This window comes from Bidens hawaiensis, unplaced genomic scaffold (assembly GCF_021521415.1).
Source record: "Bidens hawaiensis isolate Kalapana, Puna unplaced genomic scaffold, B.hawaiensis_p1.1 tig00033847_1, whole genome shotgun sequence".
NCBI classification, from domain to species: Eukaryota; Viridiplantae; Streptophyta; class Magnoliopsida; order Asterales; family Asteraceae; genus Bidens; species Bidens hawaiensis.
This window is the reverse complement of record NW_027495824.1, coordinates 81,447-153,535: the sequence shown is the minus strand read 5'-3', so window position 1 is coordinate 153,535 and position 72,089 is coordinate 81,447. Positions and strand designations below refer to the sequence as shown.

Genomic DNA, 72,089 nt, shown 5'->3' with positions numbered 1-72,089 from the left:
CTTTCTCGGACAACCCTTCATCATCATCATCATCACCACCACTTTTCGCTAGTTCCTCTTCGGCCTCAAGCATTTCATCGTCTTTCAAACCGAACCAATTCCCATCCTCATCAAAAAAGAATTTCTGCCACCAAGTCCTTTTCCTCTCATGTTTCCGTTTCGCATTCGGAACCAACCTTCCAAATCCAAACCCCCTTATCCCACCACCACTTAACCGAATTACACTGTCCGAATAAAACAGCTTACAACATGCGAGTCTGAGTCTTCGACCAGAAAACAAGAAATTGCTATGACACAAGACCAATGAAGTGCTCATCAAGAACATGTATACCATAACCCCACATCTTTCAACCTCATAAAACTCTAAAGCAATCCAATTTCACACTCAAAATGCAAAATTGAGAGAGACCATTCAATACCCAGTTCAAAAGATTGAATTTTTGGGATTCAAACTTACCAGATTGAGCAAAACCCTAAAAACCCAGATGAGATTAGTGGAATGTTGAATTGGGTGTGTGTGGATTGTTGGGATTATTCGGTTTATGGGTGTGTGGCGTTGGAATTAATATTAATATGATACGATGATAATATTCGTCGTCTCTTTGTTAAGCTGAAGAGAGTATGGATGGGACCAGCAGAAGCCACGAGAGGGAAAAGGAGAGCGGATAACGGGTAGATAATAATATTATTAATATAATATAATCTATACTAGATAAAGGTTCAAATAAGAATAATAATAAGGATTTTTCTAAGAATAGTAAAAATAAACAAATTTTTGATATTTGACATTACAAATTATGGTTAAAGAACAATTTTAGGAAACTATGTCGGTTATAATGGTGAAAGAGTAATTATATGAAACTATGACGGTTTTTAGTAATTTTAAATCTCAACTATTGAATGACATGATCCAATGGCTATGATTTATTCCTAGTCTTCTTAGGAATCTACTTATTTTTAGGATAACCCTCCCCATCTATACTATATATAAATATACTATATATAAAGAGAATCCCATGGGCAAAAGTAAGGGCGTGTTTGGGATTGAGTTTGAAAAATGCTTACTGGCTTATGTGTTTTTTCAAAAAGCCATTTTGAAAAGCCAGGATTGGGGTTTTTGGAAAACTGCTTTTTAACCTTTTCAAAAAGCTAAAATAAAAAAGTTTTTTTTTATTGCCAAACACATTTAAATTTTTTGGCTTTTTGAAAACACTAATAAGCCAATAAGCATTTTCCAAACTTAATCCTAAACATGCTCTAAGAGCAAATTTTTAAGAGTTTACAACCCACAAACCATATGATTCTACTTTAAATAAGGGTAAAATAGTCTTTATAACTTTAAATCTCAAGTTATTTTACATTTATTTAAAATAGTTACAAGTTTTACCCTTTAATTTGGTTAAATTTTGTTAATTTGAATAATAGTTACATTTTCCCCCTTATTCTAAAGAAACTACCCCCACGAGTTTTAAACGTCCATAACTTTTTCACACCTTAAATTTTTTTAAAACAATTACACCATAAAATCGAGCGTTTTGTTCTCTTTAATTTGAGTATGGTATTGTTATAGTTTATTAGTTTTAAAACTAACATATTATGTGATTACCAATTTCTACCAGCAATGAGTCGGGCGGGTTCGGCTGATGGTTGATTTGATTCGGGTCGAGATGAGTTCAGGTCAAAACGGGCTTTAGGTTAAAACTATGTCGGAACGGGTTTCGCGTCAAAACAAGTTGTGTTAAAAAGCGGTTTATTTGAAATTACTCTACATTTCATCTTTGTTTCTTGATTTTTGTCACCTGTAACACAAGTTCAGGCATCCGTTACGCGGATGATATTGTATATACATACTGGGTCGCTCGCATTTAGGCATTGTGATGCACTTAGCAACACCGGTTACATGCCTGACCACGTTAAACGCATACCATCGCCGGGTTGCGCGCGTACTAACGTTGGTCGCGTACACCGCTACATCGCGCGGGCACCTGACTAGTATAATATAATATAACTAGTTTTTACCCCCCGTATTACGGGAATTGTTTTATATTATTTGTTTCTAATATTTATTTTTTGAATTTTTATCTTTTTTATTGTATGAAAGTTGATAATATACTTATGGTTTGATGATAAATTGTTTCACAAATAAATGAGATGTTATAACCCGGTTTAAAAGCTATATAGGTTTGATGAGACCAAAGACCCGTTTATTTTTTTTTACTACAAATTGGTTTTTTAATTATAAATAATATATATCTTGTTTTAAATAAATCATATATTAATTTTTAGTATATCCCTACTTTATATGATTATTATATCAAATATTTGGTGATATTAGTTTTTAATTTAATGAGATGTTATAATCCGTTTAAGAAATATATGGGTTTGATAAGACCCATACCCGTAAATTCGGGTCAATGCATGAGAAGCCTCAATTTAAAAATCAAGCAAATATGGTGACTCTAAAAGGGGGGGAGGGGACGACCACATCGCGACACGTAGGATTTTTTGGGTTTTCGTTTATATATATTATAGATATAGATATAATATAATATCAAAAGAATTTCTTTTTTTAAAGAAAATTTCAAAAATGGACCGAAGTTAGAGAGAAAAAATAAAAGTAACCCAAAGTTTAAAATGTTGAAACGTTCAATAAAAACTTGACCCGACTCGCTTTAGAATAAAATTTATATCTACATGTAAATAAAGATAAGCTTGTTTCAATGGTATATTCGAAATGTTATAAACTTTATATTTTAAAAGTTATAAAAGGAAAACTAAATATAGGTAAAATTAATTATAATAATTAAATATTAAGAAAAAACATCTCAAAGTTCTCGGATTCCAATAAAAAAAAGGGATTTCAAAAGGATAGATTTTTTTTAAAAGTCGTTGGATTTGATCTGAAATTGTTTGAGCCAACATATTTGGTTCAAAAGTTGTCTTAAGATGGATTTGGTTCAAAACTCGTCGGCCAAAACAGATTTAGGAAAGAGTATTTCTATAGAGGTATGGTACCAAAAAGACCTAAATACCCTTAAGTACTACCTACGGGTCAGATGGGATACTCTCAGATACCACCCGCGGGACATATAAATCACCCACATAATTCAAGTCAAAGGAGGGACAACATTACTTCCTAAGAACTATGTGCGGGAAGATCTAGACACCCTCAGGAGTCATCCACAGCTTACTATTCGCATCCGCAAGGATGGCCAAAAGGCAACGTCATAGGACATCTGTATTTTACCAGCCCTCTTCTAGAAGATTTACCAAGATCCTTTCTTGGTGAATACGTGACCCTTCAGCCAGTAAAAGAAGGACACCTGGCCAGATTATTATAAACGTGCACATGGCCAGGTTTATCTCACCCTATCATATACAGGCACATGTCCATGTCGTTACAACCATGCACAAGGGCCGTATAGCCCAACCAATTACAAGGGGATATTCTAGAAAGGGACAGCTGGGCCAATAATATTCCCACACTCTTCGGCTATAAATACTTCACAATCTCCATGAGGTAACACATTCACTCCCCATTATCTATTCCAAATATTTAAGTACTTTCTCTCTATCAGAACTGTACTTATTCTCACGCCGGATGGTGGTTACGGGAAGACCTCCCCTCTCGTCCTTCCCGTAACGAGCTCACAGTGGTTGTTTTGCAGGTTTCTGTCACTGGACTTTGGGAGATTGGACTCGTATCGTTGGTAGTGTTGTATTTGACCCATCCCTGTGGACTCATTGGATCCAGGACCCGTAAGGGGATTGAATCTGTGTTTTATCATTGGCGCCATCCGTGCTTGTGTTAGAACTGTGAAAGTTTTTGTTGGTTTTTGGTTTGTGCGATATGAGTAAATTTCCTGAGGGGCCGACGGAATCTCCTGTATTTGCTAGACGTACCACTGATGTCGAAGCACCTGGAGGTCCTACTCCGGGTGTCACACCCCAACCTACGGCGAAAATGCCGGGGCTCGAACTGATTGCTCACAGCTTTTCAAAGGTTACTATCATGCATTATTAAAATGACAATATCTATTAATTAAATTAAGTTTTCAAATAAATCAAACATAAACAAATACATAATCCATAATCATACAACAATACAACTTATATCACAAATGATCTAGTATTTTCTAACTTAAATTCTTCATTAAGTCTTCACCAACCTGCATTAAATTTCTACAATAACCTGCATATGCGTATAAAATAGAATTTTGTCAACAACACATGTTGAGTGAGCAACACACCGGTTTAAATGTACGTATAGTATATATAAAAATAAGTAATTGCAACAAGTCATATGAGAATAACAAATTAACCAAATGAGTAAGTATAACTGAGATGTCGAGAAGCACAAAGGCTATAACGACTAGCGTATGATCATACTATTATGAGATTATGCCGGACCTCTCCGAATGCGGAAGCATATAAAGCAAGTAAGCACATAAACAAGTAAGGTATAAGCTGTTAACACATAAGACAATAGTTGCAGTTTTGAGTATAAGAATATATGAGAAATATAATTTACGCATATGTCCCCAAAACGTGGAAAAAGAAGTAAAATAGGGGAATGTGGTACTCACCTCGATAGACGAACAAAAAGATGATCGATATATTAAGATTGACAATTTCGGACCACGCGTTGACGATAAAGCCTAATAAGGATAATAGAATGCAGATACGCTAAGTTAATGAACTAGATCGGATAAGAAGTTCGATAATTATTAAAATATTTATTATATTATAATTTTGTTAAATTATATAAACATATTTATATACAAAGTTTTACTACTCAACAAGTAAAACTTTGTATATATATATATACACATATTAAACCATTCATATTAGTTTACGCGATATTATATATACGTATATAACGGACGAAATATGAGGAAAAACACAAGTTCATTAATTGGTTTTTAATAAAATAATTTTATTTAATCATTATTGGTATTATATAAAAATATTTGCGTAAAAGTAAAACACATCTTTTATAAAATTTGTCAAATATATAAGTATAAAAATTTACCTTTTTGATATATATTAAATCTATACTCCAAAATACAACTTACGTGGTAGTAATTATACATATCTATACATATACTTATATACACGAACAATTCTTTAATGCGGTAAAAACATAAAATCATAATCGGTTTTATAAAAGATTGTTTAATTACTAATTATTATTATAATTATTGTTTTATAAAAATTGTTCTAAAAATAAAAGATAACAAAATAACACAAACGGGGTGGCAGGGACTCGAACCCGCGACCTGCCAATTCGCCACCCATGTATCTACCAGCTGGGCTAACCAGCACATACGTTAGATCTTAACAGCCATTAAATATAAACAGATGCGACGAAACACAATCCAATAACAAAACCCTAAGAATACAATTGATCCAAATCTGATAACGATAATCGATTAAGCCTTAGGGATTTTGTTGTTTGACACCAGAAGAACAAGAAATCAAAAATCAATTACCTCGTAACTTATTGTATGACGGTCAATTGAACCAAATGTGGCCAGAGACGGTAATTGATGAACGGAACAGTAAGCCGCTATGTTAACTCAATTATATAGAGGGGTTATGTGGGCTAGGGTTATATGATTTTTTTCTGCAAGTTTAATTTAACTAATATGATCGTTTATATAGAATTAGGGATTAGGGTTTATAGTCGGTTCTAGAATGATCGAATTCGATACTTGCAGATCACGATATTGCAATTAAGTTGGGTAATTGGGCCGATTTTAACATATGAACGAGTTGGGTTTATCATTTCTGATCATAATCCTTGGATTAAGGCTCCCAGATTCGATTACGATCATGGTTGTGGGTTCGGGTTTGAGAAAAGGATAATGGGTTTGGGTTCGGATCTTAGGTATCTAGATTTCTTTGATGGGTTATAACAAACTTTTACATTTCAGCCGCTGAGGTTTGAGGATGGTTACAAAAGAGGTTAAAGGTTTATATTTTGGTTTAAAAATGTCAAAACAAGAAAAGTATAATAAATATATTTTATATAAATAATTTAAACAATAATAAAATAATAATTAATGTTTTCGATAAGCGTGAAATTTAATTAATAAAATAACCTGAACGTCGAAACGAGACGGGTATTTAATAAAAATATATATATACGAAAACCCGAGTTGTTACACCGGGTGACTTAGGACGTGTCAAGGCACCTGGAGGTCCTACTCCGGGAGACTTAGGACGCATGACGGTGGAAACTCACCGTACTCGTACAGAATTGGATTTGGAAGACGATTCAGACAATTATGAGCCGGTGAGAACTCCTCGTCGTAATTCCAGAATTGAAGGAGCTCTATCTCATGAGGAATGGTTACGCATCCAGCAGGCGAATGTTGTAGCGGAGTACGAGCGCATGGTTCATGAAGAGCGAATTCGTGCTCGTACCTTAGCCTATGATGAATCTCCTAGGAGATCTCTCTCCCCTCTCACAACTTTTAGGAGTAGTCAAATACGCGGAAGCCTTCAAACAGAGGGGTTTCCGGAAGATGAGTTTTTTAGGAGAGGGTGTGCTTATCCTCGCATGATTACACGCCGACCCTCCTACAGAGAAGGATTTGAAAGTTTTGATCCGTCATACCGCCCTAGCACTGTCAGTTATTACAGCGAGGATAGTCGACTTTACGCGCGGGAGGAAACTCGCCCTCGTGCGGTAGTTCTTCATACCGAATATCATAGTGATGCGGAAGAAGACTTCACTTAACCATATCGTCCAGTAGCTTTTGCTGAGAAGTCAAAATTTGTTGCGTGCATCGTAACAACGCCGTTCCCAGTTAACGCAAAGATTCCTACATCTTCGGGAAAGTACAATGGGAAGACTGATCCTAGCGATCACCTGTTGAACTTTGTGGCAGTGGGAGGCGTAAGTGGTTGGACCCTCCCATACTGGTGTCACATGTTTGCGCTAACATTAACGGGGGCAGCGCGTGAATGGTTTGAAAAATTGCCGGATGGGCAAATTCAAAATTGGGATGACTTGGTAGCTAAATTCTCCCAACATTTTAGTCAACAGAAGAATCACACCCATCATCCTTCTGAGATACTAGACGTCGTTAGGCGAAACAACGAGTCTATCGAAGACTTTATTTCTCTATTTAACAATGAAAGTCTCAATATTGGCGGAATCAGCGAAGACATGCTGAGATGAGCTTTTCACAAAAATGTAAAGAGTGATGCTTTGATCAGAACATTTACTTGTAGAGACGGAATGCCCAAAACTTGGGATTCAGTACCTCGTTTATCATTGGTTGGGTTGTGGAAAGGAGAATTTATCAGGTCACTGAGATTCACCTTTGTCCAAGATCCAAAATCTTTCATCTTCTTGTAGTACTCAGTAGCCTCGGACTTCCTTTTAACCCACAACATGTTTTTTTCAGCATCAAAACCCCATGATACGACTCCAGAGCGATCTCCATATTTATATGAAAATCCCTTTTGAAAGGTGACAACGAACCTGTCTGGATGATCGGATGACTCAAGATTCTGATTGGAGTTTTTCATCACCAGCAGCTTCTTCTGAATTCTATCTGATTTCTCTTTGGAAATTGGAGGTGCAGACATATACTGTTTCAGCGTCTCAGATTCGTCTATATTTGCAACTAGACGAACAGTAGAGCTACCACCTTGAACAACGTTGGGCATCTTTGAAGTTACATCATCACTGCTCTTGAATTCATCTCCAAACTTCTGAACAAGATTTTGTTGGGGGTCTAGATACATAGCAGCTAATTCTCCCATACTAGACTGAAGCTCTTTAATCTTGGAATCTTTATCAGTGTTACTAGCTTCCAGTTCTTGAATGTGTACATCTTTGACGACAGAGTCTTGTTCAAGTTCAAAGACTCGACGTTGAAGAGCTTGTACATCAACGGGAGCATCTTAAAGCACGACTCCCTTTCCTTTGTTCTGTTGATTTTTTTCTTGCATGGCAAGAATCTGAGCAATCTTATCAGAAACACCAGAACTTGACTGACCTTGATTGACTCGGCCAAATGAGCCAGAAGGAGCGTCATCATGTTGAAAATCAGCCTCAAATTCAAACTCACGAGCAATATCGTCAAAACTCCGATCTTGAGTTTGAGGCTCAGCAGTGGATGGGCTTGGATCAACATGAGTCTCAAGAACATTTGACTCAGGTTGAAGTTGTGGTTGTTGTTGGCTTGTTGTCTTTGTTGGCGCATCTTCAGAAGCCGTCACACCAGGTCTCGGATCTTTCTTCCTTCGTTTTCGTGGAATAAGATCGGCTGCTGGTTCTTCAACAAAATCTTCATCAAAATTTTCAATAACTGTCTGAGGAGGCTTCAAAGCAGTTGACTGAAGTAACTCTTTAAACCTTTCAAATACTTGCGACTGTTCAGTAGTCAGAGCAGTCTCCGAGTCACGGTGTTCATCTTCCAAATGAGGCACATTCTGTTCCTCACATTCATCATCAGAACTTATTTCATGTGCAGCAGTGGGCCTTGAAACTGGTGCCACGTGCTCTTCAGCAACTTGAGCAACAACTGGTACGGTCTTTGTTTCAGGAAATCGGCCAAATTTAACCAAAGTATGAAGGCCTTGATAAACGATCTTTGATCCTTTTCTGGACTACTTCATCAATCCAAAAGTGTTGGGTCCCATCGACTTCATATCTAATGTTTCGACAAATTTGACAATGTCAGTGTAATGTGAGTCAAAAAATCACTTGTAAAAATCGAGGATACATGAGTAACATTTCCGTCTTCTTCCCTTTCAAGTTGCTCATCATCTCATCAAAAACAAACTTGGAATAGTTAAAATTCCAATCCATGAACAGAGCAACCACAACCGACATCTGCATGTGGCTAATCTCATCGGAACCTCCCTTTCGTCCTGAAACACATGTAAAGAACGTGTGTATTGAGAATCTCCAGTATGGATGAAATAGTTTCTTGATTGCTGGAGGGTAGGTTCCCTCGTAACCCATTATGGTAAGAACCTCGGAGACAGCAGCAGTCGAGTATTCCGTTGAGTAATCAGGTTGATCCCCAAATAAAAGAACCTCCTGTATGATGGCCTCTTTGATGAAGACCAGTTTCTTTTGCACCATAGAGTCAATTGACACAACTCCACCCGGTCCTTGCTGGTTGATCGAGGCATTGTTCCAAAAGTCTATGATCATTTTTCTGCAGATGACAGGATTTTCTTGTAAGGCATGAGAAATTCTGCAAGTGTGAGGCCAACTATCATAGACTTGAACTCCTTGTGTAGTGGAGGGGGATCAAACAAGCATCCAACTATATTATGAGTGTCCACAAACTTTAAGGGAGCCTGATCAGCCATTACTGCACCAAACGAGTTAAATTAGTAAAAATGTACTACACTAGAGTGACATTTACAAGTAAGGAGTTACAATTATCAAATTTTAAAGCATGAGGGGCCAATGATGGCAAAAACAAATTAGGTGGACCATAACAGAAAAATAATAACAATATTATAATGGATTTCGGTCCATCAATGAGTTCTCTGTCCAAAAAGGAGATCTCGGTCAAACAAGGTGTTCTCTGTCAAGATTAACCGAGAACCTGAGTTCTCGGTCAAAGACCAGGAGATCTCGGTCAACAAAGTCAACTGAGAACCCTTTTGATTTGCCATGGGTTTTTGGTCTGACAACTGGAGACAGAGAACCTTTCGTATTCCTTCTTGAAATATGTGCCATTTTCACAGAGAGGGCTGAAATCCCCATTAAACTACAAAAAAAACTTTTGAGTCCTTGACATTTAACCCTAACACTCTCCAATCGAATTCCCTAACAACTCATCATCCATGTTCGTGTATGACATTCATCTATTCATCAATCCTTGCGAACACAGCTCATTAGGCCTCACAAAAACACTTAGCTGGAACCCGGTTTATTTACCTATGAGTCAAGTAAACACAAACACCGATAAGAGCTTAATATGAGTGGTTAAGCAACAAGAAGCTTTCGGCCAGATGACTTGAGAGAGAAAGGGTTTTGAATATTGAATGCAATGAAAGCAATAATTGAGGTTAAAAGGATTATTTATACCCCAATCGAAATGGGCCGAGAACCCATAAACAAGCCCAAACCAGATGTTCAGCCAAAAAAAAACATGTCATCAATTAAGCAGCAGACCAACACAAGGCCCAAATCAGTTTAAACATATTCAGAACGACCCAGTTAGATCACGTGTTTCAAGGAGAGTGGTTTTGAGATAAAACAAACAAAACATAAATAAAAATAATAATAATAATAATAATAATAATAATAATAATAATAATAACACGGAAAATCAATCCTTTTGAATTTCGCAAATTGGGATCAAATTTCAGTTTTTATGGAAACGCCACCTTTTGTGAAAAGATCCAAACATGGAATCATATTGTTTAAGGAGCTGTCACAAGGATTAATGTTCAGCGTTATTATGACATAAAGAAGCAGGTTGATAGCAGGTATAACAAACTTAGCATGATTTTCATTACATAAGTGATATGAGTTAGGTTCAGTTCGACATAACGCTTAGATGGACATCACTTATGTACATGTAATGCCTCCTATCTCTTCTCAAAGCGTATTTGGCTTTCCCCAGATCACCCCAATTTGACTTCGACCCCTTAGTGCTTGATAAAAAAAAAATTTGGAACCAATATAAACTTTGAGCTTTAAGCTTATCGAAAGACAACAACACAAGTTATATACATACTTAACTTATCAACATCATTCATTTTATTTTATTTTTTTTAATAAAAAAATAACAAGCACCTGCAAGTCCCGAATCTGGATCACTACAAAAAGATAGCAAAATATTTTTGGATAAATAGCTATCCTGTGAATCTACGAGTAGATCACCGGACCAAACATATACAAGTATATGTTCTTCAAACTTGAGCAACCGACATAATTTTAAGCGAGAGTGGATCTTGAAAAACGTAATCAACACTTATATTTTTTTATTTTTTAATAATAATAAACACACACACTCTTTTTGAATTTTTTAATTTTCTCCCCCTAAATTTGTGGAAGTTTATAAAATATGTACAAATTTATTCTCAAAAAGACTCAATCCTCGAAACGAAGCATTTTAAGAAAACTCACAAGCACATTAAATTTGACTGTTCCGACCGGTTTTGTAAATAAGTTCGCCAATTATTATCAGTGTGAACTTGTTCAAGGTTAATCATTTTCGGTCGTAACTGTCATGAATAAAATGAATTTTAATATCGATGTGCTTGGTTTTGGAGTGTTGAACCGGATTCTTAACAATTGCAATAGCAGCATCATTATCACAAAAGATAGGGGTATCAAGAAATTCGAAACCGTAATCCAGTAGTTTGTTTTGCAGCCAGATCACCTGGGAGCAGCAAGCTGATGCAACAACATACTCCGCATCTACGGTCGAAGTGGACACCGTTTGTTGTTTCTTACACTGCCATGAAATGAGATGATCTCCTAAAAACTGGCATCTGGCATATGTGGATTTCTTGTCAATGTCATCTCCACCATAATTTCAATCAGCAAAAGCATAAAGATCAAATTCTGAGTGTTTGGGATACCAAAGACCTAACTTCGGTTGTCCCTTCAGATATCTAAAAATATGTTTAACAACAATTAAATGAGAGAGTTTAGGGTTAGCCTGGAAACGAGCGCATTGACAGACTGCAAATATGATGTCGGGACGACTGGCAATGAGATACATCAGAGACCCGATCATTGATCAATAGTACGTTTGATCTACGGGACTCCCTTCCGGATCAGATGACAGTAGAGGTCGTTCCGCCATGGGAGTGTTAGCACTCTTGGAATCTTGAAACTCAAATTTTGCGAGCATATCCTCAACATACTTCCCTTTATGCAGTAAAATTCCCAAACCTTTTCTTTATTACCCCTTTCAAATTCCACACACAACTCAGCATTGGTGGATCCAAAAATAATATCATCCACATAGATCTGGACAAGAATCAAATCTTTTCTGACAGTTTTACGGAACAAGGTTTGATCAATGGTCCCTCGCTTGTAACCATGATCTAGAAGATGTGCGGTTAATGTAGCATACCACGCCCGAGGAGCCTGATGAAGCCCATACATTGCCTTGTCTAACTTGTAGACGTCATCTGTTTTCTTGGAGTCAACAAAACCCGGTGGCTGATCCACGTAGATCTTTTCTTTGACTTTGTCATACAGAAATGTGGTCTTAACATCCATCTGATATACTGTCAACCCCATGAATGACGCGTAGGCCAGAAAAATTCTGATGGCCTCAAGTCTAGCCACGGGAGCAGAGACTTCAGTGTAATCTAACCCTTCGACTTGACGAAAACCACGAACTACCAATCGTGCCTTGTTTCGAACAATAACCCCGGTGTCATCTTGCTTGTTTCGGAAGACCCATCTCGTATCAAGTGCTTTCTTTCCTTCCGGTAACTCCACCAATCTCCAAACTTTCAACTTATCAAAATCGATTTAATTCTTTATGCATAGCATCTACCCAACTTGGTTCCTGAAGGGCCATTTCTACCGTATTTGGCTCAATTTGAGAGATGAAACAGGAAAACAAACAGTTGTTTTGTGTCCTGTCTGACTTCTGGTGGACACGCCCGTTTCAAGATGACCTATGACATTCTCAAGTGGATGATTTTTTTGAATCCTTGATGGAACTAATTGATCGGAAACATCACTGGTAGAGTGCAAGTTTGAGAAATTTACGTCAATATCAGCAAGAGGATTCTTCCATCTATAAGTCGCTGTACTATATGAGTACGAGGTGCTGGTGACATATTCATCTAGAATGGCATCGGGAAATAGTGTGCTCCCGAAAATCTGACGAATAGGACTCTCCCCCTCAACTTTTGTAGCATTTTCAGATGAATTTTGTGAGTATTCAGTTTCTGGAACATCTTTAGGCTGAGTGACGGACGCGGGTGTGTCGTCATTAAGTGGTTCTGTGACATCATCATCGAGAAGTGGAGAGATGTGAGATACTGCATGTGGGTCATCCATCTCAGCATCCACTGTAGCACCACCTGAAGGTTCTGTGTTGATGACCGGAAACACATTGAACGGTTTGAAAAGTTCATTGTAATCGAATAACCAGTCCGGACCAACACGAGCATCAGTCTCGTTTTCTTCCAACCAACGAACATCATAGGACTCTAGAATTTGCTTGGTTGACTTATTGTAGACCCTGTAGGCGGTATAGCCCGCATAACCAACAAAGTAACAATCATCAGCTTTGGCTCCGAATTTCTGAGTAGACTCGAGATTCAGTAGAGTGCACGGACAACCAAATGCTCTGAAATGCGCAACAGTAGGCTTATGTCCATAGACAATCTCATATGGAGTTTTCATTTGTGATTTGTTGATTATCACCCGATTCTGAACATAACAGGCTGTATTAATAGCTTCTGCCAAGAAGAACAGTGGCAGCTTAGAATCACACAACATAGTTCTTGCCGCTTCGATAAAAGTTTTGTTTCTCCTCTCAGCCACACCATTATGTTGTTGGCTGTTCACGGCCTAGCTGTACCTACCGTTTCTTTTTTGGGGTCAATATCGGCACGTGCTGAACTGTACTGACGGAACACCCCCCTCTCTGAACAGAAATAGTTCAATGATGCATTCTTGAATTCCGTACCATTATCACAACATATTCCCTTTAGCTTCAAATTCAGTTGGTTCTCCGAAAGCACTATAAACTTCTTGATCAAATTTGTAGTTTCACTCTTATTTGACAGGAAAAACACCCAAGTAAAATGTGGGTAGTCATCAGTAATAACAAGACAATAAGAGCTGCGAGAAAGACTCAAGACATGAACCGGACCAAAGAGATCCATGTGAAGCAATTGAAAGACTGATGAAATGGTGTTAATCAATTTTGACTTATGAGTTTTTTGATGATGTTTACCCAAAGCACATACCACACATTCTTCAATGGTCACAAAATCTTTAATAGGTAGGCCACGTACCAAATCATTTTTTCCAAGACGATTCAAATTTTTAGTATTATTAGCATGACCAAGAGGACGATGCCATAGCATGGCATTATTTTCTGACACTTTTGAAAACAAACATGTTATTTCATCAGGAACATTTTTGTTCATGTCGATTACATAAGCATTATCTTTTGGTTGTGATTGAACAAGAATCCAGTCTTCAGGTATAATTATACCAGGTTTCCAAATCAAGCACTCCTTCTTAGAAAAATGAGTTGAAAAATCTTTATCACCGATTTGTGACACGCTGAACAAACTGTGCTTTAATTCTGGAACAAAATTAACATTTTCGAATCTTAGAACATCGTTACTTACAGTACCCTTCTGAGTAATCTTCCCTTTTTCTCCTTCCACAAAGGACACATACCCACCATTAATTGTTTGAATGTCGTGTAGTTGGGAAATGTCTCCTGTCATGTGCCTGGAACAGCCACTATCAACATACCAAGGTCTAATGATATTCCTCCATAGCTGTCCATGCACAAAGAGCGGGATTAATTAGATTTTGGTACCCAGCCCATAGTTACATAGGGTGACCCTGACTCGTCTAAAATTTTCACGGGTTGCCATGACATGTCCTTTTGATCATCAAACGTTTGGTTTGCAGACTCTTTACCGGAGATTTAGGCAACCATTTATGTCTACCATTGTAAGATTTGGCATTATATGTATGAATGGTTGACTCCATCTCTGGTGTTTTTGGGTTAGAAGGACACGATTTTGTATTTTCTACCTATTTCGGTTGAGAATACGTGTTCGTTTTTGAGACCGAAGCACCTTTTCTAACCCCATTGTGAAACATGTCAGGCTTGGTCTGACGAGGACTAAACCTGCCATATTTGTTTCGGTTCCAATCATCGTCAGAGGGATTAGCCTGATTGTGCCTGAATATTTGCCTGTACGAATTATGAGACATATAGGGCATATTCCTCTGATAAAATCCATAATAAGGAACGTATGGACGATGTGGACAATTTCTGGCAATATGACTAGGAGTGCCACAATTAAAACAAGTTTGACGTTTTACGTAGAAATCATTTTAGGAAACTCCTCGTCTGGACTGGTTGTGTGGACCAGTTTGCTTAAAATTACGAGGACCATTTTCACATTATTGAACTTATCACCTTGTTTGTCATTAGAGTATCCCTCTTTAACAAATTTAGGTGGTGAGTATTTGTTGGAATTTTTCGAATTTTTTATCTTACTGGAAACCACATTATCAGAATTCAAAGTTTTAAAAGAATCAACAACACAGAATCCTTGCTCTTTAAACAGAGCCCACACAAACAGTCGGAATAACAGAATTCAAAACAGGTAGTTTTAAAGAAACATCAGAAACAATGTCATTATTAAATTCAAAACAGGGGTCATCGTCCTCATCAGTCCATTCCTTCACAATTACTTTTTCTGCACATGAAGCAAACACGTTAGAATCGTTCACTCCTGAAGTGGACGCACTTGCATTAACAGAACTAGCTTCATCACATTTATCTTTTTTGTCGTACTTCATGCCCTTTATCTTTTCTTCCTGTTCTTTGGTAACAGGAGTACTAACATAATTGTGGCTGTAGGGTGGGGAACTTGACTATATCCTATGCCCTCACCTTCGTTTTCTTTCTACCATAATTGATTTTCAATCATTGAGTTAACTACGTCACTGGAACCATCGAATTTTTTAAAATCAAGTTCAGGCCTTTCAAATTTACTAGTTAGATTCAAAATTTCCAACTTAGAGGCTTCCAGTTTAGCAGTTAATTCAATAATTTCCTGTTTGGCATCGAGGTAGTGACAACATTTTATACTGAATTCATACTTAAGCTTAGATAAATCCTTTTGAGTTTCTTCTATTTTATCTAGAAAGCCCTTTTCGTTTTTCTTAAGTTTAAAATTTTCAGATTTTACTCTTTCCATGTCTCTAATTAAATTATCATTGTGGAGCCTATATAATTCTATCTTATCAACACAATCTTGAGAACATTGTTGAAAACTTACCTCAGATGAGTCGGGAGAAGTGAAGGCCATATATGCGAATTGAAGTTCCTTGACTTGCTCCTCAACAACATTTTCTTCTTCAGTTTCTTCAACATTTGCGAAGTTTGCGGTCTGATTTCCAATGTTAAGAGCAGCTATCTGATCCTCCCAAGAAAACTGTTGAGCTACCAATCCCCTTTCACCATTTCCCGAGCTACCCCTAACCTCACCTCTAGCATTACCCACTGGAACCAGCGCCCTTTCTTTGTTTCCTTCCTACGCTGGGTTAGTACATTCACGAGCAAAATGACCCGGCTCGTGATAGTTGTAGCATCCCAGAGTGTCCATGTTAAAACCCACTTTCTGATTATTAGGCATATTCCAATTGTTTCTACCCGTCCTCTTAGTGAATTTCTTGGCCCGAAATACTGCCATGGCGATTTGCCAAGAAATATCCATCTCTTCAACATCGTCAGGATGGATCTGATCGAACTCAGCAGCAACCACAGGTTGGACCAAATCTTCAGCTAGAAATGCATTATAGCAGTTCATGAATCCTGCTATTAGAGCTATGTTCTCCTGAGTCTCTTTAGGAATGGAGGGAATCTAACTGGAGTTCTGACCATAAGCAACACCAGAAGATGGAGATTTTCCATTATCATTTGAAGATTGAGCAGACTTAGTGAAGAATACTAGAGCTGGTTGAGGTGGAATGGAAGATGATTGGCCTTGAGTGGATTTGAACATTTGAAAGTTTTCTTGAGGTGGATTTTGCTGAGTAGTCTTGAACATTGAGAAACTTTCTTGAGAAAAGAGGGCATTATTGGAAGCAATGTTGTACCGAGCTGCACTGTAGGAGTTTGCATGATTTATTGCACGTTGCTTGTCATCCATATCACATGCCTTGATAGTAGCAATCATCTCAGAGATAGACATTCTATTGAGATCTTTAGTCTTCTTGATAACAACAACATTCATATCCCAACTATTTGGCAAAGAGTTCACCAACTTGTTGTTTATCTCAGAGGTTGCTAGATAAATGCTCGCGGATCTCATTTCAGTCACCAGGGCTATGAACCTTTGGAGTTGAGTTTCCAACGACTCTCCCAGAACATGATTAAACATATTGAACTGTTGTCGCAGCAAGTCTTGGCGACTTCTTTTCATGTCTTCGTTTCCTTCATGCACCTCAATTAACGCCTCCCATAATTCCTTAGCAGATTTCAGTTCACTAAAACCAAGAGAAATCTCAGGTGAAAGTGCCATGGTTAAAGTTGAAAGTGCCTTTTCATCCTCCTCAACTTTAGAAAAATCATCATCATCATACATAGAAACGGGCTTCACAACAATTTCAGTTGAGTTATCACGTTGATAAATAATTATCTGAGGTCCCCTAACAATACTTCTCCAAACTTTGGCATCCTTCATCTTAACTTATTTCTCAAAATGAAACTTCCATTTACTAAACCCCACATGAGACAAGAGACGGGCTATACGAGTGGTGGTCCCCATTTTAGAGTCCAGTTCTTGATGGAGTGAAGTGTTGGTTGAACCATTGCCATTAGTTAACTGTTTCATGTTTAATTAAATTAATTCACGAGTAATTTAAGTCCAGAAAGTCTTAAAGTCCAAAACACAAAGCCCAAATCACGTGGATCAGGCCCAAAAGTGGTTACAGTTCTGTTGACCGAGAATCGAAGTTGACTGAGAACCAAAGACTGAAGACCAAGAACTATATTCTTTGACCGAGAACTCAGGTTACCCGAGAACTACAATAAGTTGGCCGAGAACTCAAATCTTTGACCGAGAACTCAAATCGTTGACCGAGAACTCAACAATTTAGCCAAGAACACTGTTTTTAAGCCGAAAACCAACTTAAATCGTAACTAACTTCTGACAAAATTGGGATTTGATTTGTTTCCAAACCAAAAACCAATATTTTACCAAAAAAACAGATCATTCTCTTCTCCAACGAACAGATCGCCGAAAAAATTAACACAACCACCAAGGAGCAAAGATCTTGAATCCTTGATATCAAAATAACGAGCCTGAATAGGTCTAAGGCTCTGATACCAATTGTAAGGTCCAAGACGGATCTTTCGATTATGATATCAACGAATCTAGATGTTGGTGCGAAAATCCGACACTAGATGATTCAAGAACAAAGAACACAATCACGTAGAACACAAGCAATTTTCTTTAAAACACACGTTATATTAAACGTCAGGTGCTTAAGCACTATGATTACAACCTCGTCTATAACAACCTTAGACGGCCAAACAAACAACTCGATGAACAACCAAACCCTATACAATAAGTAAACTATATATAGGGTAGCCAACATGTTATCCCAACCATAGCCAAAAGCCTACCGAGATCCATAAGGATCTCGGTTTACATACCACACCCAATAACAAGACAAACTAAGTACAAACCATCTAATCTAGGCCCAACAAGTCCCATAAAGAGTTGGAGGAATGGGCCTAAAAGAGAGGACGAGATCATGGGTGTGTTATTGTGGTCCGACGGTCAAGGACAAACGGTGTGGACCTTGCATGCAATCGTGGAGGGGAACCCAAACTGAGGGCCACGATCAGGCGTACCGATAGTATCAAAAAATGTTGTCCATTTAAACTCCAAGGCATGTACGATTCGTCAGGTAGATGTTGGAGGCTTGAAGTGGTAAACGAGACACACAGCTACGATCCCGTTGTCTTTGAGGCGGGGTACGCGGAGCTCTGGAAAATGACCAGTGATGAACTTTATCCGGTTGCGAGGTTATATCGTATGTAGCTATTTGAACACTTTTTCGATAACATGTTGTAACGTCTTTGTTTCTAAATGGTTAGATTGAATTAGATCGTTTTAGTTTGTTATTCAAGTTTGGTTTGTTATTTGTCGGGTTGTTGTAATGTCTTTGTTTTTATCTCCGTATTTGTTATTGCTACTACTACTACTACTACTACTACTACTACTACGGCTACGGCTACGGCTACGGCTACGGCTACGGCTACGGCTACGGCTACGGCTACGGCTACGGCTACGTCTACGTCTACGGCTACGCCTACGCCTACGACGACTACGACTACTACCACTACGACTACCACTACTACTACCACCACCACCACTGCCACCATTGTTATATCTTATTATTATTTAATTATTATAAATATTATAATTTAATTAATTATTATTTAATTGTTAAAGATGGAGGATGAGGTGGAGTGGAGATTGAGAATGAGCAGGCGTAGGAGCAGGGCTAGATGCTGAGGCCGGTAGAGGGTGACGTTATAGTAGCAGGGTACCAATATCTATAGCTTCAGGTCGATAACGACCAATCCCATAGGTATCTGCGCCTCCGAAAGATGACACCGCACTACAACACGATCATCAGTTGGTCATTTTAAAAGGCTTGTGACGCCGGAGATCGAGCGGCCGAGTATGTCGTCGTGGATACACCGTGGTCGATGCTTTAGTATGCCTCACTCAGCGCACTGAGAGATCACACTGGAGGTGTACTCTACTATACGTGTTAGGTATGTATTTTTTTAAGTTATATATTATATTATATTATATCATTATTGATATAGGCCGCGAGCGGCGGGTGCGGTTGCGATTCCGATGATGCAGCCAAGTGCCGATACTCGTCATTCAGAGATTTTTTTCCGTATTTTTGGTGACGAGATTCACCTTTCTATGGAGGAGTTTTCTGTTGCGCTCGGTTTATACACATCGCCGGAGGTACGGCTTCCGCTTTACACGGATAGCATCCACCAGTTATGACGAGTTGCGGGTTTGGTGGAGGGCGATTAGCGATAAGCCTTTCAAGCGTAAGGCTACGGAAGCCAGGGTCTCCGATATCAGGGAGCCGTTGCACATGTACGTTAATTATACTATCATTTATATTATGTTGTATTGTATTGTATTGTATTGTATTGTATTATATGATTATTATTATTGTTATTATAGTATACTATACTACACTATACTATACTGTACTATACTATACAAGTATCTTCATCCCCTTATTGCCACGTCTGTCATGGGTCGTAGTTAGGGCGGGGAGAACTGCAGTCTCCGTGATCTATTTTTTGTGCGTTTCCTGCAGACCCACACGCACTGCAACCTCGCACGAGGTTTTGCAGATTATTTTGTCGGTTACTACCACCGTAAAAAGTGTGACTCGTTGATGGGTGGCCCGTACATCACCCAGCTTACGATTTTGTTGGGGGTACGGAGCGCGGGTAGCTGTTTTACGTGTCCCTACAATCGATCCGCGCCCGCTGGACCACTCTTGTTGCACGAGCATGCGTATCGTGCAGTCATTTATAGGACCTGACGGTGCCCATATATGTCGTCTCGTGTCCAGGATGCCGGCACGCGCCCCTTACGTCCCTGTGCATTTAGTCAAACCTGCTCCGATAGCAGCAGCGGAGGTCAAGGTTGTCGACGAGGAGGAGGATGTAGGTGGGGACACAAATGACGATGTCGACGCAAATGAGGTACGTTTATTATATTATCGTTTGAAGTTTACTTTTAATTCGTCTATTTTATTAATTAGTTATTCTTTTGATATTAGCCACCGCCGCAGCACGTCCCCCGTACTTATCAGGCAGTGTGTTTGGATGCCGGCGCTGACGCCAGGTTACAAACATGGAGCGGGGGGTGCTGGAGATGCAGCGGGGGATGCTGGAGATGCAGTGGTCGACGCTACAGACCCAGCGTCAGATTGGCTTGGTCGTCAGTCACCTCGGCGCTGCTCAGCGTGGTGAGAGGTACGAGGTACCAGCTCCACCTAGTTTTGACCATGAGTCGAGCACGTCAGACGTTAGACGCGGACGGGGCGACGACGTGGACATCCACGTTGATGTTCACGATGCGAAGTTTACGGCCCCGGACATTGACGACACGCTGTTTTTATAGTTTGTATATATTTTGTTTTATTTTGTACAAACTCGATGTTTTTTAAATAATAATGTTTTGGTTTGGTGTATATACGTGTTTATTGTTTTGTTAAACAAATTTTGTTATAAAAACACATCTTTTTAAACAAAATTATTATACAAAAACAATAAAAAAGGAAACAAAAAAACAAAATAAAACATAAAACTAAAACATAAAACACAAAAACAAAAAGGAAAAAACATATAAATTAAAATAAAAAACATAATAAGACAAAATTAGTGGGATTTTTCTAAAATATCCCTCAATATGCCCCCGTATTGGGCTATACGGGGCATATTGGGGTTTTTTAGAAAAACCCCATGGTTGTCACACCTACGGCGGAAATGTCGGGGCGTAACTGATTGCTCACAACTTTTCAAAGGTTACTATCAAGCAATAATATAAGTTTCAATATCTATTAAATTTTATTATATAATCAAGTACATCAAACTCATGAGTAAACAAGTAAAATAAACATTCAAAATTCAATTCTTGTATCTTCTTCTCTAACATGCATCCTAAGTTGCTTCAAACAATCTTGATAATCACATCACACGATAACCTGCATATGCGTTGAAAATAAAGTATATTTGTCAACACAAGGTTGATTGAGCAACACACCAGTTTATATGTACATATAGTATATATAAGAATAGATAGTTGCAACAAGTCAAATGAGAATAACAAATTAACCAAATGAGCAAGTATAACTGAGATGTCGAGAAGCACAAAGGCTATAACGACTGGCGTATGATCATACTAGACTGAGATTATGTTGGACCTCTCCGAATGCGGAAGCATATAAGCACATAAACAAGTAAAGTATAAGTAGTTAACACATAAGACAAAGTTCCAGTTTTGTGTATAAGTATATAAGAGAAATACAATTTACGCATATGTCCCCAAAACGTGGAAAAAGGTAAAATAGGGGAATGTGGTACTCACCTCGGATGCACAAAATATAAGGGGTGATGTGAGGAAGATAAATCCTTCGGGATATACCGTCAAGGATTCCTAGTTAATAATGGTAATAAATTAATTATAAGAGGTATAACACGATTTAATTAATTAAGGTTTCAATGTGATTTGAGTTAAGTATTGTGATTAGAATGTTTATTGGATCTGAACAATTGATCTATATTATTACTGTAAAACGATTATTATTGTTGTTATTTATACAGAATGTTGTTGTTATTATTTATAAAATTTCATTGCTCATACTTGATAGATATACAACCAATTTATATAAATGCAATAAATAAAAATAAATAGATTTGATATAAAAATACTTATTATATGAATATTTGGTTAAATAACTAAATATACAAATAAAATAAAATGATCTGATTAATATAAATTGAGATATAATATTAAAGTAAATATGATATAAATACATAATACTTTAAATAAATAATTATAAAATAAACGTTTTTAAATAAGTAGTTTTAATAATAATATTTAAATAAATTTGCATTTTAAAACATTAACGAAGTTTATATATATATACATATATATGTGTATATATATACATGGCAAGTTTGCAAAACATTCCGCGACGAGGAAACGCGAATTAAAAGTGTCGGTTAAATAAAATAGTATTTATTTGATATCATAATGGTTTTTAATTTGTTCAACCTTAAAAACCAAAATAACAAAAAGAAATAAGCCAAAACTGGGCTGGCCAGGGCTCGAACCTGCGTCCCTGGCCAGCTCAGACGATGGACACACACACCACTGAACCAACTGCGTTGTGATGTTTGGTTGTTTAATTATCAGAAAATTAATTTAACTACAATACCCAGGAAAACCCCCAATCCATATGAACCCTATAATTGAAATCGTGAAATCTGTTCAATATTCGATTAAGCAAAGGGTTAATGTTTTTGGATTAAAGACGAACTGAGAACACATAAAAATTGCCTCTCATTCAGGTCAAATCATGTTTAATTGGTTGTTATAGTCGACGGCGGCGCACAGGTCAAGAGCACGCGATTGAAGAAACAATAATCCAATTCATCCCAGGGTTAGGTTCGCGATGATGAAGGGAAGCTGTGACTGATTTTAGTTGCATTCTTATTAATCTTTGGGGGCTTAATGATGTTATGATATATGTCGTGTTCGTATATTAGTCAAATTGTATATTTTTGATTGCTTTTTTTCCTAATTCAGAACGTCAGTGAAGGCGCTTAAGAAACATAAACGATCTTAATTGATTATCTCCAATTATGTGACGAGCTTTAAGTAGCAAGAAATCAAAACGGGTTTACGGTTTGGTCCAGACGGGTTTGGATATCAAAATTGGGTTTGGGTTATTGGATTAATAATATAATATGTGGTCAGATTTGCAATGTGGTCCTTCTTGTTCAAGCATGAGTAAAATATGAATTAAAACTTGTTAAAAGGTGTATTTTGTTATTTCATCAAAATCAATAAGGATGATTAAATAATGAATAATAATCAAAAATAATTACAAATAAAGAAAAGAATTATAATGAAAATAATTTATATAATATATATATATATAATATTAAATTACCCGAAAAAAAATGTGTCGGGTAATAATAAATGAAAAACACGAGTTGTTACAATGGTGCCTCTAGAAAATCCGTTTTGAATTCCCGTATAAATTTAATTAATAATATTTTTGATGATACTACCAATTTCAAACTGTGAAGTAAAATGATATTGAGTGAACTGCGGTTTTCGTCCCTATGGTTTGTCCAAATATGCGGTTATAGTCCAATACTTTCAAATTTGCGCGATTTTTGTCCATGTGGTTTCATTTCACTTGCAGTTAAACCCAAATTCATTAACCCCGTTAAGTCTGGTCGTTAAACCCGTCATTGTGCCCCTCACATGAGGGGCATTTTTGTCCTTTTTCTCCCCAAATAAACCTCAGTCGTAATTCGCAAGGCTCCTCACGTGAGGGGCTGGGGTGTATTTGGGGAAAAAACATGACAAAACTGCCCCTCGCGTGGATGGTATGCCTATGATTTTAACGACCAGACTTAACGTGATTAATGAATTCGGGTTTAATTGCAGATGAAATTAAATCACAAGGACGAAAATCGCAAATTTGAAACTATTTGACTAAAACTGCAGATTTGGACAAACTACAACGACGAAAATCGCAGTTTACTCATGAATCTATAAATATCCTATTGACCTAGCAGTTTCAAGAATACGAATAACCAAGCAAATTTTTTATATGTTGAACAACTACCTATCAAACAATGACCCGAACAACTACTAGTCTACTACCATGCATAAAGGTAAACGGAAATCAATAATGCATAGAGATCACACGCACAAATCATATTTTAACTTTGATTAATCAATTTACCAAATATGTTGGAATTGCCCTAAGTTAACTAACACGTTAAGTAACCGAAGAAAGTCGAATAAAGTATTTGTCGATCAAAACTCGATTAACCGCACCAATTAAATATAAAACTACTTATAAGCATGCATATACAATCATCAATAAGAACCAAACACCAATTTTACTAAAATCATCACAAGTCAAACCAGATGGTAAACTAAAAAGGTCAAATGTGTTAAATATCATCAATACCCGAATGATAAAACGTTTTAGCCACAAATCATGTTTAGAGCTGTCAACATAACATCAATAACTGAGTGCATGACAAAAAAAAAACAAAAACTAGAACAAGTAACCAAAGATGAGTAAGCAATCCAAACATTCAAGCTCCTCAATTTTTGTTATGTATCGAAGTCCGTAAACGAGCTAAAGACGGAGAAGAATAAGAATAACAGAAGAAGTGGATGAAACTCTCAAATAATTAGCTACTATTCTCATTTACTACTCCTGCTTATGTATATGAGCATATTACAACCATAACCCTGCACTATCTAACATTTACAATTTAGTCCCTCTATTATTTACTACCTAACAATTTTGTGTGTCCCGTCCGTTATCGGATAATCCTTTAATTTCTTACATGTTTCCATTCGAAAAACTAAAAAAATAAAAAATAAACAATCTGTCATGTCGTTTATAGTAAGAAGGTATTCTTTCTTTTAAATCAACATTCAGTTTTGACGAGCAATAGAATTAGCTTCTGATAAAACAAATTATAACATGACATTTAAATTCTAGTTTATATATAAATTAACTGCGATATGTCTCGTTACGATTGGGTCCTATGGAAGGCTAGGATCGACTTGGTGTTTAATGGTAAACCAACTCAACTTAGTAATTTGGTGATCGAGTTACATAAAGACATTTGTATTTTTGTGGGTCAAGAATCAAGCAAAATGGGGGGACTTATCATGGGAAGATTGGTGGTCAAGTTGTAATCGTGTCTTTAGTGTCGTGACGAATAGTTGTATTTGGGTGGATGTAACTATTGTTGATGTAACTATTTTTAGTTGGTGGTTAATTTTTTTTTATAAATAAAATGTCAACATTAAAGAAATCATTACTTGGGTCAAAGAGAGAAACAAAAAGTCGTATATGTAATAACAAGAACATCCTCGACGGACCACTAATCATTAACGAAATCATTACTTAGGCCGGAAACATTAACAAAAAGATGATGTTAATTCAAGGTGGATTTCGAGAAATTATACTAAACTCTTAACTTGAATTTCAAAAAAGCTCATGAACTTCCTGTTAACCAAGAGAAATTGGGTCATGGCTTCCCTTAGATCTTGAAGGGCATTAAATGGGTCTTGTTGCTACGACAGGTATAACACAGAAAGATAGTATGGCGGTTCAAGAGTATGATTCTATCGAAGCTTCCTAACCTGCTAAGAATCAAAGAAAACACAACCGTTAGTCTCACCGTAGGAGGGGGGCTCCTACGATCAACCTCCGGTGTAAGAATTGGTGATATGATACGAGAGATATAGTAGGAGTATGCAAAGAGAGTTTAGAGAGAATATGATGAGTTAGAATGCGAAAACACCTTTGGTGAAATGTTCTATTTATAGGTAGTTTAGAAGCTTCTCCGGGAAAGCTGAAACTTCTTAAGTAGAAAATGTCAGCTCTCCTTTCAGCTGGTGCAGACTGGGCATGCGCTATTTCCGTGTAACCTGCACTCAGCTTTTATTTTGTCTTGTAGCTACTTTCATTTTATTGCAGGTGTCAGCTTTTAAACAGTGATAACCTTTTTTGAAGTTACTGTAGCATAGGTTACTTAGTCAACTTAGGAGACTTGCTGGGCAAGTGTCAAGCTTCCATATCCGAAAGCTTATGCCTCCTCCTCTTTAGTTCATAAGCTTCACTGCTTGTAAGCTACTTTTATTTTATTAAGCTTGTAGGTGGGTAAGGGTACCCACGTCATCAGCCCCCCGTCAGAAGTTTTCTGATTTTTAATGATAAAAGCTTGTGACTCAACTCTTTTTCGTTATTCTTCCCCCTGGGTGTTCAATGCATTTGAGCTTAGCGGCATGCCTCTTCATAGACCAAAGCATTACCCATTTTGCTGTGTTGGGCTTTGTTATAGGGGAGCCCAAGAGCTAGAAAATGTTTCCTTGACTTGTGGTATTGAAAATGGAAGCTAAACATCCGTACTGCGTCGTTTATGAGGTGTCAGGGTGGAAGCTGGAAGCTAAGCTTCCTGAGTGTCTTGTTTTTGAAGCGTTAAGACAGAAGCTGGAAGCTTCATAATGTCATGTAGGTCATTATTACTTTTGTTGGTTTGACGGCTGCTACTCGCTGTGTCTGGCCGATTAGACCTTTGCGTCGGGAAGCCATCATAAAGCTGACGGTTATAGTTGTAGCCTATTTTAATCTTGGCCTTCCACCTGTTCCTATTTGTTTGGAAAGGTGTAGTAAGATTTTGGAAGAAAGGGAAATTGAGTCCACGATTCGTTGGACCATTCAAGATACTCGAAAGAATTGGACCGGTTGCTTTTCAACTGGAATTACCCGATTAAATGAAAGGCATTCAAGATGTATTTCATGTATCCAACTTAAGCAAGTGTTTAGCCGAAGAAACTCTTGCTATGCCGTTAAAAGATGTTAAAATAAATGAGAAACTTAAGTTTGTAGAACAACTGATTCAAATAGAAGACAACATGATCAAATTCCTCAAGCATAAGTGAAACAAGCTCGTGAGAGTCAAATGGGATTCAAGACGAGGACCAGAGTATACGTGGGAGCTCGTGTCAGAAATGAAGAAGAAATATCTCTATCTATTCCAATAAATCTCGATGACGAGATTATTCAAAAGGTGGGGAGGATGTAACACAACGTAAATTACCATATAAGATTTTAGCAAAATGTACTAACTTTTATAAGTATATGGACTAAAATAGAAATTCTGAAAATCTTCATCCATCGCGATAAGCAACGGGTTAAGTATAAAGCCCATCGCGTAGCGCTATGGACTTGCACAAAGACCCAATTTTGGGCGGCGTAGCGATACGCGATGGCTCAAACCTATAGACCATCGCGTAGCGTGATGACTAGGTTAAGTAACCAGACACGTGTCAACACGTGGCACAATATAACAAGCCACATGTCGCAACGTGGCAAAGGCGACGTAATTTGCGGCGCCGCGATACGCGACAGGTTAAATAGGAACCCATCGCGTATTGCGATGGGGCACTGAAATCACCTATAACAGGGGAGACGGGTATGAGACCTTCTCATCCCAAATCACACTCTACTTTCACATAGGATAGCGTGCCCAATTGCCGTGACGAACCGACGTGCCGTTTTCTCGAAGTTCGTGCAAGTTTAAAAGCTATAATCGAATTAATAGATACTTAAGCGAGTTAAAGCAAGATCCTACTGTCAAGACTTTTTTCTTATTCTAGGTGTCCGTGTTAAGGTAGGAATTTCGTTTAAGTTATATCTTAAATATCAATCGAGGCTATGGCCTTTAACCTTGAAAGTATTTTATAAACATTTTATAAACATTCATAAACGAGTTTTCATAAACGTTACTTCTTAATGATGTAATGTTAACCAAAGATATATTTTGACGGGCATGTAGTAAATTGTAAGGGTGATATCGCTAGTAGTAAGTTTCTTGCCTAAAGAAAAGTAATTCGTACAAATCCCAATCAACCTAGGGACCCATTTACTTACTTGGAGAAACTTACCAACGTGTTATAACCTATTAAGCCAAAGCATGATATATCAAATGTCACAATAAAAACGAAGTATTTCATTCACAAACAAAGATAAACGATTTCAAGGTTAAGCTTAGTAATCATAGCTTAATCAAGAAACACCATTCAAAATAATTATACAAGCCTATTTATGAATAGGTTAATATCATTCTCATTCAATCAAGGTTTCAAACGCACACCGACGGTACATGTGAATACGTTAACCTTTACAAATCATTCAAAACATATTTATACTCGATAAGATGAATGAGTGTTTGTCTTAAAGAATCAGTCAACGTTTACATGAGATTACGTGATCTCTAAAACATTATAATACAAACTAGAAAATAAAATCAACTTAGACCGATTACACATGTATCTGGATCCAAACATAAATGTTCAACCTAAACAGTCAAAGGCTATGTGGCCACATTTTAACAGTCGTAACTAGTTCTCCACTGGGGCTACGTGGCTCGGGGAACACTTTTGTGTGTGTAGGGCAGTGGTACATATACCGGAAGTAGAAATACTTTCGCTGAGATTGTCAAGAAAACTATATATGTATTGTAACTATCATTCAAAATATTTTGGAGTCATACGTGTTCACCAGCATATAGCTGACGTATTTTTCCTACCCATTGTAGGTATTTAAGCATAAGTAGCAATAACAAGGATTGGAGTCTTTGTGAAGATAGAAGCGCGTTACAAGATGGCTCCGTTTTTTATAAACTAAAATCCTTGTAATACAAACACGTATTTTGTAAATATATACTTGGGTATTTAATTCCCAAGTAAAATTTTAATGTAAATTAGTATTATATTCAACCTAAAGTCTTCCGCTAAAATTAACACAAAAACTCTGATATATTTACAAAACATGTACCAACTTGTGGTCACACGCCTATGTCCTAAATCGGGGTGTGACAATAGTTCCAATTGAGCAAACAGGTTTGTTAAGACTATAAGACCCATTGAAAATGGAAGCAAAAACTATTTGAGCAAATGATCTTAGCAGCTAAACAACAAAGCGATAGAGCAATGAAGTGACCTCAACAAAATAAAAAGTGAAGGTTTGAAGGAGTCGAGGTCGGAAACGTCCACTTTCTAACAAAGAACATATCTAACTTGAGGGGCTAATGACGTAGGTGATTACTCCACCATATCTAGATTAGCATATCTTTAGTTAATAAATTAATAACTACTTTTGCACATCACTCGTCGACGCGAAGCTCCCACTTATGCGTAGCCAAGGATAGTTCCAATTGAGCCAACGGGTTTGTTAAAACTATATGACCCATTGAAAATGGAAGCAAAAACTGTTTGAGCAAATGAGCTTAGCAGCGAAATAACAAAGCGATAGAGCAATGAAGGGACCTCAACAAAATAAAAAGTGAAGGTTTGAAGGAGTTAAGGTCAGAAATGTCCCATTTTAAACAAAGAACATATCTGACTTGAGGGGCTAATTACGTAGGTGATTACTCCACCATATCTAGATTAGCATATCTTTAGTTAATAAATTAATAGCTACTTTTTGCACATCACTCATCGACGCGAAGCTCCCACTTATGCGTAGCCAAGGATAGTTCCAATTGAGCCAATGGGTTTGTTAAAACTATAAGACCCATTGAAAATGGAAGCAAAAACTGTTTGAGCAAATGAGCTTAGCAGCGAAACAACAAAGCGATAGAGCAATGAAGTGACCTTAACAAAATAAAAAAGTGAAGGTTTGAAGGAGTAAAGGTCGGAAACATCCATTTTTAAACAAAGAACATATCTGACTTGAGGGGCTAATGATGTAGGTGATTACTCCACCATATCTAGATTAGCATATCTTTAGTTAATAAATTAATAACTATGTTTTGCACATCACTCATCGACGTAAAGCTGCCACTTATGCATAGCCAAGGATAGTTCCAATTGAGCAAACGAGTTTGTTAAAACAATAAGACCCATTGAAAATGGAAGCAAAAACTGTTTGAGCAAATGAGCTTAGCATTGAAACAACAAAGCGATAGAGCAATGAAGTGACCTCAACAAAATAACAAAGTGGAGGTTTGAAGGAGTCAAGGTCGGAAACGTCCATTTTTAAACAAAGAACATATCTGACTTGAGGTGTTAAGGACGTAGGTGATTACTCCACCATAAGGACAAAGCCTCAAAAGCTAAACAACCGAAATCCTTAACACCCCCACTGCTTAAAATGTTAAACGCTTTAAATATAATGTTATCTTTCTTGGTATGACAATGAGAGGACATCACAAAAATGCAGGTATTTTATTATCTAGTGGAGAAGTTCGGGCGTTCGCGTATCATACTCCCTATTTAAAAAGAATGCACTAGCATTCCCTTCATATCATTTTAACTTCACATCTCTCACTGAATCACTATTCTCTTTACCTTCATACTACTAAAGCAAGCCCCTAGGCTATTAAATCATTCTATTGCCGAGGAAAGCAGCCAAGGCAAACGCTTTAAGTTGTTCATAGCTAAGCCTGGACGGTCTTATTGATCATGTTCCCTTGCTCTTTATATCTTGTATATGACGACATATTGTCTATCTTACCTATATCTCATATCACACCAATACTAATGTTTAGCGTCAGAGAATGGTCCAGAGACAGAGACACATACAATCAAATCTCAATAAAGGTTTCAACATCATCTTCAATAAACACAAGAACAATTTCAATCAGTAAAATTTTGTTCATCAAATCTCTATTTCATCATTGTTTATATCAAATCAATTGTTAAAGATCATTAATCTAGGCATGTAAGGCTCTTTTTTTTTCATTGCTAGAATTGTCCAAAGCATTAAAGTAGGGTTCCTTGATCTTGTAAACTCTGTGTCTGTTACATGTTAGGTTTAGTTAAAGTTTGATAAACATAAAACATTTTATTGGCCAAGATTAACATGATGGGATTCCAAACACTTCCTTGAAATCTTGTTAAAACCGTAAGTTGGGGCTGGGGCATGATTCATGGCTTCAATGAAAAAAGGAAGAGAAAAGAAGCTAGTTAGGTGTTCTTGTATTATCCTACTTTAATTAATAAAGTTTTGGATAATACTTGAAGAAGATTTAAACTTACATACATATATTTATATACACTCGAAGCTAGTTCACGATATTGATTACCGGTTCTTTGTCTAGTACTTAGTAGGAGCACATTGCTTTGGTGCGGATACCATTTTGTGGAGTTCTTCATCAACTTCTTGAATCCACTACTTCCCTCCAAATGTTGTAATAACTAGAGATTGGTTTTATTTTGTTATTTTTTCAAGATATTTCATTGGATCATTGGGGGGTTTTGTTGAAATTGTTTTACAAAGTTACACATTAATTATGCTTTCGCTTTGAAAATTATTTTAGACAATGTACAAGAGCCCAACAATTAACACTCTTGAAGGAATATCATATGGGTTTCTTCGACAAATGGACCTACTAGATACACCACCCAAAAATAAAAACACCCACCTACTATGCGGCGGATCGCCCGATCCGCGGCGTATTAGTGGTTTTTGTCCTATTATGTCCACAACGTTTGTCTTATTATGTTTGTACCCTATCAGCGGCGGATTGGACGATCCGCCGCATAGTGGGTACACGTCATCCTAGGACTATCAAATTAGTCATGCATCGTACGTGATACGCGGCGGATCGGTCGATATGCTACGGATCGAGTCAATAATTTGATTTTGTCACACCCGTCTCCCTTTCTCTACATATATCCATCTTAGATGGTTTTTTTTGTATAATATTGGCCGATCCAACTTATAATATTTGTGTTTTGTGTTTGTTAAAATATAATGGACTTATATGATATTTTGTTTGGTGACGGGAACGACGAGCAGTCGGGCTACGCATACAACGATCAGTCGGAGCAGTCGGGCTTGCCAGATTTGAATGAACTTCCCGACTCGAACAATGAGCCGGGGTATGGAAATATCGAGCAGTACGACTTACCAAATCCTGACCAGGTTATTTAGTGTGTTTATATAGTACAATAACGCGTTAGTTATTGTTTAAATATTATACGTTGCCTTGCCAATATTTTTTATCAGGGGTATATCATATACGGCGGTAGTTACCCCTTTGTGGCCAGAGGATAATAGGACATCGTCGAATACATATGAGGCCAGAGTCGAGGAGCCTTATGGTCAGTCTTTGCAACAGTTACATGTAGACGGTCCGTATTACGGAACCCAGAATTCGTACCAGTTACCTTTAGAAGAGCAACCATACATGTCATGACCAGTCACGAGCAACGTCGTTGACGGCATTCAAGAGGCTCACGGCGAAGGAGGCGATTACGATGTTGATGATGATGATGATGATGATGATGGTGATCGTTACATACGGGAAACGACATTTTCTTATGTAACTAATAATGTATGACCTATTGTTTTTTAAAGAAAATTATTATTATTCTTTTTCAACACGTTACTAAATATAACATTATATACATTGCTTGATATTAGTATTTTGATTATGTTGTTGAGTTGGTGGATTGGGTTAAGAAGACAGGACGTGAGCATGGTTGTGTTATCTCAGTCCAACGTTCAAGGGACAGAAGTGTTGAACTTGTATGCAATCGAGGTGGGGAACCAAAACTCAAGGCAACGGTGAGGCATACCGGGAGTATTAAAAGGGGTTGTCCATTTAAAATTGTCGGGAGGTACAACGCGCCAGGTCGTTGTTGGAAGCTAGAGGTTGTCAACGAGATGCAAAATCACGATCCCGTTTTGTTTGAGGAGGCGCACCCGACACTACGGAAACTGACCGACGAGGAAATTGATATGGTTGCGACGTTGCATAGGCAGGGTCTGAGGCCTGCTAAAATTAAGTCAGCCATAAAGAAACGCTTTCCCGGTAACAAATGTATTACTAGGGATATATACAACGTCGTGAAGCTTGTTGATGACCAAGATAAAATTGGTGACACCCCCATGCAGGTACTTGTTGTTAGAATATTATTATTTGTAAAACTCTTTTTAATATATATTATTTTTTTTATCATATATAAAATATATATATTCTGTAAGATTTAATAAGAATATTATTTATAATATCATTTTATTATATTTATTTTATTATAATTCTGATGTTTAATAAGAATATTTGTAATATTTATTAATTTTTTGTTGAACCCAACGTAGGTACTTGAAAACTTTCTTCAAACCCATGGGTTTACCTTTTACACATGGGAGAATCCTTCCACCAATAGGACGGAGAATGTTTTCTTTAGTCACGAGAAGTCGTATACCATGTGGCGTGCGTTCCCAGATTTGATGCTGATTGACACGACGTACAACACCAACATGTACAAGTGGCCGTTTGTTCAGTTTGTTGGTGTGACGTGGACATCAAAGTCTTTCTGTATTGCGCATGCGTTTATCTTTAGGGAGCAAGAGTGTAAATTCACATGTGCCCTAGAACGACTTAAAGGCATGCTCGTCGATTGTAGGGAGCCGCGTGTCATCCTGACTGACAAGGACCAAGCCTTGATGAAATCCTGTGAAAAAGTCTTTCCCAATGCTACCAAAAACCTTTGTAGGTGGCACATCTTCCAGAACATAAAGAAAAAACATAAGAGTCTTTTCAGATAGATATCTTTGAGTCCTTCTCTTACTGGTGGAAAGTACTGTACTCATCGCCAACAAAATCTATGTTCGAGTACAACTGTGGTCAAATGGAAACAACGTTAGCTGGACACGGCAGACGTGGTAAGTATTTGTCCCGTATGTACACATGATTTTAGATTGTAGTTGTACATTGCCTAAATTGTTTTTTTTATTATTTTTTTGTAGAGGCTTGGTATTATATTCGCGACAACTGGTTGGTACCCTACAAAGAGAAGTTCGTGTCCTGCTGGATTGACAACCGACTAAACTTCGGCGAGCATACAACAAACAGAGTAGAAGGCCAGCACGCGAACTTGAAGAGATACCTTGCGGGGCCGAACAATTCGCTTGACTCTATTGCGGCGTTTGCCCTTGAAGTGGTGAATTCCCAAATGGAAGAAATCGGTGCGACCCTTGAAGACTCCCGTGTTAGGGTCAAGAAGTACCATAAGTTGACTTTGTTTGAAAAGCTACATAATAGGGTGTCAATTTTTGCTATCGCTAAACTTGACAAAGAGCTGACTTTGCTTGACACATTGCAAGATACGGGGGCAGAGTGCGACCACCGGTTACAAACATCATGGGGCTTGCCGTGTGCTTGTAAGCTTAACTGGTACACTATTAACAATATACGTATTCCATTAAAAGACATAGACCCCTTTTGGAGGAAGCTTGATTTCAGTCCGGCGTTTGTTGGATACGAAGAACCAGACTATGAAGCGGAACTAGAAGATGTGTAAAAATAAGTTCTAGGACTAAACAACCGAATGCAAAAAAAAGTCTATTCTCAAAGATAATGTCTGTTCTTCCTGGGAAATCAAACAAGGAGGAGCCTGAGAAACGAGAGGAACCTAGGGGGCGTCCAAATCTAAACCAACAAGCCAAGAAAAGAGAAACCCCTAGACAGAGCTCGTACTCCCCGTCCCCGTCAACTGATCCCCACAGACACAGCTCGTACTCCCCGTCCCCGTCAACTGATCCACATAGACACAGCTCATACGCACCCTCCCCGTCATTTGATCCCTACAGACACAGCTCCTACGCCCCCCCCCCCCCGTCTTTTGATCCCCACAGACACAACTCCTACGTCCCCTCCCTGTCACAGGAACCAACACCCGAAACCCCCACCATTCGTTGTCGCGTTCCCAGTCTCAGTCTCAGGCCCGATATAAGATACCAAAACCACCGAAACGCTCATCTAAAAAGCAAAAGACTCCAACCGACCTTGGTTTTCCATTACTGCGTGACCCAAAGGACGTCCCAATCATAGAACATTATAGGCACATCATTCCCACCTGGGCATACCCGTTCATTTCAGATTAACAGATGTAAAGCTAAATGGTAATTGCGGTTTCAGAGCAATCGCTGTCGGCTTAGGCATGCGTCAAATGAACTGGAAGGAGGTCAGAGCAAGCATGAGGAATGAGATGGACACTAACAAATCGTGGTGGACGCACATGTTGAACTACGAGATAACCGGTAATTATGACAAGGTTCGTGATTCGCTGGGCTACTCAACGTATGCTTTATTCCAGCAAAAGAGTAGGTGGTTTAAGTTACCTGGCACGGACACGTAGTGGCTCAGACGTATGACTGTGTTTTAATCAATCTCCATCTGACTTCCAGTGAGAGTTACTTCCCAATGAGAATGAGTCCGGAACCACTATCTCGAATCCCGTTAATAAGAGTCTTAATGTTAAGGATAATCATTGGCTCAACATACAATTAGAAGGGAATTTCCCCGTGCCACTACCAGCACGTCCATGGGAAGGATACGCCAATGAAGCGGCGCACCAATGGAGGTCTTTGTATGAAGATCGTATAAAAGAGTATATGCGAATAAGGGAAACTTGGCGAGTGCAAACTAAAGAGCCAGTTTATTTAGGATGATTTGTAAAATGTTTGAAATACAATTCATAAAATGTTTTGTATTATTATGAATAATTAGGAATAAAATGTTTGTGTTATCAACAAATTGTAAATACAAATAACTTGATAAAATGTATAATTTAAAGATAATATATTTTTTAAACAAATATATTTGATAATATATTTGTTTAAAAAAATAAAACATGACAAAATATATGACTTAAAAATAATATATTTTTAACATAATATTTTCATATTTTCGATATTTAAAAATATAAAACATGATAAAAAATTATTTAAAAATATAAGAAATGATATTTAAAAAAATACTTTCGATAATATATTTTTTTTAATTAAAACTATCATGATGAAATATATAATTTAAAAATAATATAAAATAGTACCAGAAATATTAAAATAATCATAAATATCTTCAAAAGTAGATCAGATCCGCCGCGTATCAATCGATCCGCCGCGGATTCTGCTGTAGATCAGATCCTCGGCTGATTGATCGATCCGCTGCGGATCTGATCTATTTTTTTAAGATGTTAAATATCCACGGGTTCTAACCGTTCAACTCGTCAAAACCACAATAAACGCTCAACCTTTCACTCAAAACATCACCAGATTATACCACCAAAACCACCACCACCACCAGAAAATAATGACCACGGGGTCCGAAAATAACATCTACACAGCCATAATAATTTTGTTCTGAAATAGTGGTGGATGTGTGAATGTTATTTTGGAGTCCATTATTATTACAAAATAAAGGCCCAGATAAAACCATATGTTGGCGGAAAATAATGACGACGGAGTCCGAAAATAGCATCTACACAGCCATAATAATTTTGTTCTGAAATAGTGGTGGCTGTGTGAATGTCATTTTGGAGTCCGTTATTATTACAAAATAACAATAATATATATAAAATAGATTTTAAAAATATATATTTATCAAATTACATTTATATTAAAAATAATAGTGTTGACCGTATAAAATAGAAAATATAAAATAATATATATAAAATGGATTTTAAAAATATATATTTTTCAAACTTTTTTTTTGCATTAGGTTGTTTACATATATTTTAAAAATAATAGTGGTGACTGTGTAGATGCTATTTTGAACTTTTGAGCTACCAGTGTAGTTGCCGCGAGCAGGCGAAACACTTTAGTAGTCCCCCTTCATAAATCCCAACAGTGTCCTTTACTTGGGATTTTGGTGATTGTGGGGAGAAGCAGGAGAAGCACTGGTCAGCCACATAATAAAGTCCCGTACCAACTTCCATGGGGTTTCCAGTATCAAGGAAGATGGCACCGATCTTTGATGAATTTGGTGTCACCCCAAACTGTCGCCTTGCCGATGTAAATTCGTCATGACTACATGATAGATCGCAAGGGCTAGATCAGCTGATTGAGGAGATATGCGGGCATAACGGTACCTGTATATAGGGTACTAGTTCCGGTGTATCCAGGAGTGCTGCGGATTTGACATTCCAGGTGACTGGAGTGTTGCGACCGACAGAGATACGCAGACATAATGAATATACCCAATTTTTAGTGGGGAAAACCCGTAGCCGTGGGCCGACACAGATTCCGGTGACTTGCTTGCCGATGAGTGGAGAGCCGCTGCAAAGAGCTGCTGTGTTGATGCTATTTTTGGAGTGCTTATCAGAAGATGATTAGAAATTAGTCTCTGTACAGAATTTGATGTAATATCAAGTGCATTTTGATGTATTTATTCAAATCTGTAATTTATTATTGGTTTAATATCAAATTTGTGTTGTTATTAGTTTAAATCCGTTTATATACTCAAATTTGTAATTTAGTATTGGTTCTATATCAAATTTGTGTTTTTAGTAGTATAAATCTCTTTATATATTATGAATATATAATATTATTTGATATAAAATATATTTATACCTTTGATGGTTAAATAAAAAAAAATACCACTAAGCGGCGTATCGGGCGATACGTCGCGGATCCACTCATAAACAACCCTAACCCGTCGTCCCCCATCTGGTTACACATTCAAACTAAAACATTACCACATTTCAAACACAAACCTTAACTTGCCGTCCCGAACTTCGTCTTTCTTTAACAACACCAAATCCGACCCGGCAACAATAAGGTAAGTATGATACTTCTATTTTACTCTATTTTGATATAGGTGTTCATTTTGGGTTTGAGTATACCCATCGGGTTTGGATTAAGAATTGAAAACTGGTTGATATAAGGGTTTGGATTCGGGTTTGGTTTATGGGTTTGTTAATCAAACCGGTTGATTTAAGGGTTTGGATTTAGGGGTTGAAAATCAAACGGGTTTGGTTTACGGGATGGTTAGAAAACGGGTTTGGGTTACGAGTTTGATGATGAAACGAGTTTGGATTTAGGGGTTGATAATCAAACGGGTTTGGGCTACGGGTTTGATGATGAAACGGGTTTGGGCTACGGGATGGTTAGAAAACAGGTTTGGGTTACGGGTTTGATGATGAAACGGGTTTGGGTTACGGGTTGGACCCGGAAACGGGTTTGGGTTACGAGTTTGAAAATAACGCGTTATATTTATATGTTAAACATAGATAGCGGATAGATACATTGAAGGAGATCACCTACTTGATGATTACGAGCATTTGAGGTTTGACCCCAGTCCGATTATCATGTAAGGTTGACGCAGCTTCGGAGAATGGAGCCACGACCTTCCTCGACCTTGTCTGAGGAGTTTATACAAATGGTTCGGGCGGAAGACAGGATAGAAAGAATTGTTGGGAACAATACACCGTGAGAGAGACTGTTTACCGCCCTGCAGCCAGCGTACCGGGCTCTCACGCTAGAGTTTTACTCTACGTTCGTTTTCAGGTATTTTTTTTCTTTTTCAATTAACTTATAAATAAAGTAGATTTAACCAACATGTAAATATTGTTTCAGGCCACGCCCGGAGGGAGATCCGCAGGTCGAAATGCTGGTTAAGGGTGCGGATACCTGTCGGGTGGAGGTTCAGTTCCGTATTTTCGGGAATTGACATTATCTGTCGATGGAGGAGTTTGCCATGGCGCTGGGCTTGTACACACTTCAGGATTTAACCGGCCCTGTTTACACGGAGAGCATACATGAAACACCAGATGACGTGTTGAGACGTTTTTGGTTGGTGATTAGCGACACACCTTGGCCTAGAATCCGCGGAGAATACGCGGAAGACTGCAAAACCTCAGCCATCAGGGACCGTTGCACAGGTTTGTATATTATATTATATTATATTATATTATATTATATTATATTATATTATATTATATTATATTATATTATATTATATGTTTTTGTGTACAGGTACCTACACAGGCTTATTGCTCATACCATACAAGGTCGTCACGGGGGTGGGGGGGGGGGGCAGATCATTGCAACCTCCGTGAACTTTTTTTTTTCGATGCCTGCTTACGGGGAGACACTGCAACCTGGCTCGCGGCTTCGGTGACTACTTCGCCATTTACTGGCACAAGCAGGGCCGCGGGAAATTGGTCGGTGGCACGTTCGTTACGCGGATTGCGATTTGTTTGGGCTACGAGGACCGACTAAAAGACCTACCCATTCAGCCGCCGCTTCCGCCGCGAGAGCTGACTCCGTGGACGGGCACAGGGCATGCAAATTGTGAAGAAGATTAACGGCCAGTATCACCTGGTCACTAATTTCTATTCTGCCCCATACGTAGAGGCCCCACATGTTGAGCCTCCGCCAATCGAGGAGCCGGAGGTGGATATTCAGGGCGCTGAGGTTGACGGTGATGAGGGCGAGGATGACGGTGTTCAGGTACGTTATATTTTATCGTTTATTTTTTTTGGATCTTCGTCTTATTAATGTTAATTTATCGTGTTCATAACAGCCACAGCATCAGCAGCCACAGCATCAGCACCCGCAGCACGTCCCGCGTACACATCGCGCCGTGCGTTTGGATGCGGCCACGAACTCCCCGCTACGGAGACTTGAGCGTGACGTGTCACAGATACGCGGTCACATCAGCTGGATGGTTGGGTGTATGTCTGCCCAGCTGCATGGAGCCCAATACACAGTACCAGCGCCACGTTTCGACAATGAGGGGAGCGATGACGACGCGGGTGGTGCCGCATTTTAGATTTCTTTTTTGTATGCTTTTACTTTTTCCCCGAACTCGTTTGTTTTTTTTTCGAACTCGCAATGTATTAGTTATTATTATTTTATAAATCTGGTTATGCGTTATGCTTATTTTGTTCGTTTTCAATTTTAAAATTGTTGTTTCGTTATTAGTTTAAAACAGACAAAAAATCTGTTACATCCGACATACAAAAAAAGAAAACAAACATAAGTCGTTATTTACTAATTATTATTATATAAAAGTCGTTCGTTTTATTTTGTTCGTTTTTAATTTAAAATTGTTGTTTCGTTGTGACCTTCCAAAACCGATCAAAAAAAGGTTACCCGACCCACAAAAATACAAAACAAACAAGAGAAAATAAAAGACAACAAAAAGACAAAAACATAATAAAACAAAAAAAAACAGCAAAATGACAAAAAAACATAGATTAGAAGAGTCCGCACTCATAGTGGAGCATACGTAAACAATGGATTCCAATTAGAAGCGACTAACCATTTACATGCTTATTGGCCAAAACAGTCCAGTCGCGGGTATTGGTATGGCTGAAGATTCTGATTCCTTGCAACTTTGAGTCAGTTGCAAAATAGCTAGAAAGATGCAATAAGCTAGGAGTATTCCAAGAAAAAAAGGTGACTCAATTGATAACACTAAACACTCTTTAAAGACTGTGAAAAGTGATAAACGAAAAAATTTCAAGAAAAGAGAATCTCGTATTTCAAAATAGAAGAGGAAATAAAGGAAGATTCATTTTTGCGTTAAATCATAGATTCAAAGTTAATTCGCTTGATTGACACAAATTGAAGTCATTTAATTTGTAAGATATAAATGGGTAAATAAGTTATATTTTCATTCTAGAAAAGACGAGTACTTCTCTATTAGAAAAATGTTGGCGACACCTAAACACAAATCCGGAACATGGATTGTGATGAAATTCAATATTGTTCATATACATTGTGAACTGAAGGATGTGGCGGGTACGTAACGGGTTAGGCTTTAAACTTGTGTTGAAATATTGATAGAGTATGGGATCGATTTTGCGATAATTATCCTTGTATTTTATACCTTTCTTTTGCCATGAAAGCATGTATTACAGAGTATCTAAGGAAAATTAACTCAGTAGTGGAAAGGAAATGGAACTAGCGTAGGGAACCAACAGCAACGGATAAAGGCGAGAAATTGGCCAGTCGGTGAAGCTATTTAAAAAGATGCATATCCTGGAAAAGGACATGTATAAATTACTTATATAAATTAGCGTAGGGAACCAACAGCAACGTTTCCACATATATAAATTACTTATGATGCAAATGGAGACTAGAACCAACATGTCAATTCTCATTGGAATAACTTGACACCACAAGAAGAGAATACATTTGTATGGAAGCGGATATGGAAAGAATACCTTCAAGTGATGCCTTGTCTTATAAATGAAGGAGTCCTTACTCGGTTTAAAGCATTCGTGAACTGTGGAGTTCACTTAGGAGGAACGAAAGTGAATCTTGTATTTCAAAATTGCGGAGGAATTAAAGGAAGGCTCATTTGTGTGATGTATATGGGCGTTGACACGTAAGAAAGTCGAATAATTTGGCGTTGAATCATAGATTCAAATTTTATTCGGTTGATTGACACATGTGAAAGTTGTATAATTTGTATGATATATATGTGCTTAAGATGTATTCGCCTCTAGCATATGGATAGTTGGTTTTTCCTTTTCATAATACAATACCATCGTTCAAAATAATAATAATAATAATTGTTATTATTATTATAAGAAATAAAATAATATAGTTCAACATACGTATTCACAACCTCTACATAGAGACAACAAGTCTTAATTTAGAATTAACAAAATTAAACACTGTGATTTTTATAAAATAGACGTCTAGGCCACAATATTAGAAAAAATTAAAAAAAAATCATAATGTACCAAGTATACCATACAACATCAATGGGCTCTCAATATATTAATTAACTTTTCTGCAGTTGTTTCGAACTTCACCTCTATTCCCTGTTAACGGCTTTATATCACCCATTTTAATCATGGACTTTGCAAAATCTTCCCAAAACTCTTCATGGTTTTCACTGTATTTCAAAACAAGCTCAGCAGTTTCGCCACCATGAAATAGTGCTTGATCAGAGCTCAAAAGACCTTTTTTGCTCACCAAATCAGTGAAGTATTTTACGTCAAACGAACCTGGCGTCGGGTCAACTGGTGCGAGAGTTGAGTCTCCCCCGACTTGTGGGCAAATGGTGCGAAGATGGCTCGCAAAGGCAGGGTCTATGTTGGTATCACTGTAAATACGAGGCCTAAAAGTTCGACACTGAGCAAACCCTAGGGTATGTGCACCCGAAAGCACAACCAAGTCCTCCTCATCGAGTCCTTGGTCCTCAAAGTTCTTTATTAGGGCAGGTAAGTCCATGAATGGTGACGGGATGGACAAGTTAGCTGCGGCCTGGCTAGCGGTGGTCGAGTCTCTTCTTCCAAGCTTAACTTTCCATGACGGGCCACCAAGCTGCATTCCATACAAAGTTAAGGTTTACTGTCAGAATATGCATCATCACACAACGATTTTACTTTTAGGTTGTCGATTAAAAAGGTTTTACTTACCACGACTACAGAATCACGAGCAGCAACGGTTAAGATATCGGCACAAGACACCACATTATGACCGCAAACTCTGTCCACCTCATACTTGATCCTGTCGATAACCTCGAACCCTCTAGCCGAGTTTGCGTTCGGGGCTGCATTTTTCTCGGTCTCAATTGTTGATGTTTGATCCAAAAGAATGGAAGCATCACATCCCTACATGATATAAAATATAATGTCAAACAACAAAACCAATACCTCCACCATCTAAATGCTACATTGATATAGCTTAAGACTTCATATTGCAACAACTTGCTTGTAATGCATGCTGAAATAAATATTATAGAAAAGTTATTAGCTATATTTTCAAAACATCAACTTTAAAAATTTTAAAAAGTGTTTTTTTGGTTTTCTTGTTATGATAAAACTCGCCAAGATAATGATGATTATATGCATGCACTATTGCATTGTCGTAAAAATTGTAAGCGGCTGAGTTATTGACGAGTAATCCCCGACTAAGCCGAGTACAAGCAACTCCACAGCCGACCGACCTGGCAGCACCTATCGACTTCTGCAACGATGTTCATTAGTTGACGGGATCGACTTAAGTTACTTACGTTAAAGAAACAATCATGAAAATGAAGACGTAATAGAGAAGCGCCCATGCGACGTTCTTGTGCAATTGCATCCTCCACCACATGTCTAATGATCGGAAGAACTTCGTGGCACACTCGATCATAATAACCTGTCGACAAACCAGACTCCGAATATGCGGCGGCAATAGCAAAAGTGAAAGAAACAAAAAGAGGTAAGAAGCTTATGGTGTTCATCTTCTCTGTAATTGGCAACCAAAAGGGATTTTTTTTCAAACTAGTTGGGTTGTATTTATACTTAACACAAATGTTAAAAGTGGTTGGATTTTGAAATGGTCAAAGACAAAAATATTGTTCAGTATGAGCACATTTGCACTAAACAATGTAGTAGACTTGGTTCATAACTCTTGAACTAGTAAAATGATATTTGAAATTTTCAATTTCACATCAGTATATTAGTCATGTCATTGGTAAATCTGGAACTGGTAAAATAATATTTGAATTTTTCAATTTCACATCAGTATATTTGTTTCTTCATGTCATTGATATATCAATAGGTAGATAACACATAAGTTGGTCATAAGATACATAAAATAAAAAGTATAAACAGTTTGACTAGGCTAGTAATACACGAGCTATATTCTTAAATTACCAAGAGAATTTGTGTATCTTAAAAATAGCACAGGAAAGCTTTATTTAGGCTATTAGTTTCTTAATAACATTAACAACTACACAAATTGAGAATCGGTAACCACGGACTTTTAATTTTGACAAGTAATACAATTTAATAAATAGTAGTCTTTTATTTGAAACTCAAACTATACTTTTCTTTGGGTTCAAACTACCAAGCTTAAGCTAGGCTTGTTTTGTAAATATTAAGATCGGTACATGAAAAATTTGTCAACATCGAGCCCGGATTGTTTACTTTATATTAATAACGTGGTTATTTCGTTAACATACATATATAATTATTTTGTATAGTTATACTTTTTTTAAACATAAAATAGTATATAAACACACACACACACACACATATAGGTATTGGATCATTTCAGAAGCTTTTTTACAGCGAGAAGTGAATGTGTAACTCCATTCATCCCTAATTTCACTCTTTTTCTTATGTGTAGGTGCATATGTATGTGTGTAGGTACGTATGTTTGTATATGTGTATGTATGTTTGTATGTGTGTAGGTACATAGGTTTGAATGTGGCTCGGTACATTTATATGTTTGTAGGTAGGTTTGAATGTGTAATTAAGACATAAATACAATCAACCTACATATATGTATATAACATCATATGAAAGGGAGTAAATTAGGGATTAATGGAGTTATACTTTCACATCTTGCACTTATCGTTGTAATATCACTTCTCGCAAGATTCATCTCATATATATATATGTGTGTGTGTGTATAATTAAATAGAAGGGTTCAACGAAAACCATTTTGAACCTAAAAGATCGTGAAACCGCTTTTAAAACACTATTTTTTTTCTTACTTTATTTTCTCATTCTTTTTAGAGATAAATACTGGTTGCGTTCAGTGGAAGTCTAAAAGAGATAAAAAAACTGCTTATTAAAAAATGGTAACGGCGCCTAAATACAAATCCAAACCAAACTTGGTCCAAGAAAGCCCATGTTACAAAGTATCGAAGAAAAATCGACTCAATAGTGAAATGGATATGGAGTTGGTGTAGGGAACCGACGACACCGGATAAAAGGAGAGAAGCTGGCCAACCGATCAAGCAGTTTAATAAGATACATTTTTGGTAAAGGAGGACATGTATATTTGGGACAATGTTTCCAACGTAGCAAGTTCCGAGTTAAGCACTTAGGAGATTAGAAAAGAGGGCGAGCAGCCAACGTGGCAATTCCCATGGAATAACTTGCCACCATTAAAAAGAGAATTACTTTGTATGAAAAGAGGATACATAAAGAATACATTCAAGAGATGCCTTGGCTTATAGAGGAGTCCTTAGTCAGAGCGGAGAATTCCTAAAATATATAGCTTAATTATAAGCGACTAACAATTTGGTGATTACATGCTCATTGGCCAAAACGGTTTGGTCTCAAGTCGTGGTTTGGCTCAAGATTCAGTTTCCTAGCAGATTTGAATCCGTTACAATGTTACATAATAACTAGAAATAGGAAACAACGTGGGAGTATTGGAGAAAAATAAGGTGACTCAAGTGATAATACTAAACACTCTTTAAATACTTTGAAAAATGAGGAACGAAAATTTTTTTGTCAAAAGAGAATCTTGTATTTCAAAATAGTGGAGGAAATAAAGGAAGACTCATTTGTGTGACTTATATGTGCGTTAGGGTTGCTTATGTTATGTTTTATCTTTTGGGTTGTATAACTTTATACGTACTTGACTTTATTCGTGTTTGACTGTGTTATGGTTGTATGTATGACAGTTTTCTTTTATTATAATGTAAATGTTATGCATTTACCTATAATCTAGGAATAAGGGCGAGTATGACCATATCTCCGAAAATAATAAGGTTAGTGGGTGAAACCCGAGAGTTTGGTCACGATATTCTTTTGGTAAGAATCGTCGTGTTAGTGGTAAGAATCGTTGATAAAGAAGAGATACTATTTAAGTTTAAGGTTTAGAGGATGCAACGAAAGGTGTGGACTCATCTTAATTGACGCAGGAGTTGATAGTCCAGGAGGATCATCACCATAACCAAAATAGGAAAGTCACAGAAGACGGAGGTACGATACTCTGGAAGTGTATGGAGTCGAGTAGTCGACGCGGACGCTTATACGTATAGAAGAAAGGATTCTCGAATTTCCTAACGTACAAAGGTATTCCCTTAGGAATTTCCTAAAGAATCAGCATGATTGAGGGCATGAGTAAGTAGTAAAGGGTTGCCTTGAACACTCGGATTAAGCTTCCTTTTATACATAAACAAATCACGACCATCGTTCAAGCAGACTTAAGTCATAGAATTGAAGGTGCTTCTTTATGAAATGAGAGGTCTTGAATGACCAGTTAAAGCAAAAGTCAGAAATCTGGGTGTATCACAACGAGAGAGGATTATTAGGTTTCAAGGAAGAAACGTTTTTGGTGGATGGGTGGATTTGTAACATCATGTTTCGAGGATTAAACCTCGAAACCTTTTGTAAGTCGGATAGACTTGTAACATCCGGTATTTCAGAGGAAATATTAGGCAAAGATTTATTATTATTATTTACATATGGACTTAGCTAGTAATTTTAGTAACTAGACTTTAAAATTATGGGTCCTTAAACCCTAAAACTCTCACTTCTCCATATTTCACTATCCAAACACACCTAAGGTACAACAAAATCCAAGTTTCGTTTTTGGAGCAAATTTAAGATCCGCATCGAACCAAGACTAAGAAGAAACGTAAAAGCTGTATCATCAAACGACATCTCCAAGATTCAGATCTCACTCATTAAAGGTATGTTTTGTTAAAAAGATTAAATTTTAGTGTTCGGATTGATATGAAAATTGGTAGGATTATAGATCAGGTCACGATTAATGGTAAAGTAATGACCTTGATATTAAACGGTTTAGTTGGGTCGGTTCGTATTAAAAAGTCAAGTTCGGTTCATAAAAAGGATGGGTAAAAGAAGTCGGTTTTACATGAAATTTAGTATGCCACTTTGCATCATAAAAAGAATGGGAATGCTCATTTCTAATAGGACGGTCTTTGCAAATAAGAATGGCATTTGCAAATGGGAATGGTCTTTGCAAATGAGAATGGTCGTTGTAAATAGGAATGGTATTTGCAAATGGGAATAGTCTTTCCAAATGAGAATGGTCTTTGTAAATGGAAACAGTGTTGAACACGGATCAGATCTAATCGATTATCAATTGTAGATCTAATACCTTAAACGGATCTAGTTCTAGAATATACTCTTAATTAGGTTATATATGTATGTATATTAGTTATTAGAATATTAATAAATTACATAACGATAATTACAAGGACTCTAGACGACAAAACCGTGCACTAACAAACAGTCTTTGCAAATAGAAATGGTCTTCACAAATGAGAATGGTATGTGTAAATGTGAATGGTCTTTTCAAATGAATGGAAATGGTTTTTGCACATGAGAATGGTCTTTTCAAATAGGAATGGTCTTTGTAAATGAGAATGATCTTTGCAAATAAACATTAGAAATTGAAGAAACACATATCCAATCTCCTTACGGGTCATGGATCCAATGAGTCCATAGGGATGGGTCAAATACAACACTACCAACGATACGAGTCCAATATCCCAAAGTCCAGTGACAGAAACCTGCAAAACAACCACCATTAGCTCGTTACGAGAAGGACAAGAGGGGGGTCTTCCCGTAACCACCTTCCGGTGTGAGAATAATTACAGTTCTGATAGAGAGAAAGTACTTAAGTATTTAGAATAGATAATGGGGAGTGAATGTGTTACCTCATGGAGATTGTGAAGTATTATAGCCGAAGAGTGTGGGAATATTATTGGCCCAGTTGTCCCTTTCTAGAATATCCCCTTGTAACTGCTTAGACACGTACCTTCTTGTAATTGGTTGGGCTATACGGCCCATGTGCATGGTTGTAATAACCTGGACACGTGTATGTATATGATAGTGTGAGATCAACCTGGCCATGTGCACGGTTATAACAACCTAGCCATGTGTCCTTTTACTGGCTGAAGGGTCACGTATTCACCAAGAAAGGATCTTGGTGAATCTTCTAGAAGAGGGTTGGTTAAATACAGCTGTCCTATGACGTTGCCTTTTGGCCATCCTTGCGGATGCGAACAGTAACCTGCGGATGACTCCTGAGGGCGTGTAGATCTTCCCGCACATAGCTCTTAGGAAGTAATGTTGTCCCTCCTTTGTCTTGAATTATGCGGGTGATTTATATGTTCCGCGAGTGGTATCTGAGAGTATCCCCTCTGACCCACTGGTAGTACTTAAGGGTATTCAGGTCTTTTTGGTTCCCTACCTCTATAAGTCCCCCCAGTCCATTGTTTCTTCCGCGTGAAGCTTTTATACTGGTGAAATTTTGGACTTAGGATATTATTTTGGGGATTTTTTTAATTTGCAAGTTGTTGTGTAGATATTTTTTGTTGGTGAGGATAACGATGAAAAAGTACGAAGGGACATTCTGTCGGTTCTCGCACAATTGACGTGACGTCCATGCCAGCTGTAACTGTACCCGACCGTTCACTTTTTCACTTTTTTCATTTTTCGTGCGTGACGTAGCATTGTTCCATTGGACCAACAATTTCTCTCTCCACTGTTCGTATCCTATCGCATTTATTGCGATGGGTATAAATAGTGACAGTTATCTTTCTTTTGATGTTTTATCGCCTTTGATTTCTCCTTTTCGTTTTTGCTCTTGAATTCTTGATTATCCTAGTGTCTTTGTTCAAGATTGCTCGTTGCTTTCCTTTTCACCTCGAATCAATGGTTGGCAATAAAATTCGTCGACGTCGCTCGATATTGATACTGTGGAGTTTAGTTGGAACCTACCCGATTATGAGAAGTTAATCCATACTTATGGGATTCCACTGGAGTGGGGGGCAAAGTTTCCCGCTGCAGGATTTGTTGTCAGTAGACCTCCAGCTGGTAAGATGTCGGTTTATGCCGACTTATTTTCTTGTGGGAATCTTCGGTTTTCGATAACCAAGTTCCTTATGAACATTCTTAGTGCCTATGGGATTCATCTTTCCCGGGTGAAGTTCAGACTTATGCGAATTCAACATTTCGAATTCGTATGCAGAGCGAATGGTATGGTTCCCCGCATTGATCGGTTTCCGGTCTTTTACCGGGTATTCAATTTTGGCGGGTGGCTCAATTGTGTCTCAATCCCAAAGAGAGTGATAGAGACTGAGCCGCCTCGTAGTTCTCACGAATGGAGGACCAAAATCTTCTAGATTTCTGAGGACGTTGTCCCAACTACGATGGTTCATCGTCCGTCCAACGAAGAGATGCCAGATGTCGTTACGGCTTCGCACAAGAACCAAGAGTGGTTCCGCGTGCCAATGAGTGCACCCACATCCATGCGCGTTATCCCTTAGGAAGCGCTGGTGTGGACGGGTATGAGCCGTTTGTGGCCATATCCGGATTTGGAACCTATTTTTTTGATTGTGGATGAAAGTAAGTTTTATATCTTTTTATGACTTTCAATGATTTTGTTCTGTAGGTTTTTTGTTTAACCCGTACTATATATGTTTCAGGTGAGGGGTCCATGTTGAACGTCCTTGTAGATGATATGGGAAGTCCGCACAAACGCATACGCGATGCTAAGGACTTGCCTATCTTGGAAAAAACTCATGATCATTTCCTTTTTCCAACCAAGGTGCGCGCCGAGCCAATAGCTTCGGAGGCTATATTCTAACTAGGTGCGTACATTCTTAACCCTCTCCCTTTAAATCTCCTCTGATGGGGTGATTGTAATCTTGTCTTCGAGCGACGAGTCATCGCTCCAGGAGGAATATGATTCTGACGCTGCTTTCGAGATTTCATCTCTCACGCGTGTTTTAGCAGAGTTGGAACAAAAGAGGAAACGACGGTCCTCCAAGGCCGGTGATGCGGGGACGAGTCACGCGGACACAGAAGAGGGACCCGAGAAAAAAGAAGCATCAGACCCATCGTCCTAAGAAACAAAAAACCAGTCTTGTTGACCGCATCAAGGAGCCGTCCAGTAAGTTTATATAGAAAAGTTGTTTTTTCTTCACTTCGTTTCTTATATTTTAATGTTTCTTTTTGGTATTTGTAGAAACAAGTTTCGATTACTATGGAGTACCCAACCCAGGGGAGGATGATCACTTGTATATTCCTTATTGGACTATCGCAAAAGGATCTCGTTTCACAGATCCGGACACTTGTGCCACATTTGTTAGCCAATGTGTTCCTCTTGCAGAACGGGCCTTTCAGCGTGGCCGATCCCGCCATGATCTCCACATGGATTTTTCTTCTGCCCTGGCCAACACCATGGCTAGTGGCCAAGAAATTTTTAGAGAATGGCGGTCAATGGGGTAGAGGTGGGGTGACATGTCCCGGGCCGTGGAATAGGCCAAGAAAGAAGCTAAAGAGCAACGTTTGAAGGCTAACACTGCTCAGTGGAAGCTGGCAGATGTTGATATTGCTCTTCGAACCGAGAAGGATAAGCACGCCGCCGCAGCCCGACAGTGGGAAGAAGCTTGCAAAAAACTAACACCGTCCTCCAGGCTGCTCGAGATGAAACCCAACAAAAGAAAGAGGACTTGGCTAAGGCACTTGAGGCGAACACTGCATTGGAAGCCCAAGTGACCCGCCAAGGTACCATTATTCAGGGCCATGAGGCGGAGTCTAAATTACGCAAGGAACAGACGGAACTTATGGAGAAGAGGGCCACTGATATTCAAGCCTCATATGACTCTCTTTTGCAAGCGCGTGAATACGCGGAAGCCCGTGCAGCCAAGTACTTAGAAGATAATCAAAAAATGGCTGACGGGTTTCGTGAGCTTCAGGAGAGAACGAAGCGTGCTGAGGAAGAACGACAATGGCTCTTGGAGGAGGGTCTGGCCTCGGTATGTCATTCTTTCTTCCTTTATTATTTCCTCTTAGTATTTATCATGACCCTAATTCTTACGAATGCCTTTTTTCTTGACAGGTCATTAAGCATATAAAAGAAGGACATGAATTGACAGATAGATTAGCTACCTTGCTCAATGCATCCTCCCAATCCGGCCGCCTGACCGGTTTTAATGAAGGGTTAGAGTATGCTCAGGCTAGCCGCCCAGTTGAGGAGCATCCGCTGCATGGCCTCGATGTCCATTAGGAATACGGCATGCGCCTGAACGAGTATGACACTCTTTCATTTCCTCTTCAGGACATGCTACCTGAATTTGCATCGGTGGGTGATGGCGTGCATTGTCTAAAGGAGTATCTAGCGGAAGGGTCTGAAGGGACTCCATTTACTACGCCTCGGTCTCCGAAGACTTATGATCATGAAGATACATCCGCCCCTGCCTCTTAGGATATTCTATATTATTGTAACTTGTTTTGATTTCCTTGTATTATTCTCTTTGATATATAGGAAAATTTTGTCTTTTATAATATTCATGACATGTTGAATTTCAAGATAAGTCTTTGAATATTTTTGAATTTTCAAGTGGGAGTGGAGGTAATTGACATGCTATGGAAACGACGATAGGACAGTTGAAGCATCGTGTGTGTCAGCTTTTCGTTGTTCCTTTTTCGTCTTTCCCGCCTGACGTGTCGCCTTTTGATTGATCCGAACTTTCTCTCTCCACTGGCAGCCCTTCCATCGCATTAATTGTGATGTGTATTCGAGCTCCATGGTCAAGACACCACCAAGGCGTATGCTGAAAGGACAAAATCCTTTGACGATCTTAAGTTTCAAATTAAGTAAGCTGTGGCAGGGTTTGCTAACCAAGATGATGGCGTTGATCAATTAAAAGCATACTTAGCCGTTGGTCATGATGAAGATGAGGAAGTTTAAGAGGATGCGAGTGGTGATGACGAAGATCCACCATTGTAATTATAACAATTTTGTAATTGCATGTACTTGTACTTATATTTTTGTAATCTTCATAGTACTTTGTAATCCCTTTTGACTATATATAAGAAGTTGTTCATCCGTCACACTTTGTTTATAGTATAATATAAGTGTTAGATTGTAGGATCTTCTTATTTGTCAATAAATGATTTACATGAAATAACTTCGAGGACGTGCGGGTCCTTTCCGGCATGCAAGCCAGGAATTCGTCTTTGAGGACACGCGGGTCCTCTTTTGGCATGCGGGCCAAAAAAGAGTTTGCTTATAAAATACTTGTACATAAGTTTAATCAATTTTCTTCAATAAGAAAGGCACGCAGGCCTGAATATATTAAAACTGATTAACACTAAACATCTGTTTTACTAGTCTATTAAGGCACGCAGGCTAAAAAAATGTAAAATAACAAGGATCTTGTTCACATGTAGCATTTCTTCAATTGTTCAACATTGCAAGTTCTAGGGATCTCCGTCCCTTCAAATTTATCCAACTTGTATGCGCCCTTTGATAATACTTTCTTGATTTTGTAAGGGCCTTCCCAATTTGGGTCCAATTTACTCGTAGGTTCTTGGCCAGGTGCTTCATTATTGCGGAAGACAAAATATCCCATGTCGAAGCTACACTTTTTAACCCGCGAGTTATAATATCTTTGTAACCGGCGTTTGTAGTTATGCTCGTGAATCAATGCTAATTCTCTCCTTTCTTCAAGGAGATCTAAGTTCATCCACAACTCTGTTTCATTGTCAATGTTCATTAACATTCGTGCCCAAGGAACTCCGATTTCAGCCGAGGTCATGGCTTCAGTGCCATAGGTTAAGCTGAAGGGTGTTTTAGAATTACTTGATTTCTTTTGGGTACGAAATGCCCAAAGCATGTGGGGAAATTCGTCCACCCATCTGGTTCGTTTAATTCCTAACCTTGCCTTGATCCCGTCCTTGATGGCTCTGTTGGCTCTCTCAACTTGGCCATTGGCCTGCGAGTGGGCTATCAAAGTGAATACTTGGGTGACTTGAAGTTCTTTCAGCCACGCCTGTAGCCCACTATCCACGAACTGGGTTCCGTTATCACTGACCAACTCTTGTGATAGGCCAAAACGGCAATTGATAAATTCCCACAAGAATTTCTTGATGCTTGATGCAGTGATGCAGGCAACCGGTTTGGCGTCCACCCACTTAGTGAAGTAGTCTATAGCCACAATAAAAAATTTGGCGTTTCCTGGAGCTTCTGGAAATAGACCCATAATATCGATAGCCCACTTTTGGAACGGCCAAGCAGATGTTACTGGGACCAACTCGTTTTTTGGACGCAAAGTATTCGATGCATGACGCTGGCATGAATCACATTTCCTTATTTCTTGCGCCGCGTCCATGTGCATCCCTGGCCAATAATACCCTGCATTCATGAGTTTGGCTATGACCATTCTCGGACCCACATGAAGGCCACAAATGCCTTCGTGAACTTCCCGTATCAAGTAATTCGCATCCTCGGCATCCACACATCTCAGGAGTGGGCCGAGGAAAGATCGTCGATATAAAATACCATCCTGAATTTGGCAATTCAAGGCTTTATGTCTAATATTTTGAGCCGCAGCCTTTCCTTCCGGGAGTGCTCCCGACGATAAATATGTTATAATTGGCGTCATCCAAGATTCGACACCATATTGTATCACTAAGACTTGGTGTTGCGGGACAGATGGTCGATCAAGGACTTCAATACGAATGTCTTTCGCAAAGTGCTCAAAATTTGTGAAGCCAACTTGCTAAGAGCATCCGCCAACTTGTTTTCGTTTCGCTTGATGTGGACGTCTTTACAAGATAGAAACTGAAGGATCAAGTCCTTTGCTTGTGAAAAATATAAAGCCATCACATCATTTTTTGCTTCAAAAAGTCCTACTGATCTGCCCCGTGATCAACATGGAATCGACACGTGCTTCCAGATGTTTTACCCCAAGCTTCTTGGCGATCTGCAGGCCTTCTAGTAAGGCTTCGTACTCTGCCTCATTGTTGATACTCTTGAAGTCCAACTTTATGGCATAAGTGAATTCATGGCCTTCAGGATTAACCAGTCTGAGGCCTGCGCCTGATCCTTCACTGCTCGAAGCTCCATCCGTGAACAGTGACCAAACTTGGTCTTGTTCTGGAGGTGTCGGGGGCTGTTGTTCAACCAAGCATTCTTCTTCTTTGTTCTGCGGGACCTCTGTGACGAAGTCCGCCAAAACTTGGCCTTTGATTGCTGGTCTAGGTTTGTACTCAATTGCATGTTCTCCTAGTTCGATGGCCCATTTCTCCAGTCACCCAGACAATTCTGGCTTACTTATTACATTTTTCAATTTGTACCCTGTTAATACATTAATGGGATGGCCTTAGAAATATCTACGGAGACGCCTAGCAGCATAGACCAGCGCCAGGACCAGCTTTTCAAGCATTGAATATCTGGTTTCTGTGCCTGTCAACGTTCTGCTGACATAATAAATTGGTGTTTGGACATTCTTTCTGTCTGTCAACAGCACGGCTCCAATGGCGATATCCGATGCTGATTCAGCCTCCGCGGTCCACTTGAAGTGCGCTTTCTTGAGGTAGTTTCTCAGAGTTAAGACAGACGGGTAAGACTTAGCCGCATGATTGGCTAAAAATATGTTCAGGGCAACTAACCTTCCATTAAGTGTATGTAATTCTTTGAGGGAGGAAGGTGAAGGTGTGTGGGCTACTGACTAAAACTTATCCGGGTTGGCTTTGAAACCCGCGCTTGTTACTATTACCCCCAAAAATTATCCCTCTTCCATTCCGAAGGAGCATTTGCTGGGTTCAATTTCATATTGATATGCCTAAGAGTTTCAAATGTTTCCTCTATATCTCGGAGCATCTGATCTTCCTTGACGCTCTTTATCACCAGATCATCCATATACAGCATCAACTTTGAGGTCTATTTCTGGTAGTGGGTAACAGCCCTTTGGGCACGCCTTGTTTAAATCTTTGAAACCTATACACATTCGCCATGTCCCATTGGTTTTGGGAACGATGACTGGATTGGCGACCCAAGTCTGGTACTGGATTGGGCGAATGATTCCAGCATGTAAAAGATCTTGAACCTGTTCGTTCATAGCTTTGGTATGCTTCAGACCCATCTTGCGCTTCTTTTGTACAATTGGCGTGAACGCTGGGTTCACCCGCAGCTTATGTTCTGCCATACTCCGTGGGACGCCAGTCTTATCTGCGGGCTTCCAAGCGAAGATGTCTATATTCTTTGCTAACAACTACTTTAAAAAATGTTCTTACTATCTCAGAGATAGTGGGTCCAATCGTTATCGTTTGGTCCGGAAACTTCTTTTTCAACACCTATTTTTCTGGCTCCTTACTCTGAACTTGCTTCAGAACTTTGTTAGGTTTTGAACTTTCTGTCGTGAAACAGTGACGATTAATTGGATGATTACTACACCAATGCGGGTCAGAAATACTACCGCACCGTGAGCTGTAGAGGGATGAGCATTAAAGTCACCAATTGCTTCTCGTCCCAAGATGAAATCATGCTTTGACTTCGCCGGCAAGACCAAAAACTCAACATCTTCAGTTCTTAATTGAATTCCATCACTAAGGGTGACTGGAAAGGATAATACCCCTCGCTGGTGCATCACTTCACCCCCAAAACCAGACACAGGTGCGTGGATAGGTTTTAGTCTCGCCTTGTCGTCTTCATCAAGTTGCTCAAAGCATTGCTCATACATTATGTCTGACGTACTTCCAGTATCAAAGAAGACATAATGTGAAAGATAGTGACCTATGAGAGCAATGATTATCAATGGGTTTTTGTTACAAGGTCCTCCTTTAACCCATGGAAAAATTAGAGGCTCACTCTTTCACTCCTCTTCTATAAAATCTCTCCTCTTCCCTCCAACCTTGTGTCCGCCTTGTATCATATGAACATTTAGGTCCTTAACTTGCTTCTTGGGCGGGCCCTGGTTATCTCGCGTGGGAGATTTACCAGTCCTTGGTCTTGTATTTTTGACCAAGTGTCCAAGCTTTCTGGATTTTACTGCCGCCTCGATTTCACCTTTCAAAGCTATATATTCATTCGTGTTAAGACCTATGTCATCATAAATTGAACAGTGTTTTTTAGGATCAAGGAATGATCTCCCCGTGAGTGGTTGAGGTTTCCTGAAATTCACGTTCTCAGTGGTAAGAATATTTGAAGGAGTCTTCGACAGTAGAGTCCAATTTTTATTGACTCGCGCTGAAGAGTTTGCTTTGTTGTAACAAATAAGGCTACTCATATTCCTATGCCTAAAGCTATTCCAGATGGTACTCTAGACAACATGAGGTTCTGGATGTATGATAGTGAGACCATCACCGTTGTTGTCAAGTTACAGAAGGAAAAAGGGCAATTCAGATTTGTTGATCTAAGGGATTTTCTAAAGTTTGGGGAGAAAGATATCAAAACTCTTAGTACATTTCAGATAATAGCTGACCCGATTTTTAAAGCTGCTACAAAAGAATACACAAGCATGGAAGCTTCAATTATCAGGTGCAAGTTTTGGGCAGGTTCTTTGAAAGACGTTGACATTGATTATATGGAGCATGACTAAGAACCAAGCTACAAACCAAGCGGGAGATTGTTGGTCTTAGATTAGATGGTTTACACTTAGTTTGTCTTGTTATTGGGTGTGGTATGTAAGGATCTCGGTGGGCTTTGGGCTATGGTTGGGCTAGCATGTTGGCTACCCTATATATAGTTTACTTATTGTATAGGTTTTGGTTGTTCAGCGAGTTGTTTGTTTGGCCGTCTAAAGTTGTTATAGAAGAGGTTGTAATCATAGTGCTTAAGCACCCGACGTTTAATATAACGTGTGTTTTCAAGCAATTGCTTGTGTTCTACGTGTTTGTGTTCTTTGTTCTTGAATCATCTATTGTTGGATTTTTACACCAACATCTAGATTCGTTGATATCATAATTGAAAGATCCTTCTTGAACCTTACAGGACTCAAAAATCTAAAACCACTTTCAAATAAATATTATAAATAATAATAATAATATTAAATATAATAATAAAATAATGATAATAAATTCTAACAATAATAATAAATTCTAACAATAATAATAAATACTATAACAAAAAATATGGTGACTTACATTCATTGTTTTATACGAAACCACCGGCTCGCGTATATAATCATCATCATAATTATCTTCATCATCTGGGTTCCCCCCCCCCAACATGTTCGTTTCCCTCATTATACCGTGAAACTTCTACTCGTACGTGGTACGAAGAAGACGACTGGCCTCCATAATCCGACCCGCTAACAGGTAACTGGTACATTGGCTCACCGTAAAAATGTTCAGGTTGACTCTCGTAACCGAAATACTCCTGAAAAACGTAATGGTTACTGGTAACATGTATTAGTTAAAAATAAAATAACGACTTTATATTAAACATATACTACCCGGTATAAATTTAGTAACCCTGGCATGCTAGGCTGATCATAAGACTGTACAGCCTGACTATCGTAATGGTGATACTCTTGAAAAATGTAATGGTAACATATTTTAGTTATAAACAAACTAACAAATTTATATTATATCAATATACAACGTAACCTGGTTCAAATCAGGTAATCCCGACGCTCTAGGCTGATCGTTATGAGCGTATCCCGGCTACTCCTCGTTGTCTAGGAAACATATTGTAGAACCACCACATTTTATTTTTTTGGTTTTGATTTTTGAAAGGGGATAGTGAATTGTGTGTGCATGTATTTGTGTATGGTAACATATATATATATATATATATATATATATATATATATTATAAAAAGAAAAAAGGGTGAGCCGGATGGCTCAATTATTCAAACTGAACCTATATGCCCCGTATTGTGCAATACGGGGCATATAAGGTACGATATGACAACCTAGGACTGTCAAAGCAGTCCTAGGTTGTCAGTCGTACCCTATGTACCGTGTATTGTATAATACGAGGCATATATCTCTTAATATAGGGCGTATTGTACAATACAGCGTATATAAAGGACAAATACCCCTTAATATGGGGCGTATTGCACCATGCACCCCGTATTAAGGGGTGTATGAGGTGTCCCATCACAACCCATTCAAAAAGCCTCAGTTAGGTATTTGTGTCCAGTTACCACTTTGTCACTTGCAAAGTTGCACTTAGTTTTATGTTTTAACGATCTTTAGGTTATGGGTGTGGAAGTAGTAACTTCCCTAGTCTACCTGTTGATTAAAGGAACATGTATTCATTGTAACATTTGGTTTTTTTTCGTTTTGTAATCGTGACCCGACCCGGTCCATACCCGGGTTCGTATTCGGAAATTATTAATAAAATCTCATTTATTTATGTATATTATTTATTATTTTATATATATATATATATATATATATATATGATTAATATGCGAAAAAGACCCTAAACTATCTTATTAACCACTTTTGAACCCACAGCTATAGATCAAGGACCAATTAGCAAAATTTATCCAGAATTTGTTTTCCCTCCTCTTCACCACCCTCACTAGCCGTCGACCCCCCCCCCCCTGATTGGACCTCAATGTTTGGGAATAATAAACGAAATTGATCATGCCAAATCAATTCTTTACCTTAAACGCGTCATACCGACACTTAAATCATGGTAAACAATTAACTATTGACAACCAATTTAACAAAAAACGAACCACGGCTAACAAATTCCTTAAATCACTATATAAAATCGATCATTTTACAATTAAACTCGTCCACACATCCCTCACTACCTCACGGCACTAAACCCTCACATATTTTCAGTTTCACAGCCGTCCAAACCCCTATTGACTCCGTGTTGCAGCCGTAAAGAATAATCACCCTCTCTCCCTTGATTCGTTACTTAATTTGGTAATTGATACATGCATCTAGTTCGTTTTTAATCAAGGAATATTAACCCTAAATTAATTTTAACAAACCTTAAACGTTTGAATCGATTTAAAGATCTAGGTTTTATGGTTAAACTGGGTTCTGAAACATACAAGATATATTTTTTTCAGTATGTTGTATTAACAACTAACACACCAGCCTAATGGCTAGTGCGTGTTCAGCTAAACCTCTGAAACGGTCTAGGGCGCGGGTTCGAACCTCTCTGGACCCGTTTTTGGTGATTTCTTTTATTTTAACATTCTTTTTTCTTGATTTTCTTGATTATTACTTAATAAATTTTATAAATATAAATTTGGCAAAATCGAACCTTCGAATCCTCCGGAACCTGGTTTTTATGTTTTTAATTGTGAGTATTTACTTTTAATCAAGCATTTTGATAATAATACATTTATATATACTTAAATATGCATTTTCTTCATAAAACGAAACTCCGGATTAAATGTTTTCGTGTCTTGGGACTTATAATAATAATAATAATACTAACAAAAATAATAATAATAATAATAATAATAATAATAATAATAATAATAATAATAATAATAATAATTATTATTATTATTATTATTATTATATTAATAAGGATAACAGCAACAACAATAACATTAATAAATAACCAATATAATTAATGAAAGTGTATCTTATAATATTTTAATGCCACACACAACCATACAGAATCTCAAAACCCATCATAAATCTTAGTTTTTCGTTATGATTATATTTAATTCTTGTTATCATTAACAACTAGGAATATTTTTCGATGAACCTCGAGGAGCTTGACCGTTTTCATCCTAGCTTTTTTTCTTATTATCTAGTCCTCGCTTATCCTACTCTATAAGGTAAGTAAATACACATCCCCGTTTTATCGCTTTGCAATTTTGGGGGCGTTATGCGTTCAAAATCAACTTATTGTTTTCACTACAATTCCGTTATATGCATAATTGTAATTGCTCGATTAGTTGTTACGTGCGAATATGACTATGTGTTTATTTTGTGTTGGTTGGTACCTCATCCTCATCCTCATCCTCATTAGTATGATCATACGCCGTCGGAGTAAACCTTTATTAATGCGATTCGGTTGAAAAGATAACTTTTATTTATTGTTTACTAGTTGTAGTAATTTACGATTATTGCATGGAATTGTCATTTTAGTATTATTTGTATTTCAAAAACTGTGGTTTGCTTGCTCAACTTTATGTTGAAAAAAGAATATATTTTTTCACGCATGACGCAGGTAGCTTTATTGGATGAATCAAGTATGGAACTTAGATGATACCCTAGGTTGCTATGATGAATGAAGAACACATGTATTATGAGCTATTTATGATTTGAATATTTAATTGTAACGGTATTTCTTTTGAGACAATGTTTGTGATTTTGAAATTTGATATATGAATGAATAACGTAGATATTGACACGTGTATTTCACTTAGTGTCTTCTGAGCAATGATACAATATTGTCGCGCCCCAGCATGTTCTATCGTAGGTTGGGGTGTGACAGATTCGGGTGTGCACTAATTGCCACTAATTCAGCCACCTTACCCAATATTGTTGAGAAGCACCTCGTGTGCAAGCCACTCCACCGCGGTTCGCACCGACAAACCAACCCAACCGAGCTATCCCTCTTGCTCCAATCAATAACCCCGTTATGGCTTGCTACAATTGTGGTGACCCAAATCACCTCTGTAGCGTGTGTCCTTGACTCGCTCAAGCCCACCAAGCCTATGTTTCACCACAACCTTACTACATCTCCCAAACCTATCAAGTGCAAGCTTACCAACCCCATGTACTCCAAATCATGGCTCCTCCAATCTTCAAGCTCAACCCATGGTCATGCAAGCCTATCAAGCTCCAACCCCTCAAGCTTCGACTTGTCAAACCCAAGCACCTCGAGGAACTCAAGGACAAGCTTTTACCATCAATGCTCATCAAGCCCGAAACTCCAATGAATGTGGTGAATGGTACGTTTCTAGTTAATAAGAACCATGCTTTGGTACTATTTGATTCGGGAGGCTATAGGAGCTTTATTTCCTTTGATTTTGAATGCATACTTGATGTTCCCCGTAGTATATTATCTAAGCCCTTCACGGTAGATATAGCCAATGGTAGTTCGATAACTATTGACTCTGTCATTCGAAATTGCACGATTACTCTCAATGTGCAAAATTTCTCTATCGACCTTATCTCTATGCAAATGGGTAGCTTCGACGTTATCATTGGTATGGATTGGCTCTCTCTCCACCATGCCGAAATTTTTATGTTTCGAGAAACTTATTCGAATCCCTATCGATGGGGGAGTGATTCTAAACGTTCTCGGAGAAAGACCCTTCTCAAAGCTTAACCTCATGTCGTGCCTCGAAGCCCAACATTACTTGTGCAAGAAGTATGTCACCTTCTTAGCCCACGTTACCACAAAATCTGACGAAGAAAAGAAACTTTCCGACATCCTGATTGTTCGCGACTTCCCCGATGACGTTTCCGGACTCCCTCCCATTCTTCAAGTGGAGTTCCGTATTGGTCTTGTCCGGAGCAAACCGCATAGCCAAATCACCTTACCGTCTTCCACCTTCTGAAATGCAAGAACTCTCCAATCAAATCCAAGAACATACGGACAAGGGTTTCATTCGCCCGAGTTCGTCTCCATGGGGTGCACCCTCCTTGTTTATTAAGAAGAAAGACGGTACTCTTCGTATGTGTATCGATTATCGTGATCTCAACAAGCTTACTATCAAGAACCATTATCCCCTTCCGTTTATCGATGATCTCTTCGATCAACTCCAAGGAGCCACATGTTTTTCTAAGATTGATCTCCGTTCGGGTTATCAACAACTCTGTGTCCACGAAGATGACATACCCAAAACCGCCTTCCATACTCGTTATGGCCACTTTGAGTTCCGAGTTATGCCTTTTGGGTTGACTAATTCTCCTGTCGTTTTCATGGACCTTATGAACCGTGTTTGTAAACCCTACCTCGACAAGTTGTGATTGCTTTCACCGACGATATCTTGATATACTCTAAATTCGAACCGAGCACAAGAACCATTTGAGCACCATTCTCAACTTGTTATGAATGGAACAACTTTACGCCAAGTTCTCCAAATGTGAATTTTGGCTAAAGCAAGTTCAATTGTTGGGCCACATTGTTAATGACAAAGGTATTCTTGTTGATCCCGCTAAAACGAGGTCGTTAAAAACTGGGTGACCACGTCCTATCCAACATAGGTTCGTTCATTTCTTAATTTTGCGGGGTATTACCGTCGTTTTATCCGCAACTTTTCGAAGATTGCTTCACCCCTCACCGCACTAACCCACAAAGGGAAAGTTTACGAATGGGGTTCCGATCAAGAGGAAGCGTTTCAAACTCTTAATGACTTGCTTTGCAATGCTCCAATCCTTGTTCTTCCCGAAGGCAACGACGATTTTGTAGTCTTTTGTGACGCTTCTATTCAAGGTCTTATTTGTGTTCTTAGGCAACGAGACAAGGTCATTGCTTACGCTTCGCGTCAACTCAAGGCGTGACATTCGTCAATTTCGGGTCACTTTTGTATTTGTTTTATTATGTAAACCCGACCTGTTTTGTAACCCGAACTCTTCGATATAATCAAAATAATGGATTTTATATTACAATATTGTTTTATACTTGTTGGGTCTCAAAAACACCCTTTTCGATCCGTAAATTGGCCTTAAAACGCTTTAAAACAACTCCGGGGACCAAAACTGTCAATTTTGAAAGTTCAGAATTTCCACCAGGTGACCTTAGCACCACGCTAAGCTCAAGAGCAGAGACCTTAGCGCCGCGCTAAGGGAAGTCTGAACAACAACACATTTTTTTGGCTTTTTATGCTTTCTTGTGCTCATAACCAACCCATTTTCTTGCAAGACTCTTTATACATGACGATCTCTTTCATTTTAAACTTGCTCATACTCCAAATTCTCTCTCAATTCTTAAGATTAAAGGTTGTTCTTCATGTTCTTGGCAATTTGACTTTCCAAAGTTTAATTGACCATAGTCTTTCATTTTAATCAATTTGTTAATACTTGAAGCTTATGGCACAACATATATATTATATACACCCCTTGTTACCTTTGGTGGTCACTTCTTCGGTCTCGGTCGGTTGAGTGTCGGGCCTCGTAAGGCAAGGTTTCATGGAGGAATTTCGTCGTCCTTGATATATATATACTTTTATAACTTGTTTATAAATATTAACCATGCTTAACTTCTTCTCATTTTAGTTTGTACATCATATTTATGAAGTTCTATGGTTATGGGTTTGAAGACACTAGCCTCGGTTTAACCGTAAATAGCTCTAAACCGTAAACCGAACTTGTTTACTAGTTTTGTTAAATAATTGTTTAAACATGTTTATTGTTAGATTTAAGTTTCTAAAATCATTTTTATGAGTTCTATGGTTATGGGTTTGTAGAATCTAACCTCGGTCTTAACCCGAAACTAGATCCGAACCGAAAACCGAACATTCATTTAAAGACTTTATTGTTAACTTTTACATGTAAAACTTAATGTATTATCATTTGTACATTATTATACAAGATCTTTGATATTTGGGCATGTGGAAACCATCTAGGAACTTGTTGTGAGATGGAAACCGACCCAAACCAAACTAAACCGATTTTCACTCGCTTAAGACACACAAATGTGTTTTTAGCTATCAAGACTTGTATAAATCTTTAAATATACTTTATAAACTGATTTTAATTATTTTCTTAAGTAATTGGAAATGCTGGATCCAACTTGATCTCACAACAAAGTTTGGACCGACAAAACCGAAGACTCGCTTAACGTACGTTGTTAGTTCTAAACAATATAACTACATATTTGGTTAAGTCTTATTAAGTTTTATTGAGTTATCTCATAACATTCATTATTTTGGAAAGTTGACTTTGGGTTTGACCAATTATCAAGACCCGAACCAACAACCCGAACACTCGTTAAAACCTGTTTTAGTATCTGTGTTTTAAAGGGACTTGCACTCTTGCATTTTACCCACCTTATTACTTAACATAGGTTGAGTAAATATTAAGGCTAGATACTTTAATCCGGTTTCAAGCAAACATATATTTTTAAAGGACTATTGTTATAATTTCTTAAATAGTTATATTTCAAACCTTGGAACTTTAATTGTTTACACTTCTCCACATTTATTTTATTTAAGGACTTTTAAGACAACCTTTATAATCCAAGACTTCTTTTCTTTTAGGCATTGTTCGTTAAACTCGTCGTTCCGGTTAATCTCCAAATTACCAATCTTTCAAGTTTATAACTTGAATGTGAGTATTTTCATACCCCGTTTTCCATCTTTCGTTTTGGTGTGATATCGCATACTTATACAAACTAAATGTTTTATACTTAAGTCTTAAACCACAAACTTTATTGTATACCTTACTCAAATAAATGCTGGATTTGGTGTTCTATGCTTACATGCTTATATGCTAATGTGTTTACCGCTTTTGGTGGGTTGATTCGTAAATCCTTAGCTATTTAGTATTCTCTTATAGCAAGGTGTCGTTAATGTATTCTTATTAAAGATTTCATATAAAATCCGAATCTATTTGGTATTCTCTTATAGACGGTGTCGCTAATGTATTCTTATTAGCGATTTCATTTTATTCAATTATTGCTATTATTTATTGTTTCGTATACAAGTTGTGGCATTTCTTATTATATACATATTGTTCAAAAACTATGAATTGCTCACCAACCTTTGTGTTGATAAACTTTATTTTATGCAATGTTACAAATTTGATGTTAGGTTGATTGAGGAGTTTGGAGAAAAACGTAACGAAGACCGTTAGGATATTTGCAAATTGAACAATATATTTATTTGCTATATTTTGTTATGATATCGTATGAACAAGTATGTTATGTGACATTTTGATTTTGTGAAATTAAATAAGTTGTTTAAATATTATCGCTTTAAATAGTGTCATGTGTTCATGGGCAATCCGTTGCACCCCGGCATGTTCCTCTGTAACACCCCGTAACCGTAGCGGAAACGTACACGGGATGCAACAGACACATCTGATATCAACAGCATTGTTTATAAAGAAAACACCACTACATTAATTTAAACGTATTACATTGTTCTGAATTTCATAACCATCTAAGCGTTATCACATAAGTGTTACCGATAGTACATTAACATATTTAATGCAAAATATAGATCTCTAGACTTCCACAAAATAGCACACAGCATCGAACACATATCACTCATTCTGATTTGAGTGTACCTAGAAAGCATGTAAAGAAAACGGGTCAACTACGAATAGTTGGTGAGTTTCACTAATTTAAATAAACCATATCAAATCATTATAATAATCATAAATAAGCGATGTAATTATGCTGAGCCCACAAGTGAGAACTCTGTTAATCCCAAAACATATCGATTAACCTCCGGGAACTCTGTTACCCCAGATTACTTCCAATAACCTCTGGGAACTCTGTTACCCCAGAAACACATTTAATAACCTCTGGGAACTCTGTTACCCCAGAAACACATTTAATAACCTCTGGGAACTCTGTTACCCCAGAAACACATTTAATAACCTCTGGGAACTCGGTTACCCCATAACACATTCAATAACCTCTGGGAACTCGGTTACCCCAGAACACTGTTTCGGGCCTTACACTGTTAGCAACTCAGACAATTACCATCTTAATTCATTACCGTACGATTCCCGTACAATAAACATTATATAAATACGTTCATTTCCATGCGATCAGCATGTACTTAAACACTTTGATAAAAACATGCTTTCCGCCCCGGGAAAATATTTAAAACAGTTCAGTAAAAGGGGCTCGTGAAAACTCACCTTCTTGTGAGCAAAGATGTACTACGGTGCACGGCTACTGCTACAGATCTGTAATACGATCCCCAAATCGTTACTACACAATTTCTATCAATATAACTTAAATTCGTGTTAACCGGTACGTCTGGGGACACTGCTAACCCAGTACCGTACACGATCCGGGGACCATGTTAACCCCGATACACTTCTCAGGACTTAGATTGTGATATCACTTAGAGTTCCTTAGTCAAAACTACCATTAGTTTGTTTTCTCGTTTTGCGTAGCACGGTTATTCGTCTTTATGTTTTCAAAAGATGAGTTTGGCCACATACGGCCCGAAAATAGTTGTTGATATTTTAATTAAAGTGGTGAAATTAGAGCTCGGTTAGACACCCCGTTTGGCCGCGGGGCCCGTTTCCGCCTTTAATACACCGGAAACGGTTAAGTCGGGTAAAATTACCCAAATCATCCGAATTATTTTCGGATGATTTATTTTTACTTGATTAACTTAGTTTCATAAAAATCATCCATTTTTAAGGTTTTCAAACACCAGTCAGCTCGCTTAGGCGAACTTCGCCGGTTTACTCGTTTTAAGCTTTAAAAGTTTGTTTTTAAGTTCCATTTAGCACAAATAAATATCCGTTTAGTCTCGGACCTTGAAATTTTGTACAAACCATATATTGACAGTAAGGAATTTTATAAAATTTTTCCAGAATTAATTTTTATATCTAAAATTTATTTAACCATTTTTAAACGTCATTTAAACACCAAATATGTCGAAAATACCAAACGACCTTCGAAAAATCCCAAATTTTTCTGGGATGACCCCTGTCACCCAAATAGTTCCCTGTAATTTTTTCCAGAACCAAAAACTCATTTTTCATGCCATTTTTACCAAAACCGTGCTAAAAATCCCTAGAACTCGTTTTACCGAAAAGCCTACCTAGACTTCTCCAATGAACCTGAAATTTTGTGTGTGACTTTTATATGTTATAAAAAGCTTATCTTAAATTTTCCAGAATTTTTCATGATGTTTAGCTATTTTTCACCATTTTTGGCCAAAACCGAGCATTAAATTCATCAAATATTCATCCTTTATCCAAAAATCACCAAAAATTCACAGATCTCATATTTTCATGTGTAGATCATCTCCGTGAAATTTTGTGACCCAACTCTTGGTCTATCACAATCTGTCCAAATTATCTAAATCATACGAAAACCGAACTATCTTGTGTTTTCTAGCGTTAGATCGCAAAGATCTTGGTTTCTAGCCTTTGCTAGCCACTAGATACAACACTTACAAGCACAACAACACCACACCAAGCAAGTTATACCCACAATCAAGTCATTTCTTTCATGGTTTCGATTAAAACATCAAAACAAAGATTTTGACCGTAAAAATTCGTTTTTGACTCTTTTAACTACTTTCTTGGACCAAGATCCTTTGTATAACTTGTATACATCACTTGATCCTCCAAGAATCGGTTTCATCTCGGGTTTTCACCCATTTTTCATTTGAAACCTCATTTCCTTGTAAAATGAACCAAGAAAAGAAGATAAACAAGATCACAACTCGGTTTTTACCTTGTGTTCTTGCTTAAAAACTTGGGTTTTGGATGGATGTTGAAGAATGTAGAGAGGATTTGGAGAGTTGGATATTAGAAAAAAGAAAATGAAGTGTGTGTGTGGGAGCCTATGGACCGATCGGTCCATTGTAAGGTGGGGGGGGGGGCCCACAACTCCAACCATGGCCACACATTTGGATTGTGTAATCCGAATAATGTTGTGGATAATCTGGTTCAGTTCGTTTTTCGGTTAAACGTTTAATTCCGCTCAAAACGAGGCCAAAACGGTCTTTTTTCGGCTTAAAAATGAAATTTATATAAAACTGATTTAAAAACTTTAAAAACTTAAATCATGACATTTAATGACTTAACACATCGTATTGTCGGTAATTGTGCATCTTTTTCGGCTTGATCGATCGTCTCTTGCTTGGTTTGATGTTAAAGGTTTCGTTTACCGTACCGACGTACTAATAAATCGAAATCCTTTTTCTGTGCTATAATTCACTTATCCCGAAGCTTTAATACTTCGTAAACATCACTAAACATTATATATTTCGTCTATAATGTAATTCCCGATTCGTTCGGGTTTCAATAACCGTTCATCGGTTAATCGTAATTCCGATACGACTAGTTGTACATTTGAGTATAATTCGTACTGTGAATCTTATATACTCGTATAAACACATTATAATTCATATATTCAGTATTAAATAACACGTAAATAGTATATTCCGGCTAGGGTATACCTGAATTTGCCGGAATCGTTACATCCTCAGCCTTTGGTCGGGGTGTGACATATTGGTATTAGAGCCATGACTATAGAATATGTGGTTGGACGTAACGACCTAGTATGGTTATGCTTTAGGGTCCTATACGTGCGCTTATACGTGCTTACTCTATTTGATTGTTCATTTCGCATGTTTATTTATAAACTTATATAATTCACCAAGATCATAAATTTACACATACACACACTTTCATAGTATTCCAAGGTATCCTTACCTTAAAACGCAAAAGTTTGATTTTTATTGTGTTTTATGGATTACAAGCTTAACTTGGATCCCGTTATTTAAAATACTTTAAAGGTTGCATTTATATCGGGTATGTAGCCATCATAGAGAGCGAGACAATACGAAACGACCATTTGACAAAAATATTCCAAGAATCGAAGGTGATTTACTTACCTGGGATGGTTAAATTGTTGTGCTCGTTTTCTAGGCCAACGAACCATGTTATACATGTCAATACTTTAGGTAGTCGAACGCGAGTGTTCCGGTCGTCATCCTAATTTTGGTGTTGAAAACAAGAGAGTCACGGTGGTTCGTGGACAAGTGTTTTTAACATCTTGTTGTATCTCCGTTTTATTATGTGTTACTATCGTTATTTGAGTCAAAAACATGAAAAAGACGCGGTGGCACGTGCACATGTTTAGACTCCAACATGATGTTTTATAAAAAAATTTAGTGTCGGGATATCAAATCAAGGTGGTTTATGTACGATTTTCCGACTCTACAAATCTCAAAATCTCAAATTTTCAAGCTTTAACCTCTCAAAACTCATTTAACACTAACATCTTCTCTCACTAAAACTAGGATTCACAATCAAAAAATTGAAAGTTTTATTTTATTTTTATACACCCTCATATTCATTTCTTTTAACCTCAAACTTATTTCATTTCTTTATAATTTTTTTAGCATTGCCTCCGATAAGTCGGCACCCGCGCAAGAACTCCAACCGACGTATGGCTGCTTTTGTCGTCAAGCAAATGGTCGCGGTGATTCCCGAACTTATAACCCAAATTCAAGCTACCCAACCTCCTCCGCCCGTTGTTGCTCCCATTGAACCCAAACCCGCATCCTATTCGTATAAGCAATTTTACTAGTGCTAACCCAACTGAGTTCCTTGGTACAAACTGTGCGACTACCTTGTTGCAATGGTTCGAATCGAGGGAGAATGTATTTCGACACAACGAGTGCCCCGATGCGAAAAAGACAAATTTCGCTTCAATCATGTTTAAGAAAACCGTTCTTACATGGTGGGGTAGTGTTATGCACCTCCAAGGGTCGGAAACAGCTATGGCGCTACCATAGTCCGATCTCAAGGCACTCATGATGAAGAAATTATGTCCTAAACACGACCTTTAAAAGCTCAAGGAGGAATTTTGGAACCTAAAGCATGAAAGTGGTGATAATTCCACCTATTCACTCCGTTTCCACGAGTTGAGCATCCTCGTCCCTTACTAGGTTACCCCGGCTGAACGTGAACTCGATAAATACATTGGTGGTTTAGCCATGCAAATTCGGGACTCAGTAACGAGTAGCAAACCCGCGAACCTTGAGGACTCCATCACTCTAGCCGGTGCGCTATCGGAAAACCATGAGAAAGCGGGTACCCTAACCCGCACCACAAGCCAAAGTTGACCCACCACCTCAAGCCATCAACTACTCAAACTCCTCCCGCCACAACAATAACAACAACAACAACAACAACAATAACAAAAAGAAACCCAAGACCAATCACCAAACTTTCCCTTACCCAACCCCAACCACAACAACAAACCCAAACTCCTCCACAAACCCGAAGAACCTACACCGGTACTTTCCCACTATGCAATAATTGTCAACTCCACCACCCGTCACACTTGCCTTGTCGCCATTGTACTCTTTGTAACCGTTTTGGTCATCTCAACACCCCAAGCCGATCCTTACACACTTACACAAACAAATCAACCAAGAACCACTCCCCAAAATTCCCAAAACCATTTTGCACCATACCCACAAAACCCTCCTCAACAACCCCGAGCTTGTTTTAACTGTGGCGATCCCAACTATTTCCGCAACAAGTGCCCTCGCCTAGCCTATGCCAACCAAGCCCAAACCATGACCGTACCCTACTATCAAACCCAAGCCTACCACGTCCAAACCTACCAACCCCAACTCAATGCACCACTCATCCAACCCATCCAAGCACCACCTCCTCCTCCCCCTTGATGTGTGTCTAAAGGGTGTTTCTTTCTACGGAACTCACAACTAAGCTTTAAATTTATAAAACGGATTTTCCTAACATAACTACACACAAACGGCAAGTGTACCTATCATATGTACTATAGAACTAAGGAAGTCCGAGTATCGAACACGAGGACACGTGAAAACGTCTATGATCACTAACCCTAGAAAAGACCTTCCTAAAAATAATATTTTTAAAATTGATTTTTAATTATTATACTACTTAACCTAACTTACTTTAACAAAATTAAAAATACTTAACTTAACAAGACTTAACGAAACTTTAAGAATGAGACTTAACTGCAATTGGAGAAAACGTCTACCTAGGTAAGAATCATATTGAAGGTATAACGAGCTAATGGATTGAATAATCTCACGACACCGGTATCTAAGGATGACACAACTAAGGTTCGCTTAAGATAGCTAAATCACCTCTCGGTCTCACTAACATACGCTAACTCACACTTAATTGATTTTATGAACAAACAGGGAAACGAATTGCTAAAGTGTTCTAATGTCGACTCTCCTTACGGACTCACCAACACACGACCCTAATGGAAACGAATACTACGCAACCAAGGATAGAGGAACAATTTGGTTTAACTCAAACTAGATCAACTAATCGCTCACAAACCCAAACCCGACAAGAACCGAACCCGCTCTCGCGCGATCCTAATCCTAACAAGTAAAAGCTATGAGACGACCTTACTTCCTATCACCTCTCGGTCTCTATGAAGGTGCCTAACCCGCTAAAATCAATCAATAACACACTCAAAAAAAACCCTATGCTTGTACACCCCGCAAACAATCTCTAAACACAAAGTAAAAGAGTCAAACAAGCAATAATCAATCAAAACTAATTCAATCAATCAAAGCAAGAGGTATATGAGTATAATTAAGAAAATCACAGCCACTAAACACAACCTAATTAAATATTAAACCAAACTTTCATTAACAATTCAAGTCATGATGATCAAACAATCCATATTACTTACTAAAACCTAACAATATTCATCTAACCTAGGTAGAACTAGCAAGTTTAGCCTAACATGATTTTTGGACAGCAGGTATATCTTATTATAAACACCATATTAATCATCATAAACATCATATTAATCATTTAACAATCTATCAAGATCAATAACAACTCAATCTTCAATTCAATTGCAAAATAACTCATGTTTAAAGATCAAAATCAACAAGTATGAACCTTGAACAAGAAAGTAAAGTTTATTGATTGTTTACTACTAATTGGGGCTGAGTTTATTGATTAATAACAACCCTAGCTGCAGTCCAACGTCTCCCTAAACCTTTTCTTCTTCCTCTAGCCGCCACAAAGCTTCCACACAACTTTTTTCTTTCTTTCTTGGCTGCTGAATTGCGATATGACAGAATGAGGCTTCTGAATTCAGGATTTAGGGCTGGTTAGAGTTTTATTTTTTTAATTAACTTAATATATAATGCATGAAAGGCTTGGATCGGGCCTTGAGTTGTAGTCTTCAAAATTGATAAAAAAGGCACCCAGGGTCTTCAAACTTGAAACTTTTCTCCCTTAAAACTCATAACCTACAATCAATTATCAATCTTTGTAAGATCATGCAAAAACAAGCCATAACTCTTATTTATTATACTATTAAGCACTTAAAATATGGTAAAAAGGTATGGAAAATAAGTGTGTTTTACAACAATCAAACATCCCCACACTAAAGACTTTTACGTCCATGAAAAAGAAATCTACACAGGATCATAACCAAGTGAAAAAACAACAAACTCCCAGATTATTTATTATTATTAAATCACAAGAAACAACTCGACACATTGACCGCGATTGCCGGTATTGTTGTCCACTTAAACCCAGCCACTAACCTATCAAGCCCCCAATTGCATTAAACTTTTTATGTCCGAAAATCAAGGCTACACCTACCCCATCTCAGACAAAGAGAGCTAGAAGACTAGAGTCGAAGCAAACTAGTTCGACAAATCACCATAAGCCAAGGACTCATTGATGGTACTAATTAGATGCACTCGGTGAAATTTGGATGGATGAATGGTCATGTGAAGGTCGTACGAGCTATTCCTAAGTATTATTGGACTTTTTCCTATAAATTCCTAATTTGATATTTATTGACTAAGAACCTTCGAGCCCCAATAGTGTATCCTCAGAGTCACTATCCCCTTGGTAACACGTAAACTCTAAGTCCCGTCTAGTATGTGCATCTTTGGTCTCTTTTACTAACTTTAAAGAATGCTTCTTTGGCATTTTAGACTACATAACTTTCTCACAAGCATTTGCTTTTCAGAACAACTTTTCAGAGTACACATAACTTTCATAACATACTTTTTTTTCATCTTTTTATTTATATCACCCTAAATTATATAACTATTTCTAAGCTCGTAAAAAGATGGACATGTGGTGGTGTGCTGTTTTGAGTGCATTTAATAGTTACCATCTCAAAGTTTTCAGATTATGGTAATCCTCCCTAA

General features: G+C 38.0%; 2 protein-coding genes across 2 annotated transcripts in view; both read right to left on the bottom strand.

Annotated features, from left to right (window-relative positions):
* LOC143585445 (protein DAY-LENGTH-DEPENDENT DELAYED-GREENING 1, chloroplastic-like) overlaps positions 1-656 on the bottom strand; it is a 5,421-nt gene extending 4,765 nt beyond the window's left edge. Inside the window, exon 1 of the mRNA XM_077067233.1 lies at positions 1-656. This exon is cut by the window's left edge and continues 350 nt beyond it. Coding sequence (XP_076923348.1) covers positions 1-334 — 334 coding nt within the window. The 5' untranslated portion in view covers positions 335-656.
* Positions 657-41,528: 40,872 nt separating this feature from the next.
* On the bottom strand, positions 41,529-43,087 carry LOC143585444 (peroxidase P7-like). The gene is made up of 3 exons (XM_077067231.1): positions 42,828-43,087; positions 42,232-42,426; positions 41,529-42,136 (listed from the first exon to the last, which is right to left on the bottom strand). The coding sequence occupies exons 1-3, from the start codon at positions 43,038-43,040 to the stop codon at positions 41,588-41,590; spliced, it is 957 nt and encodes a 318-aa protein (XP_076923346.1). The 5' UTR covers positions 43,041-43,087; the 3' UTR covers positions 41,529-41,587.
* Between the last annotated feature and the right edge of the window lie 29,002 nt (positions 43,088-72,089).

Excerpts from the sequence above, each read along its gene's own strand:
- LOC143585444 (XM_077067231.1), bottom strand. The coding sequence starts at position 43,040 with ATGAACACCATAAGCTTCTTACCTCTTTTTGTTTCTTTCACTTTTGCT. Across the intron at positions 42,427-42,827 it reads TTCATGATTGTTTCTTTAAC|GGATGTGATGCTTCCATTCT; the intron begins GTAAGTAACTTA and ends TATATCATGTAG. Across the intron at positions 42,137-42,231 it reads CTCGTGATTCTGTAGTCGTG|CTTGGTGGCCCGTCATGGAA; the intron begins GTAAGTAAAACC and ends TATGGAATGCAG.